Below are 72,089 nucleotides of genomic sequence, written 5' to 3'. Positions count from 1 at the left end.
TGCACTGGCTTGCTAGGTTACTCTCAGGTTGACTCAATTTCCATCCCAACTGCACTGGCTACATTGTTCACTTTATCTAGTCTTATTTTGAGTAAATAAATTCTAGAGAAGTTAGATCTTACGGTGATGAGCTATATGTATGAAAACGAGCAATTAAAAGTGAAGAAAAAGAAAGAATCAAACCAATTGGTTCCAATTATTGTAGTTACTTGCGTCTATATTATGGATTATTATTATTGCTTGCGAAGAGGATATATCTATATAGGGTTATTTGGGTAGGGCCACAGTCATAAAAAACACGATAAATCGTGTTGAGCTATGATCGTAGCACTTTCTGGCTTTCTATATAACAAAATGAAAAGGCTTATGTATTTAATTTTTTTGTCAAAAACCACAATATATATAGATAATGAAATGATTATATATAGAGGGATCAAGTGAATCGGTCTGATCAAATCTCCCGGAGTAATTATTACTAAAGAGAACACATCCAAAAATGAAAGTTCAATTTATCATAGTCTAATTAATCAACCACAACACATGCACATATAAAGTTGACATTATCATTGTAATTGAAGGGCAAATTGGTAAATGCATAGGCTACTTCGAGATTACTAGTAGACTACTACAGTATATATATCATATATATTGATCATTGCTTGATATACGAAACACATTTAGCTAGTAAATTTATCATTTCTTATTATATAAAATACGTTATTAATTAAAATAGAACGACATGTTTTACTTGTACAGTAATTAACTTATAGGTGAGAATCAACCAACAGGTCTCTCCACCAATTTTTATTTTGATTATTTAGACAAATAAGTTGTGAACCAAGTTAGTTAGTTACATAGGATAATGTATTCTCTATGAACAACTTGGAGCCAACATAAGTAGAGTATTTCTAGGCAGTAACTTCCTTCCCCTAGAGGTAAGAGGTTACAACCTAGAGGCTAACAAGAAATTAAACTCGATCATTAATAAAGACGAGGACAATCATAGTGGGCAGGAGTGTCAAGTCCACAGACTCTAAAGATGGCATGGAGCTCTGTGGCAACAATATCTAGAGGGAGTTCTTTAGGGTAACCGCCAAAGAAACTACCCAAGAAGCCACCAATGATGCTGTTAACAAGACCAAGGGCGGTACCGACAATGTTGCCTAGTCCTTGAGATGGTTCTAGTCCTGGAGCAGGTGTTCTGAGGATACTGCAGAGGCAATTAGCCGCACCACCATTGGCAACTCTAGCTAGGCGTTGACAGCATTGGCTTTCTGATTGTCTACCAGGAATGACATCCCTTAGTGAACCAGCAATGTCTGCACACACATTCAGGTCAGGGCAACTAGTTGTAGTTGGACGAGGAGCAGCTGACACAAGTGCAAATAAGGCTAGGTTAACCATAAAAAATGCAACCATTGATTTCGAGGCCATTTTTTGGGGGTGGGTAAAGGAATAAGAAAAGTAAGGCTAAGTTGATTACTTGTGTATGAATGTGTGTGTTGCTTTGGGATGAGATGTGAAAGATTAGCTGCATGTCATCAGGTTTTTATAGACTGCGTGGAGGGGCTACTTGGTAATTTCATTCTTTAATTCAGCTCTACTACAAATCCCAATTACGACTCTCAAAAAATTTTGAGTATTGATTATATTAGATCACGTAATTGAGTACACCCTTCATTGCCAGTTGTATGAGAAACTATAATATAATTTAGTGTTATATACAATATGCATGTGACCGTTTGAGAACTTACTTGATGAGTTGACATTAGTCGGTTTTCAAATTCCACACTTTCCTGGTGTAAGTCTTTCATGATCTTCATACTTGTACATATTCCTATATATTATCATATTTTCTATTATCAAATTTGTCCTCTAAAAAGTGTATGCGTTAAATTCGTCTTTAAGGAAGCATTTTTTTTATCTTGATCCCAGATTACCACCCCTTCAATCTTCATATACCAATTGGGCCATTCTTACATCCACGATTAACACATGTAAGCCAAAACTCTTTTACAATAATATATTCCAAATAATAATAATATTTCATCGATTGTGGGTACATTGTACTACAAAGTGCAAACCTTATGCGTGTAAAACTCTACACTAGTGGAACTTTACTTCTGAAGAAAGGAACGGAATTTTGTAATTATTTGATCAGCAAATCATGTCCATATGCCTTAATCGCAATATTTAATGTTGGATCGCTAAACGTCACCCGTATTTATTTATACTCCGTTCTACAATAAATGAATCATAGAATAAGCCACGAGAATTAAGCGGAAGAGAAAGAAAGACAGAATTAAAAAGAGGTTCCCATGTAATAAAACGAGAGATACAGAAAAGTAAATGTCAATTAAAGTAAAGTTTTGTTTTTTTGAAATGGTACCTCGGGGACCCTAGGGAGGTATGGGACGAAAGAACTCACCGGGTCCTGGAAAGTCAGAAAATGGTTGGAAAATTGGGAAAATCGTGGATTATAGTACACGAATCCAGGCCCCCGCGAGGCCCGAGCACCGGTGCCCATGGGGTGCACCCCGGGGCCGTGGGAGGCCCTTTGGAGGCACACTCGTGCCGTGGAAGAGTCATGTGGTGACGTTCGGAGGCCCTCCTCGGCTTAGCTAGGGTCGTGCTAAGCAAGCAAAGGGAGGGAAAAAGTGGAAAGGAAATGAATGTCTGATCCCCAATGGGGGATCCTCAGGCACCCCGGGGACCCTAGGGAGCGAGGTTCGGGACGAAAAAACTCATCGGGCCCCGGGAAGTCGAAAAATGGCCAGAAAACTAGCAAAATAGTGGATTATAGTACACGAATCCAGGCGCCCGCAGGACCTGAGCACCGGTGCCCATGGGGTGCACCCTGGGACCATGGGAGGCCCTTTGAAGGCACACTCGTGCAGTGGAAGGGTCATGTGGTGCCGTTTGAAGGCCCTACTAGGCCTAGCTAAGGTCGTGCCAAGCGAGCCAAGGGAAGGCAAAAGTGGAAAGGAAATGTAGGTTTGAGGCCCCATTGGGGATCGTCAAGCACCCCGGGGACCTTAGGGAGGTCCGGGACGAAAAAATTTGCCGAGTCCTAGGAAGTCGGAAAATGGTCCGAAAACTGAAAAATCGTGGATTATAGTACACGAATTCGGGCTCCGAGTGAGCACTAAGTTTGGATTGGGGGTCAATAGAAGTTGCAACATATTTACAATTGCTCATGCCGACACCATCAAGAATAGATTGAGCATACTTGTGCCGAGAAAGGACGAAGATGATGCAGTGTGTGTTACAGCAATGCCCAAGAAATAACTAAGGGGACCCAAATCAGACATCTGAAACTCTGCTTGCAACTGAGTAATAATAATGCGAGAACAAAGAGCATTGGAAGAAGTCACCAAAATAATATCATCAACATATAATAGCAAATAGGACAACTCATAGGATAATATAATAATATATTGTGAAGAGGACACGACATTGTATGATTCAATACTTTCCTAAATATCTGAGGGTTTTCTAACCCTAATATTGTAACCCGCCATATATATATTGATCAATGGTATACAGATTCCTCAAGGGAGTAATTTCACAATCCAACATGATACCAGAGCCAGCGTGACAAAGAGATCACGGGTTCGAATCTCATCAGCCCCTCCTTATCAAAGTGGAATTATTTCGTGCCAGGTATGGGTGGGCCTGTGCTGCACCCACATTTCAAGCCCAAATGACCTTTCATGTGAGGGGGAGTGATAGAGTATTAATATTAATCATGGGCTTCAACCATCAGCTTAAACTTTTGGTTGAGATGGTTCTCTAACAATCATGTTATTGAGAATTAGCTTGTTTAGAAGCTTTTTTAAAAATATTTGATTAATTTTTATATCAAGAAGTTGATAGTAGTTAATTCTTTCATTGATTTTGGTGGTACGAGTTGAAATTTCTGTTAAATAAGTTTGGTTTCAATTAAATAGTTTTGAGTTTTAGTTAAATGTATTTGAGTTTCAGTTATATGTTTGAGTTATACAAGTTTGAATTTTCAGTTTTCAGTTAAATAAGTTTTAGTTTCAGTTAGTTTTGATTGTGTTTCAGTTATATAAGTTTTAGTTTCCGTTTGATGTATGTGAGTTTCAATTAGATGTATTTATGTTTTAGTTGTAAGATTGTTGATAGTTTTATGATCGCGAGTTTCAGTTAGATAATTGTGGGTTTTAGTTGTATGATTACCGGTTTCAAGTAGATAATATTGCTCTAACTGAAACAAAAATATAGCTAAATAAAACAAAAATATAGCTAATTGAAACAAAACCAAAGCTAACTGAAACAAAATCAAAGCTAACTGAAATACTAGTATTAGCTAAAATAATAATATTAACTGAAACAATATTCCTATCAACTGAAACACTAAATTTATTAACTGAAATCATTTCCATTCTATTCCTTTTACTCTGCTATCTTGAGTGAGAATCAAACAAACATAACTTTTTGCAAACATTACCAATTAAGATATCAAGTATTGTAAAATAAAATAGGGAAATCCCCAATGATGACCCTCAACTTTTGCAAATTCCCAATGGTGACCCTCAATTTTTTTAATTTCCAGTGGCGAACCCCAACAATTCGCCACTTCACAAACATTATGACCTTATAGAGCTAATTACGGTTAATTACTGTTTATTAGAAGTTAATTACCCCACCCAACTCTCACTCTCTCTCCTCACTCACCTTCCCCAAGCTGCCTTACCTCCATAACCTCCCTCACTCTAGCACATCAATCCACCACTACCGCACCTAAGCTACAACACCGCCAGACTAACCGTACATTATTCTGTCGCCAAAGAAGCAACCCCCCAAAACAAATTACTTCTATCATCTTTTACATACTGTTTGAAAGCAGTCCCTTTAACAAATTTTATGTTATTAACAGTAATTATATATGCTAATTAATGGTATTTAGCTCTATAAGGTCATGTTTGGAAAGTGGTCAATTGTTTGGGGTCACCACTGGAAGTTTAAAAAACTAAGGGTCACTACTGAAAATGCGTAAAAGTTGGGATCATCACTGGAAATTTCCCAATAAAATATCAGAAGCACTAATATGCCATCATCACATGGCATATATCTTAAATTTTTTGATTATCATGAGCGGTAGGGGTTAATATGTACTTCCTCCATTTCTTTTTAAGTGAGTCATTTCTTGTTTTCATGTTTGCCAATGCATTATTTTAACCATTAATATTTTCAATTATTGATAAGTAAAAATTATAAAAAGTTGATATTAAAAAAATTCACATTTAGACGAATCTAACAAGATCCCACATGACTATGTTTTTCCTAAAATGTAAATCACCAAAGCTAATTAAAGTTTCAACTGTGAATAGTAAACACTATGCAAATGTGTCACTTAAAAAGAACGGAGGAAGTATATGGCAAATGACAGTGGAATTAAATCAGGAGATGCGTGCATTAATTGACGATTGCTTTCCATGGAGCGTGAATGTTTTTCATTTTTTTTCAAGGTGATTATCGCATGAATAAACCAGAATTTACATGCCCCTTTTTGCCCCATTTCCCCATATAAAAAAAACACACAAGACAATCTGAAAAAGACGTTGCAGTATCATCGCCAAGCACAATCGTGGAAACGCAGAGACGGGAAAGCGTTGTGCGCGCTGTCATCACTCATCACCACCAACTAGGAAAGAGTTGGTTAATAATACCATACGTATCGCCATTGCCGATGCCAACCTTGCGAATGTCGAAGAAGGCTTTAAGGGTTGTATTGCTCTAGGTTAATTGTACTTTCTCTCTTCTAACTCAGCTATGACGGTTTGACCAAATGTTTTGATCAGACCGTCTGCCCTAATAATTTCTCTAGTCCAAAATTCAAGACGCAGGCAGTCTTGGGCTTTATATGCTAAGGTTGTATAAAAACCCTTAGGGGTAGAGTGAATAACCGAGATAGAGTGAATAAAGTGCAACACACACTTAGGGAAGGGGGAGATATGGCTTGCAAATCCCAGCATGCATCATCCAACCAGGTATCTCTAACTTTTATGACCTCCTCTCGAAGGGACAAAGGCTCGTGAATAAGACTCCTTAGAGGACCAATACCTAACCAATTATCCCCCCAAAAAATTATGTCATTCCTATCTCCCACAACCCAAAGACTATTTTCCACTAACACCTTCCACCCTTTCCCAATTCTTTTCCAAACCGGGGACCCGTACTTGAATCTAGTCACATGCCTAGAGTGAACATACTTAGAAAAGATGCACTGGCTTGCTAGGTTACTCTCAGGTTGACTCAATTTCCATCCCAACTGCACTGGCTACATTGTTCACTTTATCTAGTCTTATTTTGAGTAAATAAATTCTAGAGAAGTTAGATCTTACGGTGATGAGCTATATGTATGAAAACGAGCAATTAAAAGTGAAGAAAAAGAAAGAATCAAACCAATTGGTTCCAATTATTGTAGTTACTTGCGTCTATATTATGGATTATTATTATTGCTTGCGAAGAGGCTATATCTATATAGGGTTATTTGGGTAGGGCCACAGTCATAAAAAACACGATAAATTGTGTTGAGCTATGATCGTAGCACTTTCTGGCTTTCTATATAACAAAATGAAAAGGCTTATGTATTTAATTTTTTTGTCAAAAACCACAATATATATAGATAATGAAATGATTATATATAGAGGGATCAAGTGAATCGGTCTGATCAAATCTCCCGGAGTAATTATTACTAAAGAGAACACATCCAAAAATGAAAGTTCAATTTATCATAGTCTAATTAATCAACCACAACACATGCACATATAAAGTTGACATTATCATTGTAATTGAAGGGCAAACTGGTAAATGTATAGGCTACTTCGAGATTACTAGTAGACTACTACAGTATATATATCATATATATTGATCATTGCTTGATATACGAAACACATTTAGCTAGTAAATTTATCATTTCTTATTATATAAAATACGTTATTAATTAAAATAGAACGACATGTTTTACTTGTACAGTAATTAACTTATAGGTGAGAATCAACCAACAGGCCTCTCCACCAATTTTTATTTTGATTATTTAGACAAATAAGTTGTGAACCAAGTTAGTTAGTTACATAGGATAATGTATTCTCTATGAACAACTTGGAGCCAACATAAGTAGAGTATTTCTAGGCAGTAACTTCCTTCCCCTAAAGGCAAGAGGTTACAACCTAGAGGCTAACAACAAATTAAACTCGATCATTAATAAAGACGAGGACAATCATAGTGGGCAGGAGTGTCAAGTCCACAGACTCTAAAGATGGCATGGAGTTCTGTGGCAACAATATCTAGAGGGAGTTCTTTAGGGTAACCGCCAAAGAAACCACCCAAGAAGCCACCAATGATGCTGTTAACAAGACCAAGGGCGGTACCGACAATGTTGCCTAGTCCTTGAGATGGTTCTAGTCCTGGAGCGGGTGTTCTGAGGATACTGCAGAGGCAATTAGCCGCATCACCATTGACAACGCTAGCTAGGCGTTGACAGCATTGGCTTTCTGATTGTCTACCAGGAATGACATCCCTTAGTGAACCAGCAATGTCTGCACACACATTTAGGTCAGGGCAACTAGTTGTAGTTGGACGAGGAGCAGCTGACACAAGTGCAAATAAGGCTAGGTTAACCATCAAAAATGCAACCATTGATTTTGAGGCCATTTTTTGGGGGTGGGCAAAGGAATAAGAAAAGTAAGGCTAAGTTGATTACTTGTGTATGAATGTGTTTGTTGCTTTGGGATGAGATGTGAAAGATTTAGCTGCATGTCATGAGCGTTTTATAGACTGCGTGGAGGGACTACTTGGTAATTTCATTCTTTGATTCAGCTCTAATACAAATCCCAATTACCACTCTCAAAATTTTTTGAGTATTGATTATATTATTAGATCACGTTGAGTAAACCCTTCATTGCCAGTTGTATGAGAAACTATGGTATAATTTAGTGTTATATACAACATGCATGTGACCGTTTGAGAACTTACTTCATAATCTTCATACTTTTGTACATATTCCTATATACTATCATATTTTCTATTATCAAATTTGTCTAAAAAGTGTATGCGTTTAATTCGTCTTTAAGGAAGCATTTTTTTTTTTATCTTGATCTCAGATTACCACCCCTTCAATCTTCATATACCAATTGGGCCATTCTTACATCCACGACTAACACATGTAAGCCAAAACTCTTTTACAATAATATATTCCAAATAATAATAATATTTCATCGATTGTGGGTACATTGTACTACAAAGTGCAAACCTTATGCGTGTAAAACTCTACACTAGTGGAACTTTACTTCTGGAGAAAGGAACGAAATTTTGTAATTATTTGATCAGCAAATCATGTCCATAAGCTTTAATCGCAATATTTAATGGTGGATCCTAAACGTCACCCGTTATTTATTTATACTATATCCGTTTTAAAATAAATGAATCATAAAATAAGCCACGAGAATTAAGCGGAAGAGAAACATAGACTGAATTAAAAAGAGGTTCCCATGTAATACAAAGAGAGATATAGAGAAGTAAATGTCAATTAAAGTAAAGTTTTATTATTTTGAAATGGTATCCCGGGAACCCTAGGGAGATCTGAGATGAAAAAACTCATCGAACCCTGGAAAGTCGGAAAATGGCTGGAAAATAGGAAAAATCGTGGATTAAGTACACGAATCCAGGCGCCCGTGGGGCCCGAGCACCGGTGCCTATGGGGTGCACCCCGGGCTGTGGGAGGCCCTTTGAAGGTACACCCATACCGTGGAAGGGTCATGTGGTGCCGTTCGGAGGCCCTCCTAGGTTTAGCTAGGGTCGTGTCAAGCAAGCCAAAGGAAGGCAAAAAGTGGAAAGGAAATGAATGTCTGATCCCCAATGGGGGATCCTCAGGCACCCCGGGGACCCTAGGGAGGTTCGGGACGAAAAAACTCGTCGGACCCTGGAAAGTTGGAAAATGACCCGAAAACTGGAAAAATCGTGGATTAGTACACGAATCCATGCGCCCGCGAAGCCTGAGCACCGGTGCCCATGTGGTGCACCTCGGGACCGTGGCAGGCCCTTTGAAGGGACACTCGTGTCGTGGAAGGTCATGTGGTGTCGTTTGGAGGCCCTCCTAGGCCTAGCTAAGGTCGTGCCAAACGAGCCAATGGAAGGCAAAAGTGGGAAGGAAATGAAGGTTTGAGGCCTCATGGGGATCCTCAGGCACCCCGGGGACCCTAGGGAGGTCCGGGACGAAAAAACTCGCCGGGCCCTGGGAAGTCGGAAAATAGCCCAAAAACTGAAAAATCGTCGATTATAGTACATGAATTCGGGCTTTTGTGGGGCACGAGCACTGGTGCCCATGGGGTGCACTCTGGGGTCGTGGGAGGCCCTTTAAAGGCACACTCGTGTCGTGGAAGGGTCATGTGGTGCCGTTCAGAGGACCTCCTAAGCCTAGCAAGGGTTGTGCCAAACGAGCTAAAGAAAGGCAAAAGTGGGAAGGAAATGAAGGTTTCCCCTCCATGAAGAATCCTCAGGCGCCCCGGGGACCCTATGGAGGTCTGGGACGAAAAAACTCGTCGGGCCCTGGAAAATCGGAAAATAGCCAAAAAACTGAAAAATCGTGGATTATAGTATATTAATTCGAGCTCCCGCGGAGCACGGGTACCGGTGCCCATGGGTTGCACCCCGGGGCCGTGGGAGGGCCTTTGAAGGCACACTCGTGCCGTGGAAGGGTCATGGGTGCCGTTCGGAGCCTTTTCTAGGCCTAGCTAGGGTCGTGCCAAACGAGCCAAGGGAAGGCAAAAATGGGAAGGAAATGAAGGTCTGAGACCCCATAAGGAATCCTCAGGCACCCAGGGGACCCTAGGGAGGTCGGGGATGAAAAAACTCGTCGGCCTCGAGAATTTGGAACATGGCCCGAAAACTGGAAAAATTATGGATTGCACGAATCTAGGCGCCCGCAGGCCTGAGCACCGGTGCACATGGGGTTCATCTCGGGGACGTGGGAGGCCCTTTGAAGGCACACTCGTGCCGTGGAAGGGTCATGTGGTGCTGTTCGGAGGCCCTCCTAGGCCTAGCTAGGGTCGTGCCAAGCGAGCCAAGGGAAGGAAAAAGTGGGAAGGAAATAAGGGTCTGAGGCTCCATGGGGGATCCTCAGGCACCCCGGGGACCCTAGGGAAGGTCGGGATGAAAAAACTCGCCAAGCCCCGGGAAGTCGGAAAATGGCCTGAAAACTAGAAAAATCGTGGATTATAGTACACGAATCCGGGCGACCACGGGACCCGGGCACCGGTACCCATGGGGTACACCCCAGGGTCGTGGGAGGCGTTTTTAAAGCACACTCGTGCCATGAAAGGGTCATGTGGTTCCGTTCGAATGCCTTTCTAGGCTCATTAACACCATTATTAGAATAATATAAGCCAAAACTCATGTAAGCCAAAACTCTTCTACAATAATATATTCCAAATAACAATAATATTTCATCAATTTTGGGTATATTGTACTACAAAGTACAAACCTTATGCTTGTAGAACTCTACACTAGTAGAACTTTACTTCTGGAGAAAGGAACGGAATTTTGTAATCATTTGATCAGGAAAACAAGTCCATGCTTTAATGGTGAATCGGTAAACGTCACCGGGTATTTATATATACTTTAGCCATTCTAAAATAAATGAATCATAGAGTAAGATACGAGAATTAAGCAGAAGAGAAAGATAGTCATAATCAAAAAGAGGTTCCCATGTGATAAAGAGACAGATATAGAGAAGCAAATGTCAATTAAACTAACGTTTTATTATTTTGAAATGGTATAGTGTTTCATCTATTTTAAAATGGAGGAAGTATATTTTCTTATAGGTAAGATGAAAATTTCTTGCAAGTGGGAGGGGAGGAAAAATTGGTGATCCAACTTTGCAAGTGGCAATACTCGAACCCTGTCATATGGTTGGAAGCATGGTTCCAACCAACAAGGTCAACCTTGATTTTTAGCCGTATTTATATATTTCTCCCTATATACATAATAAACTTGTTTTATACCATTCCTTGTCACTTCTTGAAAGAATATTGTCTTTGTAGGCGTATGGAAATACATTAGCTAATAATGCGATGAGAGGCATTCTGGGGACAGTTTAGGGGTTGCGAACAATGTGGGGCAACAACAAATGGACAAGAAACATGAAGGGAGTCGCCACCCATGCTTATTTAATTTTTAAAGAAAGACTTAGAAACTAAGGGGGGTTAACAAGCTGAACCTTTAAGTCGAACTTTTCTTTGTTGCGCTCTAGAAAATTTCGAGTCGAGTTTGAATAGTTTGCGAGCCATCTAATAAGCTCATTAACACCACTATTAGAAATCTTAGGATTTAATGAAATATTAAAAAGATTCAAAAATCAAAATCAAAGGACTAATTGAATCATCGCTTTTACTTTTGTAGGTATGAAGAGACTCAAGACTCCATTGGCTATGAACCTGTAATAGATTCAAGGATAAGATTACGGACTAGGTCGGTAATCGTGATTTGCGTGCGATGTGAGATCTAGTCAATTAATTATTGTCATATATTAATATATTATTCTATATTTCACTAAGAAAACTGACCTCATAATATTAGTTTAAAATAATCTAAGATCGCTCTTTTAACACATATATTATATCAAAGATGACATCAAAAATTAGCATCGGATTAAATCGGAACTAAACCAGTTATAGTGTAGTCATCATCATGTTAATTATCATCTTAGTTGTGATTGTATATTACAGATTTACAGGCATGAATAACTATAAGTAACAATGAAAGTTCAGAAAAGATCGTATATATACGAATATATATGTACAAAAGCATGAAGATCATGAAAGACTTACACCAGGAAAGTAATGTCAACTCATCAAGTAAGTTCTCAAACTCTCACATGCATGTTGTATATAACACTAAATTATACTTCACTCAACGTGATCTATATAATTAATACTCCAAAATTTTTCGAGAGTTGTAATTGGATTTGTAGTAGAGCTGAATCAAAGAATGAAATTACCAAGTAGCCCCTCCACGCAGTCTATAAAAACCTCATGACATGCAGCTAATCTTTCACATCCCATCCCAAAGCAACAAACACATACATACACAAGTAATAAACTTAGCCTTACTTTTCTTATTCCTTTGCCCACCCCCAAAAAATGGCCTCGAAATCAATGGTTGCATTTTTTATGGTTAACCTAGCCTTATTTGCACTTGTGTCAGCTGTCCTCGTCCAACTACAACTAGTTGCCCTGACCTGAATGTGTGTGCAGACATTGCTGGTTCACTGAGGGATGTCATTCCTGGTAGACAATCAGAAAGCCAATGTTGTCAACGCCTAGCTAGCGTTATCAATGGTGGTGCGGCTAATTGCCTCTGCAGTATCCTCAGAACACCCGCTCCAGGACTAGAACCATCTCAAGGACTAGGCAACATTGTCGGTACCGCCCTTGGTCTTGTTCACAGCATCATTGGTGGCGTCTTAGGTAGTTTCTTTGGCGGTTACCCTAAAGAACTCCCTCTAGATATTGTTGCCACAGAGCTCCATGCCATCTTTAGAGTCTGTGGACTTGACACTCCTGCCCACTATGATTGTCCTCGTCTTTATTAATGATCGAGTTTAATTTGTTGTTAGCCTCTAGGTTGTAACCTCTTACCTCTAGGGGAAGGAAGTTAATGCCTAGAAATACTCTACTTATGTTGGCTCCAAGTTGTTCATAGAGATTACATTATCCTATGTAACTAACTAACTTGGTTCACAACTTATTTGTCTAAATAATCAAAATAAAAACTGGTGGATAGACTTGTTGGTCGATTTTCACCTATAAGTTAATTACTGTGCAAGGAAAACTTGTCGTTCTATTTTAATTAATAATGTATTTTATATAATAAGAAATGATAAATTTACTAGCTAAATGTGTTTCGTATATCAAGCAATGATCAATATATATGATATAGTATTGTAGTAGTCTACTAGTACTCTCGAAGTACCCTATACATATACCAGTTTTGCCCTTCAATTACAATGATAATGTCAACTTTATATGTGCATGTGTTGTGGTTGATTAATTAGACTATGATAAATCGAACTTTCACTTTTGGATGTGTTCTCTTCGGTAATTACTCCAGGGGATTTGATCAGACCGATTCACTTGATCCCTTTATATATAATCATTTCATTATCTATATATAAGGTGGTTTTTAAAAAAAAAAAATCAAAAATTATTAAATACATAAGCCTTTTCATTTTGTTAAAGCCAGAAAGTGCTACGATCATGGCTCAACATGATTTATAGTGTTTTCTATGATTGTGGCCCTAGCCAAATAACCCTATATAGATATAGCCTCTTCGCAAGCAATAATAATAATAATTCATAATATAGACGCAAGAAACTACACTAATTGGAACCAATTGGTTTGATTCTTTCTTTTTCTTCACTTTTAATTGCTCGTTTTCATACATATAGCTCATCACCGTAAGATCTAACTTCTCTAGAATTTATTTACTCAAGATAAGACTAGATAAAGTGAACAATGTAGCCATTGCAGTTGGGATGGAAATTGAGTCAACCTGAGAGTAACCTAGCAAGCCAGTGCATCCCTTCTAAGTATGTTCACTCTAGGCATATGACTAGATTCAAGTACGGGTCCCCGATTTGGAAAAGAATTGGGAAAGGGTGGAAGGTGTTAGTGGAAAATAGTCATTGGGTTGTGGGAGATAGGAATGACATAAATTTGGGGGGGGGGGTAATTGGTTAGGTATTGATCCTCTAAGGACTCTTATTCACGAGCCTATGTCCCTTGGAGAGGAGGCCATAAAAGTTAGAGATACCTGGTTGGATGATGCATAGGATTTGCAAGCCATATCTTCCCCTTCCCTGAGTGTGTGTTGCACTTTATTCACTCTATCTCGGTTATTCACTCTACCCCTAAGGGTTTTTATACAGCCTTAGCATATAAAGCCCAATTTCCATTTTTTGACCCAACTTGACCCTTTGAGTTGGATCTAATTGAAAGCTCCCTCGACCTCGAAAGTCCAATTCTTCATTTGGTTACTTTGGAGAAATGGGATTCCTCAAATTTTCCTCCTATTTCAAAGGAGGATTATTAACTCGCCCCTGTGCTCCCTATGTGGGTTGGGCTTGGAAGATAGCCAGCGCATTCTCCGAGAGTGCCAGACTAGCACCCAAGTTTGGGCTCTCCTTCCTTCCGCCGCTTCTTTCCAGCAAACGGACTTTCCTAACTGGATCAAGGCCAATTTGACGTCAAAGTCCATCTATATGGGCCTCCGATCGGCCACCAGCATCTTTCCTTGGGTCTATTTTGGAAGGCTCGAAACGTTTATATCTTTGAGGAAAAGCAAAGTTCCCCTGCTATGATTCTTGCCAAGGCTAGCTAAGTCCCAAGCGTGGAGTTTTTCATAAGCCATGAGGGATACTAATACTCTTTCCACACCCCTGCTCCTAGCTTCCACCCCCAACCCTGTATAATGATTCACACAAATGCTTCCTTTCATGGGCCCTTGACGTTTTGGTCTGGATGGAGAGATTAGAAATGGTAAGGGGGATTGGGTTATGGGATTCGGGAAAAAAATCTTTGCGCAATCTATTCTAATGTCGGAGATATAAAGTATAAAAACAGGCCTGTAATTGGCTATTGATATGAACATCCATCATGCGGCACTCTAAACCGATTGCCAAGAGGCCATTACATGGATCAACGAGGACCGACATATTTTTGACATGTTTACGATTGCATGTGGTTCATGAATGCAGGGCTTTGTGTAGGGGGTTGAATATCGCCAAAATCATCTATGTCCCTAGGAAGGATAATGCGGTGGCGGACACTTTAGCCAAGGAAGCGCGGAAAAGTGATGAGGAAGTGACTGTAATTAAAATATTTTCCCAACCCCGGATTGATGTTTCATACTATTTGATTAATGCATTGCTATATTTACCAAAAAAAAAAAAAAAAAAAAAAGTGAACAATGTATAAAAAGAACAATGTATGAAAAACTACTTTGATATTGCATGGTTGCATCTTCGAGTCAGTGATTTATTTGCACTAATTAAACCAGTGTTGGAATATATAGATTAGGCGGTTACAAGCTTTGTTGTTAAGTTGTTGTTAGTTAGGTTGTTAGATGGAATTCTAGTATAGTTTTATTATTAATTGTAATTAGTATAAAAGAGGTAGGTTGTAATATTTCTCTTCACTTTTATCAAGATAATACAATGTAATCTCTAAGTTTCTCTCATCTCATCCTTCTCTCACCTCTCTTCCTCTCTCTAATATTTCTTCAGTTTCCTTTCTCTAAACTCCATTAATGGAGCTTAACCACAAATATTAACAACCAGCGATCCACCAGATGACTCGTGTTTTATATACACCCAAGTCATTTGATGAATCGCTGACCAATTAGTTCATATCGCTGTATTCTTCATTTCCCGAGAATAATAGTTCGTCACGAACTAATGCAAGAGCTTGAACTTTTGGAATAAACTTGGGTGTTTTATTGATGCATCTATTCTAAAATTGTTGGGAGATGGGCACTACTCCAATGTATATATAGCAGCCGAAAACTAAGCTTATAATGTGAATATAATCTTCACCCAACAAGTCAAATAATGCAATAGTAGAAATGATCTTGCTTGTAGTTTTTGACAGATTTCTACGTAAGTTCGAAATGTAGCTTTCTCAATGTATTTAGTTTGCAACAAAAAGAAATGATACACCTAAGAGTAAAATGTGTAATATGTTTTCTGTTAATGCTAATTTATCATACTACTCTGTGTGTGTATATATATATATATAGGGTTGGTATCTAGTGAGAATACCCCCTTATGTGAGAACACATACTTATATGAGAACACTTTAAAATTTAGAACACAAACATATTTTTTTAGAACATGAGAGTATAATCAATACATATACATATATATATACATGTTCTGAAATATCAAACTTATGTTCTAAATTTATTCAGACATGTTCTGAATTATTTCAATGATGTTCTGAAATATTGAAAGTGTGTTCTAAATTTATTCAAACATGTTATTTATTATTTCAAACATGTTCCAAATTATTTTAATTGTGTTCAAAAACTTTTCAAACATGTTCTGAATTACTTCAAACATGTTTCAATTCATTTTAATTATGTTCTGAAATATTTCGAGTGAGAACATGTATCATATGTGAGAATAAAGGTAGTTCAGAACATGATGTACATTGTTTTAGAACATGATGTACATCGTTTTAGAACATGATGTACAACGTTTTAGAACATGATGTACAACGTTTTAGAACATGATCTATGTCGTTTTAGAACATGATGTATCCGTTTTTGAACATGTTGCTCAGTATTTTAGAACATGATATACATTGATTTAGAACATGATATACATTTTGCATTCGTTGATCATGTATGGTGATACTATAATCGAAACGATATAATGTAGAATACCAAAATTTCAATCAATACCACTATAATATTTTTTTGTTTTTCTGGTTGATGAAGTAGGAAGGTTTCCTTCTTTCGTTCATTCATTTAAGTTGGTAAAAATGATAAATCATATAGTAAGAAAACAAAATTCAAACAACAATTTGCACTTAAGATGAATGACGCCATTGAAATCGAACAAAAAAATCGAACAAAAATCTGCATTGAAATCAAAAAAAAAATCGAACAAAAATCTGCAAGTCAAGAATATCAAATTAAAAATTTCGAATAAAACCTCTTGAATTATGGAAAGAATAGTGTGGAATCCGCAAAAAATCGAACTAAAACTTTGAAAAATTACTCCATGAATGACGCCATAGAGGAGAGAGAAAGCTGTGTAAAACCTAGAGAGAGAAAGCTGTGTAAAAATGACGTGAAACTATGAAAGTTTGTGGGGAGAAAGAAGGGGAGTAAGGATAAACCTAAATTACAAAAATGCCATTACTCATAAGTGTATCTAGAATCATTAGATTAGATTAGATCTAAAGGTCCAGATTTATTCTCACATAAAAAAGTGTTCTCACATAGAGGAGGTGTTCTCACAAGAACCCTCCTCTATATATATATATATATATATATATATATTATATATATAGGAATAGGATCTTGTGAAAACCACTCCTAGGCTGAAAACTGAAAACATTCCATCTTGACCGTTCAATACTCCCACCCTTTATAACTCATTATGTGTCACCATCTCTCTTCCTTTTTCTCTCTCCTCTTCAGCTCGTCAGTTACCTTTTTCTCTCTCCTCTTCACCTCGTCAGTTACCTTTTTCTCTCTCCTCATTTCTTCCTCCTTCCTCTCACATTGTTCTTCCTGTTACTCTCTCTATACTCTCTCAAGTAAAAACCAAAAAAAAGAACTCCACAAAAAAAGCAAAATTCATGTCTAATCAAAATTTGTAGGAGAGAAAGAGAAAAACTCCGGCGAAATTCGTCATGATTTCCCGATTTACCCTTGATTTTACGGTGTATTTCATCTTCTATTTATCTTTTTCCGGTCGTTCTCTCGTCGGCGCTAACCACACCTCCTCCAGATTTTGCTCTCGTTAGAGTTTTTTTTCTCTCTCTTAACTTTTTATTTCTCTTCAACTGCACAGCAAGCAAAAACACTGATTATTTTGAATCGATTTTTTTTTTGTTTTTCATTGATTAAACACAGTATTGTTATTAGAACTGTAAAGTAATCAGATTATTTTTCTAAAAATTTTTTTTTTGATTTTTTTTTTTTGCATTTATTTCGAATTTCCTCCATGAAGAAGCTTCCACACAGTATGGAAAGTGTGTTAATGGAGTCGACGATGAAGCCGAGCTTCTTGCGAAACTTTCTGGTGAAGATTTTATTGTTCTGTCAGAGGTGTTACTTGTCATTTGTCAACATCAAGTGTCAAGTTTTTGTAATTGGAAAACAAAATGGTACATTAACACTTGAAATATATATATTTACCTTAGATGTGGAAGAAGTTACTCTTATAGCATATAAAGTTACTCTAAAAGGGCTAAAAGTTACCCTTGAAATAAATATAAAATTACCCTAAAATTGCTAAAAGTTACCCTAAAAATGGTAAAAGTTACCCTAAAAGTGGTAATAGTTACTCTTATAATAAATAAAGTTATCCTTGAAATATATAAAACTAAAAGTGTTAAAAGTTACCCTAAAAGGGTTAAAAGTTACCCTTGTTTAACTTTTACCACTTTTAGGGTAACTTTATATACTTTAGGGGTAATTTTTGCCTGTTTTAGGGTAACTTCATTATATTAAGGATCACTTTATATATTTCAAGGACAACTTTATATATTATAAGGGTAACTTTTAGTACGTTTATGATAACTTTATTATGTCATAGTTAATTTTTATCTTTTTAGTGTAACTTTGAGTATTATAATGGTAACTTTGAGTATTATAAGGGTAACTTTAACTAATAGTATTACAATAACTTTCAAGTCTTGATATCCCCCACCTCCTTCTTCAACCTTCGTCTTCTTCAACCTTCTTTTTCTCCCTCAACTCTCATAATAAAAAATCAGGAAACCAAAAATCAAAAATAAAACCTCTGCAAATTGAAAACAGCAACACTGGATGGACAATTCCTAGAACATTCTGCCATGTATAAGTGTTAAAAGACAATAAGTTTTTAGAAGTTCCATACTCACGGAACTTTCATGTGAATGTTTCTTTTGCTACTTCATGTTGGCTCTTTGGCTTGATAATATATCTCAATTTCTTTGGTTTTCAAAAAGTTACAAGTTGGTACACTTGGGCAAAAGACAAATTTAACAATCAGTTACATAAGTACCTGTTTTTAGACATGTTTTTCAATATTTTGAAGCCAAAATCAAAAATAAGTAAAAATCAAAAAATAAAACAAGAATCAAACCTCTGCAAATTGAAAAAGAAGCCCAGAAAACCTAATATGAACAATCAATCAGACACAATAATAATTGTATAAATTCGCAAATGAATAAGAGAGAGAGAAAAAGAGGGCAGAGATCAGAAAAAAGAAGAAAGAAGAAGAAGAGTAGTGTCGACTACTGTGAAGCTCGTTGCTATGGCGGTGTTCTTCGTTTTCGCCATTGATTTGTTCAACCCACAAGTTTTCTAGGGTTCGAATTCAAGCATTAGAATACATTAATTCATCTGAAATGGCAGATTTTGCCTTTGAATTATGCATACCTACCATGAATTTGATGAAGTTCATAGAAATCAAATGGTGAGAGGAGAGAATTTGGGGTTTTTTTTTTCACGGGGAAGAGGATGAAGGGGGGGTTTATTTTGGATTTTATGAGGGGAGGGACAAAGAATTCCATCCCTTAGATCATCTTAGTAATATTATTTGATGGTCTAGATCTTCTGTTTTCAGTTTTCACATTAATGAGTGTTTTCACAAGATCTTATTCCTATATATATATATATATATATTATATATAGATATATATATATATATATATATATATATATATATATAGTTAACAATAGAGGATATTGTTGCATTCGGCAATATTTTTTAATGTAGCTTCAAAAGTTTGGAATAAGTCAAAACTCTACTAGTAGTGAAATAATAGTATTCATGAAATAGTAGTTGATGTAGCTTTTTGTGATTGAAGTAGTGGTTCGGAAAAGCTAAAAAGGTTATATGTTTTTAGGGTGGAGTTAACTTTTGAAGATAGAATGTGGTTCATCTAGTATTTTTCTAAACCAACAGATAGTTTTGTCCAAAAACTAATTCATTGTTTTAGAAGCAACATTAACCCTAACCTTTAATAGCTAATATCCAATAATTAATAGTTGATATAACAGTTATTACGGCAATGAGGAAAGTGCATTAATTAAACAAAGGAGGTACAGCCTAATGCTGATACAACCCTACGAACACAAAAGTAGTTTAATTGAGCGATACAATTATCACAGCAAAAAAAAACAGTTATTACGACAAGTATTAACCGCTAAAATAAAAGCTACTTTTACTAAACAAAGTCAACAAACCCATTGAAAAAAACTCATACCAAATAAGACTGTGATACAATTAACATAAAGCTTCATAAAATACAATAAAAAATCAAATTATAATAGAAAAGGAAAAAGTATAGGAGGGAGAGTTAGATAAAAAAGGAGATCATAAGTCATAACATAGGGCATTATTGAACTCCCACCTACCTTTTTTTTTAATACATACTAGCTATGAAAGCAATGTAAAGAAGGGAATAACGATTCGAACCTATGACCTATTATTCACAATACTTCAATTTTAACCAACAGGCCAAAACATTCTTGATTAAAACTCCCAAAGTCCCAACTTTATAGGTGGGCCACATAATTCTCAATTTTGTGAGGTCTCTCATTACATATTGCTGCGAATTGCGATGTGGTGCTTGGTCTTTGGGTAACAGACTAACAGATAATAGAATTATAGTATTGGGCTTGCTTGGCAGCCATGGCCTTTCATACGGTGAGTACCGGCCCATCTTGCAACATCTCCCTAATGCATTTTGTAAAAAATATTATGGTCTCATTTCCTAAATCATGATTGGAAATGCATAGAACTTGGAAGAGGAAAATACGAGGCTTTTTTGGAAATTTATATGTGAAGTACTCCCTCTAATATTTTTTTTATCGTTCTCACTTATAATTTTGACACTATTCATATTTAATCTTCTAATTTTTTTTCATTTTATAAGAAAAAATATAGTCACGTGGTGTCTTGTTTGATTCGTCTCAATTAATACATTATTAATATTCAATCATTATAATTTTTACTAATATATAATGAAAGATATTTAAGTTCAAAGATGTGTATTGAGAGATGCGCACAAGAAAGTGAAAAAGATAAAAAAAAAAAAAAAACAAAGGGAGTACTAATTTAGGTTTCATCATCTTAAGATAGAAAAAGGATGGAAAAGAACAGAGGATTTTATAACGAAAATCTTACACGAATATCAATGAAGATATCCAACTTAAGATTAGGTGTAGCAAATTCTATATAAAAAGTAGAATGATTGCGTAATAGGACTTATGATTTAATTGGATCAGACTCTAAAAAATAACACAAATTGATTAAAAAACCCATTGATGAACAAAGACATGATTATATATAACAATTTCAACAACAAAAAGATTGTGAATGGTGAAAGTAAATTGACTCATGGGGAATTTACTTGTGAATAATTGCCTCATATAATAATGTTGGACTCTTCAGCTTCTACTTCAAAAATCAAATCTTCAAGCATGATGCTTTATTGGCTTCTTGATTAGATTAGAACCCTAAATTTTTGTTTCTCTGTTTTGCGCTCTCTCTCTCTTACACACACATAATGACTATATAATTCATATTCTTCTAATGATGAACAATATTTTAGTTCATTGCATTAAGTACAACCAACCATCTCTTCAGACTTCAACTTGTGGCAAAGTCCTTAAGTACGTACGTTGTTTGGGGTTATATAGAGTAGGGGGTGCAAATGTGAATGGTCATTCATCAAAGCACCTAATATACATATGAGAACGTATTGTGTCGGATTCGTCCGACCATAATCTTGGTCGGACGACTTTCAGGTGGTTCCAATTTTTTTTCAGGTAGTCTTCATTTTTTTTCAGGTAGTCTTTATTTTGTTTTCAGTTAGTCTTCTTTGTTTTTCAGTTGGTTTTTGTGCTTCAGTTAGACTTACTTGGATTTCAGTTGGTCTTTATTCTTTGTCAGGTAGTCTTCATTTTTTTTCAGGTAGACTTCATTTTGTTTCAGTTAGTCTTTTTTTTTCAGTTAGTCTTCTTCTTTTTCAGTTGGTTTTTGTGCTTCAGTTAGACTTACTTGGGTTTCAGTTGGTCTTTATTCTTTTTCAGGTAGTCTTCATTTTTCTTCAGGTAGTCTTCATTTTGTTTCAGTTAGTCCAACTGAAAGAAAACAAAGTCCAACTGAAAGAAAACAAAGTCGAACTGAAAAAAAAACTAACCTCTCCATGGCTTCACCTTCGCTGTCGTTTGTTATTGTTTAGCACTTGCACTTGAACTGGAACCCGAACTCGAACAATTCCCATTAGCAGCATTATTATTATTCCCATTGTTGTTGTGGTTACCATTTTTCCTAGCAACAATTTTCCTATCCTCATTTCTTCCATCATTAGAAGATGGCAGTATGCTGCGTCATTAGAAAGCACAGCAATACTGGATTTGGATTTAGAAAACTCGATAACAACATCAGCGATCTCAGAGGGAGCCAGATTTAATTTTCTGTCCAATACAATCCAAAAGCGGACAAAACCATGACAAGTGACCATAACAATCAGGGAAGATGAAAAGCACTCCGGTGCCTCAGTTTTGAAGAAGAGCAATGTTTTCTTGAAATATATGGTATGCTGAGTTACAATGCAAAATGGATTTGAGTTAGAGCATTATAGAGCATAAAGCCAAATTCATGTGGCGCAAGCTTAATCCCTTTCCTGTTGATAGCTGTTTCTTCCACACCAGCTACTTCAATTTTACAAGCCATGCCTCAGTAGAAATCTATTCCGCAACCCGGTTGTGTTATTGATACTTGATATATAAATGACAAATTCTAAAGGAGAAATATGAAACGAAAAGATCACAACTATACAGAAACAGTAAGTCTACTACAAAAGACAGTAGGTCTATGGTAGTATGCTGTCGTCGTTGCTGTATATTATAGTATTGGGCTCAGCCCGTCTGACGAGAATATTGGGTCAGACGGTCTGACCCAATACTTTCACTATACGTATTATCTAATACTTCCTCCGTTCCAAAATATAATTCTCATTTCTATTTTGGGAGTCAAATTTTAAAAACTTTGACCAAATATTCTTACTAATGTATACAAAAAAAATATTCATGAGGGGTCTTGTTAGATTCATTTCAATATATAAATTCGTAATATCAACTTTTTACATTTTTTACTAATAAGAAATAGAAGATATCGTAGGTCAAAGATACGTGTTGGAGACTGTGCAAAATGAAGTGAGAACTATATTTTGGGACGGAGGGAGTATAATTTCCATGGTAAAAAAAAAAACAAAATTCTACTACATCACTATTCGTTGGAATTTTAAAGTTTTTTTTATGAATTATGTAGTATTATTGATTGCGTTATTTTTCCAAATTTGTGTTATATCTTGACAATGTCAAGTTTATTTGTATCAATTATTACGGTTGAGCCAATATATGTCACTTGTTTCCTAAAAGTTATTGGCAAGAGGAATTGGAGGTATGCTCAAACTTTTGTGGTAAGGGCCAAGAGAGGTAAAGTGGGAAAGGGGACAAAAAAATTGCAATCTTCTAGATTTGAACCATTTTCTTAACACTAACAATCTCGGTGTTTATCGTAATTTACCCATTTTTATCGATATTCATCATAATCGGCACACTATTGTAACCTCTTCTTTTTTTTACAGGAAAAGTGTTGTGTAATATATTAAGAGAGGGACAAATTGTATACCATTGCATAATACCTCATTTTGAAGTATTTGCATGCTAGTGCACGCAAAAGGGAAACAAAATTTAATTATTTATAGAATAAAAGCAAAGTTATCAGCAAGATTTCTAACGTAATGAAGTATGTACTTAAGTGAAGATCAAACTCAAGTAAAAATTTCATTCCGCCTCCTCTCTCCTTTGTTTTTCTCTCTTCTCTCTCCGCTCCCACAAAACCCTAATTTTCAATCTAGGGACTATCACCACCCTTTTGGGTGGTGGTAAGCCCCGTTTTCTCCTTTTGTTACTAGTTTTTTTAAGTTTATGTTTCTAATAAATTTCAGACTGATCTCTTTAATGGAGAGTTTTTCTACCCATATGTTAGATTATAGCTACCCATATATTGGGTTTTATCTCTCTCCATGTGAGAGTTTGGAGACTTTAATTTTGGGTTTTAGTGTAATTCAAGATGTTGATTTGTTGATCGAAATTTGTGCGGAGTTGCAACAGATGTCAAGACTTCATCTACAATCACTTTAATTAAATCCAGCTCTACTTCAAAACTACAAAAGATCGGCAAACCCCCTTGCAGAAGGCTGCATTAGACAGCGATGTGAAAGACAAGCGTTTTCAGAATTGTTAGATCTACTCAACGATCGTGGTTTTGTCATATTAGAATTGTATTTATTTCATTTTAATATGTATTTGTTTAGTTTCTACTTCTATTGTAGATGTCGTATGACTTTCAATCAATGAATTACTGTTAATTTAAAAAAAAAAAAGTGAAGATCAAACTCAATGTCCGATAGTGCATCCAAAGAAATAATAAAATATTACATATGAAAAAAATTAATGTTAAATTCACGAACATTAACAGAATAATTATTGCATGAAAATATTATCTTATAAAAACCCTATTTATTGGTTGCAATATCTTGTAAGATCTACCTAAATTTCTTGTATTACTAATATACTACTATCAACTTACCAGCACTAGTAACTTCTCTCTCTAAATTTTCCTCTGCCTTCTCTCTACATCCCAAAAACAAAACCGTCTAACCCTAGAACTCGCCGGAGATCCGGCGCCGCGCAAGTTTCCGGCGGGTCTCCGGCGAGTTCCAACGTTCTTTTCTTTGTCTTTTCCGTCGTTTTTCCACCGATTTCCAGTCCCTCGCTTTTCCGTCGTCGGGTAGTTCTTCAGTCGGCTTTTCGGTTGCTTGTCGCTGGCTTTCCGGTCGCCGCTTCTCCCTCAAACCACCAGGCTTTGATTCAGATCTGTCTCTGGCGTCTCCACCGTCTCCCCCTTCCACCGTGAGTTAGGTTCGTTTGGGCTCCCCCTCCCCCTCCCCCCTGTTTTGTGGCGTCTCTCCCCTTGTTTCTCAGGTTTGGGCCTTCCCTTCCCCTCCCCTTAGTTTTCAGTCTCGGGCCTCCCCTTCCCCTCCCCTTAGTTTTCAGTCTCGGGCCTACCCCTCCCCCTCCCCTTAATTATCAGTTTTGGCTTCCCCTCCCCCTCCCCCTTAGTGTCGAATCAGGACAAAAGTCATGGTACTGGGCTTTCCCCTGCACCTCCCCCTTAGTGTTGTGTAAACAGTCTCTCACGGTGGTTGTGTTTCCCCCCTTCACCTGGTGTTGCTTTGAATCTTGGGAGTGTGTTCCTTTTTACGTTTAATTTTATGTTTTTGGTTGTGTTTGTTTGGATTAGTATGGTGTTGCTGATTAGTATGGTGGTGGTGTTTGTTAAATCCATCTGTCTAGGTGGTTGGTTAGAGTTAGAGATTTCATGTTTGGGGTTTCTTTTCTCCGGTTTTCATAATCGGATTGTTTTTCGATATCTAACCTTGGTTAGATTTCACTCTCGCTTGGTAATGATTTCATTTCTCATTGCCTTGACAAAAAGATATCTGAAGACGGCTCCCCAATTTGTTAATTGGGTTTATAGCGCGTCAACTTATTTGAGTTTTTCCGTGATGGAGAAATCTCAAAAAATACCCTTCCAAAAGGGTATTAAGTCACACACGAATGTGCCTCTTGCAGGAAACTTGACCTGGACATGGTCTTGTAGCGAGTTCATAATCTCGCTGTTCGTTGGTTGCCCCGCTCGTGAAATCAGCCTTCTCTTCCCACTGCTTTCAACAGGATTCTGGCGTTCATCATCCATCCGAAGAAGCGTCATCCACCAGATCGAGTTTTTTTATTATAGTTTAAGTTATGTATGGTTTTGTAGTGGTCGTGTAATAGCGAGCCCAACTCAGTTTAATTTCTTTATGTTCGTTTGGTTGTTTTTAGCATTAGGATGTACTTTTGTTCTTAATTAATGCATATTAACTTGATGTCAAAAAAAAAAAAAATACTAGCCAAATATCTAACACATACAATTGATTTCCTAAACATAGTAGATATCTCATACATAATAATTATCTCCAAGATAAGACTAATATCTCATAACATGTACTATTTCCTATCCAACAAAAAAACATATACTACTCGTACTATTTCTTAATGTATCTTTGATATATCTACTAATATGAGCATGTCTTCAAGAACCAAAGTTCAACCCGAGACATCATAACCAAGTGACTTAGAAGATCATCATAGAGGCAAACTCTCCAAAACCTTTTTTAACCACTCATCACTGCGATCAATATCATCATCATCAAGAATAGGAACAGGTGATAATCTTGGTACAATCTTCTTGAGCAGGTGATTGGGAAGATGATCAACATAAGAAATAGTAGAAACATCAACCACAGCAACCATAGCATACCCTGATAAGCTATAATCAGCATTAAAATTGACATGGTCTAGTATAAGTGACAATAGAATGTGCTTGATACTATTTCAAACTCCCGGAGTCACGTAACCAGCAGGCCCATCCCTGAGCCAGGGCAAGAGGGGCGGCCGCCCTGGGCCCGGGGACGATAGGTCATTCATTACTGATTTCCAGCCACAACACTTGAAAAATCAATCTCATGAAATTAAACAAGAACAAGTGAACACAAATATGCGCATCTACAAATTGTAACATAAATTTTCTTATCATTTACTTCCATGAAACAAAGATGAGATAAGAAGTTAAACCAGAAACTCGAGTCATAAGTTTATAACATGTAAATTATCACTAAAAACATGAGATAGCATGTATGAGAAAGAAAAAATAAGTTGAATTCATGAAACAAATAGCATAAAACCAATCGCATGAATAATCACATGAAGTAGATCTCAAAAATCGCAATTCCACACCAAAATCCGCAACAAAACAAGTAGATTCATCTAAGGAACAAAACAAGAACCTGGAACGAGCTTCTGCAATTCGAGCTTTGCGTATGACATATGAGAGGTTCCAGATTCCAGAGGTTCTAAAGGAATTCAATTTGCTTATGAGTTGGGCACCGGCACCGTGAGCGTTTTTGGAGTGTTACTCGCATATAGGCTATATACCTATGTAGTTTAAGACTATATGCGAGTAAGGAACTGAAAAGGTAAAGTACTAAATACCGTATAAAAATACAATGTATTTAGGGCGTTAGTAAAAAATTTAGGGCGACAAATAGCAAAACTCATTTTTTTTTATGCACAACACCCGAAGATGTAACATAAATTGACGAGTTTATCTCTATTATATAAGCAAAGTGATGAACTACGGTGTCGTCTTGTAAAATTACTGTTCTACCCTTTACTTATTAAAAAAATGCTAACTATAAAATATTCAATTCTTTCTTGATCTATATTTATGTGTAATAACTAATAAGGAAACTTAAGATTGTTTAATTTATAATAAGATATAATGTACACATAAAATATTTTCCAAAATAATATGCTTAAAAGAGATATTTTTGATTGAAAATGAAACTAATCTAACTAAAGCAATTTCAAACAATTAAAAAGTAAGAACTTATACATTAACATAAATATGCATATGAGACTAGTAATAGCTTATTGTACATCGATGATCTGTTAGAATTCTAAATATTATCATATAAATAGGATTATTATTCCTAGCCTGTTCTCTCCATCTTATTTTCAATTCAGTTACAATCAGTTGGATTCATGCTCCGTTTGGTAATGTGTAAAATATTTTCCATGAAAATTAGTTTTCCTTTTCCTCTCATTTTTCGTTGTTTGCTATGCTAAGGGGTGTAATTCCTGTAGGTGGATATCTAATCCTTGAGGCTTTTTTGAAGAATTGTGAAGGAAAACCCATTGTGACGGGCTCCATGAGTTGGTTTGTTACTGAGTTTGGTGAATCTGAGGGTATTATAGAAGTACATCCCAATGATTCCCATTTGCTCCAGGTGAAGGTCAAATGGTTAGAGTCAAAAAGAGAGGCAATATAAATCAGATTGATGCATAAAAGGATAATTTTGGTTGTAGAAATAGTTTTATCTAGGGGTGTAAATGGATTGGACTAGATTGGACTTTGCCAAATCCAAATCTAGTCCAAAGTTTTTTGGACTCGAGAAATTGAGTCCACGTCCGATCCAAATATTTTTTGAGTCCAGTCCAATCTAGTTCGATAATTTTTTCTTGAGTCCGAATCTAGTCCAGTCCGATTATTATATCTTTTTTCCCGATTTAGATTCAATGATTCACAACGTTTTTTGAGATGCTTGAGCAAAATCCACAAATTAGATTGAAAGCTTAAATTAAAGTAAAATACTATGAATAAAAAGTTGAATTAGATGCTTACCTTGAGCCAAGTTGAGAGGAAGCAGAGAGACTGAGAATTAATCTGAGAGAGAAGTAGAGAATGCGAGAGTCGAGACAGCGAGGTAGAAAGAAAATGAAGAGTAACGGGAAGTGAGTAGTAAGGACTAAGGAGTGAAGTGAGATAGAATTAGTCGGCTACTAGCCTACTGCTGCAGTACTGCTAGTATAATTTACTTATTTAACAATGGAGCGAAGTGCAATAGTCTGGCGCCAAGTAAAATTGTCTAGCGTCAGTTGAAATATTTAGAGAGGGTTTTAACTGTATGCTAACATGTACATGTTCTAATGCATGGGGTTTAACTTAGTTATAGGTGATGAAAATCTGTTTTTAAAAATAGTGTTGATGTAAAAATAACATAAGAATAATGTTTTTTAAACACAAATTACGGGAAAAGAAATAGCATCACAATTTTTATTTTTTTTTCGAGCAAATCCCGGTTTCTCTTGTAAAACTTACCAATATTATAATTTTTTTTTGCTTACTCATCATCATTTTCCTCCTTCCCTCCTTCCTCCTCCTTTCCTCCTTCCCTCATCTGTAATGGCTGAACCTTCACCATCATCTTCTTCGTCGTTCTCTATCTTCTTCCTCCTCCTTCACGATTCCGACGACTTCGTCATCGAATTAAACAAAAAACCTAACAAAATTGGAGAAATAATGGCATGGTTAACCCCATAGGGTAGGATTTATCTTCTTTTTCATTGATGATGTTTGTGAGTGTCAATCTCTCCATTGAAGCCACTGATTTCTCCATTGAAGTCTTAGAATGCCATTGATGGAGGTGAGAGAATGGAGGAAGAAAACCCACCGTCATTGATGGAGGTGAGACCGTGAGAGAATGGAGGAAGAAGACCCAGCTGCCATTGATGGAGTTGAGAGAATAGAGGAAGAAGAAGAACAATTTACAATATTAGCCCCAGTTATTACATGAAATGACACAAATACCCGACCCTCATGAGAAACATGTTATGCTTATCATGAAGAGAAACATGAATTTACCCTTTCTTTACTCCGTATTTTTTTTAAAAAGCATCACTTTATTTCTATGTGGTTAATATAATAATATATAAAATGTTAAAACATTGAAAAGGCCACAATCTTGCCATAAAGGCAAGGAAGGGCTCCTGCTGCGGTTTATTTACCTTTTGCCGAAAAAAAGAAACATTGAAAAGGATTGAATAGATAGTTTAATTTTGTGGATGTCTTATTCTAAGTAATAATATTTTCCTTTCCATCTCACTTGAGGTACCACCGCCACTCTTATTTTCCTATTCTTTCTTTTGGAGAATATTATATAAACGACAGCCAATATGTCACAATAAATCATTTATTGTATCTTTCTTATTCGATTTCATGGTCCCGCCTGATCTGCTAGAAAAATGGGCGGGTTTTGGCAAGACTAAAAGTACAATTTTAATTTACTTGTTAGCCCAATATTTGGGCATGAGATTACATATTAACTCAATCGTAAGGCCCCTTGTGACCCGTTTTTTTAGTCACCTTCAATTTCAAGTGAAAGTTGTGAAAAAATTAGGAGAACTCAACTCACAAACTACAACCATAATATCTTGATAATGCTCCGCCAAACAACGTAGGGTTCCATTAAAAGATGATGAAATATTAAGCGAGTGATGTATAATTGATATCATATGGTAGATATATTTACATCACCTTAAGTAATTACACCTTCAAGCACCATAAATAAATATATTGTTGGAAATTCGTTGACACCAAATTGTTGCAGCAAGACTTCAATTTTAATCAAGGTATCTTGTATGTCCATTCTATATAACACAATGGCAAAAATATTCCTTTATTAATTTTGTATCAGAACCCAAAATATATGTATTTTATGCGTTGTGGTGCTTTTTAATATGGTTGTTCAATTACAAGTTTTTTAGATATTGAAAATGTGTAGTTTGTATTTTTTTTAATTGTTTTTTCAACATAAATATTATACTGCAGATTTTTCATTTGAATGGCTAATATAGTTTTATACTACCTCCGTTAGTTTTTATCTGCAACAATAACTATAAAGGGATGTTAAAATTATGTGAAACAAGTTACAAACTATCCTTATTTAGTAAAAAAAATTCAATAAAAAGACCAAAGTACCCTTATCATAAAACTTAAACCAACAATTAGTATACTCATCCAACATTAATCAAATTTCTAATCTAACTTAATCTCCTTGCTAATTTCACCAAGAAAATCAGATTTTTCCATTCATTCTATCTCCTCCTTCAACCTCAACCACTTTCATCAACACCAATTTCATTTTCTCTCTCCTCCTTCAACTTCAACCATTTTCATCAACACCAATTTCATTTTCTCTCTCCTCCTTCAACCTCAACTTCTTGCATCAACATAAATTTCATCCTCCTAAATCAATTACTCATATTTGAGAAAGAATTTCTATAAAAACAATAAATTGAAGAAGATTTAAGATACGAAGAAGGAAACAACAAAGAATATAACTTCGGTGGTTTTGGGTCGGAGTTAAGGTGGGTTTTGGTTGGTAATAGTGTAACCCTAAGGTTATTCTTGTAATTGTGTATTATTACTCGTTTATATATATACAAGGGCTCCCTAATTGGGTAGAGCCTCCTATTATTATTTTTCACATGGATTCAAGAGCCAACAAATTTTTCTTAAAAACCCTAACCCTAATTTTTTTTACATTCTCCTTTACGTGCTTGATTCAATATGTCTTCTTCTCCATCGGTGTCAACCATTGATGTACCTAACAGCGTTTCACAGCCTTCTATGGTTCCTATTTGTACAATTGTGCCTTCTCAAGTCACAGCATCAATCGTTGATTCTCTTCCTAACGTATCTGGTTTTTCCATATCAACAAATGGTTTACATATTTGGCTTCAAGCATGTCTTTTGTGCCTCCTTTTTCTTGGACTCCTACTCATCCATTACCTCGTAGATTATTCACTGATTCAGTCTATGAGGCGGGACAGTCCACTCCGGTGTGAGTCCACTAGTAGAAAAAAGCATTTGGGCTGCGGTTCGAAATTGTATATGGGCTGCGGTTCAAACCAAACCGCAGCCCAAAATATTCAAAAAAAAAATTAATTGGGCGGCGGTTTAATTGGGCTGCGGTTCAAATTGTATATGGGCGGCGGTTCAATTGGAAATGAAATGTCAGGTTTTTTTTTTCCTCCTCTTTCTCGATTTCAATTCAATATACTCCTCATCCACGATTTTGCTCTAAAAAAAAACCCAAATTTTCTTCCCTCCCAAATTTCATACCCAAACCCTCCCACATTTCGACGGCCCAAATCACTTCCGTCGGCGGTCGTGGGGCTTGTGATCTTGCTGCTGCTGTAATTGACGCCGGCGAAGGACGTTGCTGCTGGTGGCGTTCAGAAGTAGGTCGTGGAAAGCAGGCAGCCCTTTATATCTGAAGAAGGTGAATTTTGGTGGTTCGAAATTGTGAGTGCGGGTTTACCAATTGAATTGTTGGAACGAAATTGCTGTATGTATGCTTGAATTTGTTCGAAAATGAAGTACATTTATTTGCTTGAAATTGTTCGAACATGCTGTGTATTTGGTTAAAATGGGTCGAAATTGTTGTGAATTTGTGTGAAATTGTTCGAATTTGAAGTACATTAATTAAATTGAAGTACATTAATTTGCTTGAAATTTTTGGTTGAAATTGTTCAAAAATGCAGTTTATGATGATTTGATATTGTTGGTAGTAGTTTATTTGGTTGTTATAAAACACAATTGAAGTATAATTTCTTAATCTGTGTATTGGTTTATGTTTTTATGTATTGTTTTGTGCATTTAATTTAATAATATAAATAATTCTAAGTAATTCTGGGGTTGTTGTTGATAATTTGAGGACTTATCTTCAGATTGTGTATTTTATTTAGTGTTTGGTTGGAATCTTATTTTGATTTGGAGGAGGTTTCTGTTAGCAGATTGATTTGTGAAATTGCAATATCTAGACTATTAATTTCCTTAAGCCATTACTTGGTGAGTAGTTCTCATAGAGTTTCTAATCTATGGAGGCCAAAACAGCCACTAGATTGTGGATTTATTGAGATAGTTGGAGAGTGAGTATGCACTTGTGCTGGACAAGAAATATTCAACGTTGTCCAATCTGATATTCTTCCTCCATTGTCTTTGTTAAGTGATGAAAAAAAAAAGCAACTGCAACCTACCTGTCTTATCTCACTTATGAGTTGATAAAAATTTTAATCCATTAAGCGGCGTAAATAAGACGTTTATGTAGCAAATATAGTATTGCTAACTGACAGGCTAAAGTCATATCACCCAATCAAAAGTAATAACCTAAATCTCTAATTAAAGTAGATAGGGAAATAGGGTCGAATCCACAGAGAAACGGGTCTTTTTACTCTAATCAATAAGTGTAATCTAAACTATTAACAAAATGAAATAATGCAAAGCAAATTAATTAAAAAGAACAGACCTTTAATCCATAATTTTTTTTAATAAAATTTTGATATTATCTAATATAAATTTCAATTATTTTTTATCACTTTATTTCGGTCCCGGTTAAATTTTTCCGCCTTTGGTCTTTCGATGGTTGTAACTCTATTTGAAATTTCTTTATTAATCATTTAATTGTGCATCTTTTCATTTTTTTTTGGGTTTTATGATTGACATATTAACTGATGAAGTACTTACCTCCTTATTTTAACGTCTCTTTCAAAAATTTCGGACCAAAAAATTGTTTATTTTTTGGTCTAGACCGAAAAATAAAACGTTCAAAAAACTTGGACTTAATCAGGGCCCTAATATGTAGGCTCGCCCTTGGGCCTCCAAAATCTCATAAACGGGGCTGGTAACCAGGCAAATCTTGTATACTCACAGCTGTTAAAACGTTAAATTGAAGTGTCTCGTATTTAAGTGGAATAACTATGTCAGTCCGAACAACATCAGACTCGATATCGTACGTCTTTCTTAGGGTAATACATTTACCTCGACAAGGACACTCAGTTTTGTTTTCGCAACAATGGTGCAACACATACCAGTTTGTAAAATAGAGCGTAACGACTATGTTTGAAGGATAACTGTTTGTAGGTGAAATCTCTTGCATGGCTAAGGTGTAGGTTGCAGAAGGATGATCGTACTTTACGCCCATGGTTCTAAAAACTAAGTGTCTTTCAGATAAAAGTAAGTGGGACGATAGATGTATTATGATGGTGTTGTAGAGTACAATATTATTCGTGAATCGTGATATATATATAGGCAGAAAGAGAGTTTATCTAAGATTTTGCTTAAACTCTCCCAATCCTACTCGTATATGGAATTATGTAAACATGGAATTTCTGATTTTTGAATTATTTTGATAGAATTATCCAAAAACCAGTTGTGAATTTCTAATTTATTGTGTTTAACATAAATGAAAAGAGAGAATGTAATTAATTAATTGGAAAGTCTTCACTAGTGAGGTTATAGTTTATAATCCTAACTAGGATATATTCCCGTCTAGGAAACAGTATACATTCCCCATTCCTAATACAAATACGAATAATTATCTCTACCCAACTTCCTCTGTCCAAAATTACTTCGAGTTCATTCATTATACATTCAGGTGTATCATGTGCATGACATACCAAAGACTAAAATTTTCTCATTTAGAACACTATTATTTTTTTACTATATTTTGCTCATTTGGATGATTTTAAACGGGCAATGAGCAAAAAAAAAAAAAATTAGTCTTTGTTGTACCATGCTCACGGTACACTCGACTGTAGTGTATGATAAATTTTCTTAATTATTGCAACATTTGCTTTTGGCACGGAGATTTAAGATGCAGCTGAAAATGGGGTGTTATATGTCAACATATATGTTAAATTAACGGGAGAGAAATATAGTATAGTGTAAGTGGTTCCATGTGTGGATATTTTTTTTTCCATGTATATAAGTGTTGTATAAATTAAAAAGTACTAAAAACAGGAAGTGTTATAATAATTTTAATTATAGTGTAAGAAGTAATTTTATAGTGTAGGAATTATGCTTGAGGAGCTTGTTGTCCACTTAAAATTTCATAAACGTCCTGTATTTATTTTTATTATCGTACAATTAATAATAATATACTATGACTAATATATGAAGCAGAGGCCAAAAACTAGCTCACGAGGTCATCGCATTAGATGTCATTTGTCGTGCTTATCAAGTAGCATGTCATTATTTTGAAAAATAAATAGAGTTCAAATTAACACCCATACATATATAGAGTTTAGGATAAGATGAAATAGATTTTGACTTGCAATGAAAAACTTTAGCAGAGTAAATAAATTATAACCTTCAATATATGTTTCGAAAAATTATAATTGTGAAAGTATTTAGAAAAGACTGTAAAACGAGATCCATTTATAATATTTTTCAACTTTATATTAAAGTAATGTATACGAAGAATATTTACTATAGTATCATACTAAAGTAAGACACAATGTCGATCGCAACATTAACATGTTTTAATATTTGCCGTGTTTATTAGACAAAATGGTTATAAAAGAACTGAGCTGAACTGAGCTGAGCTGAACTGTACTGTACTGAAAATAAGGTGGGGAGAACATACTCTAAGGTACTAATGGACAAGAAACATTAAAGTTATTAGCGTACAAATTCGGTGATATATAAGGTATTAAGAAAAATAAGGAAAGAAGTAAAAAATTAAATTATTACATTATTCTTTAACCAACTGAATTATGTTGATCTCAACAAAACATCTTCTAATATTACATACCATACATTGTTCAAATAATTTCGTAATGGTGAAGAACAAGAAATCTAGCTTAAAGCAAATCAAGTAAATCACTTTAGAAATTAGTTTGTTTAATTATTGGTTACTCGAAGTTAGTTTGTTTAATTGTTGGATAACCAAATTTGTACTAAATTTTGATCAAAAAATTAACAACATTATTTTTATAACACTTTAGATAAAATAGCAATCATAAATATAAATAAAAAGTGGGTGGTGAGGGGGTGCATAGATTGTTGTTGGGAAAATAAAAGTGGGTCTTAGACCATTATAAACTAATAATATATTTTTTGCCAATATAGTTGTAAAGTAAAGTGAGTATAACTTCACAGAACTGATTGAATCAAAATTTGAGTAAAACTTTAATAAACGGATGGAGTAATATATTATCTCAAACCAGTGGCGTATCCAGGAATTGAGCCACGTAGGTTCGGATTTGTTCAAATATAATAGTTTTTACAATAAATAATTTATTGCGGCACCCGATGTACACAATACTAATTGAATTATAAAATAAAGGACACAGTGTCAATTATTAAGACATTCAAGTTCATTAAATCAACCTATCAATTAAGTGTTAAAAGTTAAAAACTATCTATAATATGAAACGATGAAGAAAAAAAAGTAATATTATCAACTAGAATAAAATGTAAAATCTAAAGTGATCATTTTGACTTTGAAAGTGACCCATTTTGGCCAAAAGCATAATAGTTTTACAATAAATAATTTATTGTGTACCCGATGTATACAATACTAATTGTTACTTTCTCCGTTTGCTTAAACTTGTAACTTTTGAAATTTCACATTTCTCAGGAGTTACTTCATTTCTACTTGGTGGAATGGAAGGGAGAAATGTATAAATAAAAATGAGAGTTAAAAAACATAAAGGAAGAATAAATACAAGAAAGAAGAAACCAAGAAATAAAAGATCAAAAAGAAGGGGGGAAAAAGGAAAATAAAAAATTCATCACAGACCTGAAAGAAGAAAAGGAACGAAGAGGAAAAAAAAACTTCATCACAGAACTTGAATTCTAACCCGCGACCTGAATGCAATTTCAACTCATCACACTTTCACAACTTCAACCGCTGAGCTATATGCAACTTTAGAGTTATAATGCGCGTCTAAAATATTTATTAGTTTCGTTTATCTATCAGTTTACCCAGTTTTTTATCCAGATCCTCGTGGGTTCAATTGAACCCACGCTGGATTCGCCACTGTCTCAAACTACACATGCCTTGTTTGGTAAAGAGAGGTTTGAGAAAAATTAGAGCGAGGTTTGAGCTCATATTAAAGGATTTGGCTAGTCAATCCTATAATTTAAGTATTTGGTAAAAAGAAGTTTCAATTAGCTTATGTTAAGTTTGTGCCTTGAAAAAGTCGTCAGTTGTTGTTTTCGTATGCCCGCCCGATCGGACGTTTGTCGCGAACTACGATCGGACGGACGTCACCTAATCGGGCCCGAGACGTGAACAATTTGGGAAAAATCGACCGCTTGATCGGGCGACCTGGCGGCCATACGGTTTTCAATTTTTCGTTTTTTGAGTTATCTTTTAGGGTTTGTACGGGGTTCCTTGTGTTATAAAAGGGCTTCCTGGTGTTCATTATTATACACACAACTTTAGAAATACTTTTAGCCTCTGTTAAATTTAGGACTCCTTGTATTATTCTCTCCTAATTTTCTCCATTATCGTGAAGAAGCTCTAATCCTCCATCTGTGGACGGTCAAATTTGACTGAACCACGTAAATCCTTGTGTTCTTTGTTTGTTCATCTTTATTGTTTTTTCACCTTTATTATTCCATTGATTTTGTTTCGTATTAAATCAAACTACAACACCTTGTTTCCCAACCAACTGGTATCAAGAGCTTGGTTGTTTGAGATCTTAGGAGTTTATAGAACAAGTTTGATTTTTTTTTGATTTTGTCAATGAAATTCGATATTGAGAAATTTGATAGGCAATTAAATTTTGGCCTATGGCAATTAAAGATGAAAGTCATCCTGGTTCAAAGTGGCTGTCACAAGGCTCCAGAAGGTGCATCCAAAAAGCCTTCGGATATGAAGGATGATAAGTGGGAGGAGATAGAAGGCACCCTCAGCGATTCATTTAAGTCTGTCTAATGAAGTTTTGAGAGAGGTTACCAAAGTGACGACTGTTGCGGGTTTGTGGTTGAAGTTGGAGCAACTTTATATGACAAATTAAAGTCTGTGACCAATCGTCTACTACTAAAATCTAGACTTCATGATCTCAGTCTAGAAGAAGGTAAACCGCTTGAGTCTCATTTAGATGAATTCTTCTCTATAATTATGGATTTGGAAAACATCGATGTTGAGATCGATGATGAGGATATGGCTATTAGATTGTTGTGTTCTTTACCACCTTCGTATAAGCACTTTCGAGATACCTCATTATACGGTAAAAATGATTTGAGTTTGCAGGATGTTAAGGAGGCTTTAACTCATAGAGATTTAATTGACAATAAATTGGTTAATAAATCTAATAATTCTGCTCACACAAATGTTTGGGTTGCTCATGGTGGAAAGAATTCCGGCAAAACTTTTAATTGTCATGTGAAGGGTCATACCAAATCTAAGTGTTGGAAATTAAAGAAGAAAAATGGAGAAAGGTCCAATGAGGATCAATATGCCAATATTGTCGACGCTGTTCTTGATGATGACCTTGCACTTTAGGGTTACAAGATTTAGGGTTGCGGTTTCTACGATCTCTTTATATTTAGGTGTCCTCTTTAGATCTCTTGGTAAAACGAGAAACCGTGTAGATTTTTTCTTTTTCTGGAGTTTATGAGGTTTTTTTTGAGTTTCTAATAAAATAGCAATCTTGGTTATGCATTAGATTTTTTGTTTTCTAGTTATGCTATTTCTTATCTCAAATTTGGTACTTTGTGTTTATTAAGTACAATTGCAATTTGAAAATTATTGTTGTCATTCAGTTTCTAGAATGCGTTTGAGTTTGTTGTTGAGATGAAGAAGTACTTGAAGAGAGTTTGGTCAATTTGAGGAAGCTGGCTTGACGTTGGTGACTTTATACTCTCGATCTAGGCCATGACATCTCATCTTTGCTCGATACTAAAAGACACAAACCTAGCGAGGTGATGAGTCGCAATTGAAACTCAAATATGATTGTACCTAATCAAACCTAAAGCTTACTACTTATTTTTTAAGATAAAGAAAACACATCCCTAAATCCAAATTTTCAAATAAAAAGTCATCAGCCCAACCCGTAAACACTCATATCAAAAAAACATGATTCATCCACATAAACCTTTGTTCAAACTCTCATATTAATTTAGTACCCATCTTTAGTTTTAAAAGAACACAATTTTTTTTTAACTTCACCCGTTCCGTTTTAAATGAAACATTTGATTTTTCACACAACCCAACACATTTCTTTAATCATTAATATCTTTAGTTGTGTACACGTAAAAAATATACAAAATATGTAATTTGATAGTATGCATCGAGACGAAACTAACAAGATCCCACCTCACTATGTTTTTCTTTATATAATGACGATAATTGAAGTCAAAATTATTCAATGATTAGTGTCATTTCACCCAATTTTTCATTTAAAATAGAACAGACGGAGTATTAATTTCTTTTTTAAAAAAATAGCTTGTAAAATGTCAAAAACCCACTACAAAAAAACGGTTATTTCACCAAATACCCCTGACAAAAAAATTTATTCACCAAATACCCCCCACCTTTTCAAAATTCAACGATATCCTGACCTTTAAAAACTTCACCAGATACGCTTGACCTTTAAAAAAATTACCCAAAATTAGAGGTGATCATTTTGGCCCGGCCCGACCCGTTTTTGGGTAGATATTTTTGGCCCGCGGTCGGGCTCGGCCCTGCCCGAATTTTTTTTGACTTTGGGCGGGCTTTGGGCAAGCCAAAAATGACTTTTTAGTCTATTTCTTGGCCCGACCTGTTTTGGCCCGCAAAAGCCCGCTAATTTAGGCCCGAAATAGCAGGCTTTGGGCACAAAAATTCGGCTCAAATTTAGGCCAGGCCCGGCCCGGTCAATGGGCATTTTTTTTGCCGCGGCCCAAACCCGGCCCGGCCCATGATCACCTCTACCCAAAATATCTTTTTGGCTAACCGAAGTTAATGCCCCGTTAAATTATTAACCATAAAAAACCCTAAAAAAACTAAGTAAATTCTAAAAACCCTAACTCTCTTCCTAATCCAACCCAATCCCCCCAACCCTAGCCCCCCCAATCCTAGACCCACCAACCCCACCACCCAACCCCCTCCACCTCCCTGGCTGCCCCCACGCAGACCCCCCTGCCCTCGACCTCCTTCGCGCCTCCCCCTCTCCTTCCCTCCCTCGCGCTCCCTCCCTCACACTCGTCAGTTCAACACCAGTTCCCGTTAGTTCAACACCAGTCCCCCCTCCCTCGATCGCGCCGGCGCCTCCCCCTCACTCACTCGATCTCGTCAGTTCAGCAGCAGTTCGTCGGCAAGTTTCTTCTACTTTTCAGTTTGCCCCAAATTTGATGCGGGCTGGGGGTGGTGGGCTCGGGATTCGAAGGGGTGGGAGTGGTGGGCTCGGAATTCAAAGGGAGGAGACGTGACTGCGGGGGAGGAAGGTAGGGGAGGCGCGGCTGCGTGGGAGGTGGCTGGTGGGGCTCGGGTTGGTGGGGGTGGTGGGCTGGGGATCGATGGGGCTGGGGTTGTTGGGGGATGAGGTCTGGTGGTTAGGGGAGATATAAGATTAGGGTTAGTTAGGGTTAATTAGGTTGACTTAGGGAAAACTTATACATAAACGTTAACGGAGGACTAACGTCCGTCAATAAAAGAGTATCTGATGAATTTATTTAAAGATCGGGGATATCTAATAAATTTTGAAAAAAAATGAAGGTATTTGGTTTTGTCACTAGTATTTGGTTAAATAATCGAAAAAAATCAACTTAAAAATTCTTCAAAAACGTTTTAAAAACCATAGGGATTACCAATTTAGCACTAACCTTCATAGTCCTACCAACATTACCCCGTCTCTTACGCCCTCGTTCCCTTCTAAAACCCCACAAAACAAGCCCAAAATTTTTACAATCTCCAATTTTATATCCCCACCTTGGAGTGTTTGGAGTGTTGGACCCCACAACACTTATATCTTCTTCGTCCAATCAACGCTCCATTCTCCTCCTCATTCTCTCTCATTTATTCTTCTTCTCCACTCGACCACTCTCATACTATTATCATCACTTCCATCACTTTCTCTCTCCTCAATCATCCCTTTTTTACCCACTCTTCAGCTCCAATTTATGACTTAGCAGGTAATATTACGACAACATTTCTACTTATTTATTTGTTTCCCAGAATTTCATTTCATCTTGTAATAAATTCGATGAATTTTGTTGTTTTGTTAGTTGGGTTTTAATCTTCATATTTTGCTCGTGATTTTTTCAATGGCGTCAATTCACACCTTTTGCCTACTCTTTTTTTTTTCTATCTTTCAACTGAATTTTTTCTTTCTCTCTCCTCAGATTTTTCGTTCTATTACCCAGAATCAGGTGTGTTTTCTTACTTGTATTTTTTTTAACAATCTTTTTTCTTTTCAGTTCAACTAATAATTTGGTCAAAGTTTCTGTTTATCTGGGTATCATTTACTTCTTTTTTTTTCTCTTTTCAGAAATTTTTCAATGATTTCTGTAGAAAGTTTTTTCCCTTTATTGTGTTTAGGTAAATTAGAAAAACAAGAAAATGATGCTAAACTTCACTTTTAAAGTGGTATGGCAGTTGAATTGAGCACTAGTTAATGAATGATAGGACAAGCAATCATTAACTGGATGAAGCATTATAAGATGTTTGATTAATTTCCGTTACGTGAATGTTAACTAGCTTAGTTTGTCAAAGTTTCGAGAGGTGGTACTCAAGACCTGGAATCAAATCATGTTTACATCGTTTACTCTTGTGTGTTCTCTCTACCTAAGAAAAAAAAAATGCTTCTTGTTTTTTGGTTTATTTATAATTTTAATGTTAGGATTCTCACTTCTAACTAAAATTATATATTTTCTCAAGAAATTAGAAAATAAATAATGTTTAGGACTCACATTTCAATTACTCCCTCCGTCCCAAAATATAGTTCTTATTTCACTTCTAACTAAAATTATATATTTTCTCAAGAAATTAGAAAATAAATAATGTTTAGGACTCACATTTTAATTACTCCCTCCGTCCTAAAATATAGTTCCCATTTCTATTTTGGGTGTCCCAAAATATAGTTCCCATTTCCATATTTAGTTCCACATTTTACTATCACTCTTATATTCTACTTACATAAATTACCGTGAAAAAAAGAAAATGGAAATTATATTTTGGGACGGATGGAGTATAAGACAAAGCTACTACTAGTACTACCAACTACAATGTTTATTGATTATGCTATGCTGCATTAATGATATTATTTAGTTAAAAAAACACATGTAGGAGGAGTATTTTACTTTTATTTTAAAACTGTATATTTGTCTCTCATGGAAACTGACAACTTTTTGTAACGAGTATAATACTACTCTATTCATCTCATAGTTTAAATCTTGAATCTTGATTCTCATTTTTTATGGAAATTGAGGATAATGAAACATATCATAATTTGTATTATATGCTGTACTTGTATTAAAAAGTAAATGTTTTTCCCTACTCTTTACAACATTAATTGAAGCTTTTGGTAAATTATGTTGATTGTTTCAATTTTTAACCAATAAAATTAACTTAGATGAACAAATATAATTAATAGGATTAAAACAAAGTAAACAATCAAAGTAGAAAATTTTGAAATATGAACAATTTTTGAAGACACCTAAATTTAGAAAAAAACAATTATATTATGAGACGGATGATGTACTTCTTTAATAATAGGTTCTGCATAAAGTCGGTTGAAAGTAAATGTACTAGGAAAATTGTCGATGGTAATGAATCTCTATTCAATTAAAGTTTTTTAATTATTAAAATTATTATCATTTGAAATTATGTCTTGAATTATATGTAATATAGATTTATCTAAGATACATATTTTGGTCTCTTGTTCTAGGATTAATAATTACTTCTATATGTCAAAAAAATTCTAGTTTATAGGGAGTTAGAAAAGTTGTTTAGTTGAGTATGAGAAGATCAACTTATATAAAGAGAACCTATATAATATAATTTCTTCATTTTATGAGAAATATAACTTTCTATAAAGTGACTTACCTTCTTTTTAAGTCAACTGTAGTCTTGTCCAAGCCTTCATTTTTCTACTTCTTGATTTATTTATTTTTTTGATAAGGTAAGCATGAATTTTTGAAATGACTTACCTTGTTTATATAAGTTGTACAAGTCTTCATTTTTCTACTTCTCATTAATTTTCAATTCCCATTTTTTTATGTTATAATTGCCAAAAATAGATTGAACAAAAGTTAATGAAAAAACTACAAAAATCTACAAAGATATTTCAAAAGGTCAACTATGTAGGCCTAACTCGAAAACGAGCGGGTTTTGAAAACAATTTTTCGGCCCACAATTCGGACCCAACATAGCCTGATTTGGGAAAAAACCGAGTCACAACTTGAAATCGGGAAAATAGACCAAACTTTGTCTCGGCCGAAGAAGTCTCGAAATAGCGGGTTTTGACACAGAAATTACGAGGCTTGGCGAAGCCCGCGACTTTGAACCGAAGCGGGCTACTTTTTTTCGCCAAAGCCCGGTCATGATCACATGCAATTTGGGATACAAAATCATTCAAAAATGCATTATATCGTTAACTTAATACCTCATTTCATAACCTCGTACCAAATTTACCGTTAATATTTAATTATGACTAATATTTATTAGTATACTGCCGTGACTAATTCATGTAAATTGTGTATATGATATAGTGGTGGGTGGAACTTGGAAGCATTATTAAAGCAATACATGAGGATGGGGATACGGAGGAGGTTGGCCTGCTGTACGAGGGATAGAGAAATTAGCATTGATTTTGATGAGAATGAACATGACAGTAAGCCCCTCAAAACCCCCTCTTTCTCTCTCTCCCATTTGTTTCCTTACATGTTCAAGATCAACTCTTATGTAAGAAATGCTATTTAAGTTGTTCCCTCATTAATGTTTGATAGGTATATTGTAATGACATGCACCTACCTCATTGTATTGACCGGAAAAACTTTATCTACCCAGTGGATCAATAACCCACTACTAATAGAAATGAATAAATAGTGGAATCCAACTTATCAGTTCTAATAGTTTTTTAATACTCTATTTCTAATGGGTTAACTACCCACCGGATAGATGTAGCATTGCCTGTATTAACTGGTTCAAGTGCTAAATCTTTTACCTTTAATGGTCTCCTAGTAATGATAATGCATTTTTAGTGTTAGTTTGTAAGGGAAAATGTCTATGTCATTTTATCCAAAAAAATCTTTTGTTTCTTGAAAATCCTTATCATTTACTTTCTGCGGCTCTTTAATGACTTATTTATTTTTAGCAAATATTTTACGGAGAAGAGTCATGAACTAAAAACTAATATGAGTAAGAAAAGTTACCAAAAGAAAAAACGAGTCAACAGATCAGAATTGATTTTAGTTCAACCAAAACGGGACATAAGACAATATACTACATCTCTTTTTCAATGAATTCAAAAAAATGCTCACCATCAATTTAAAATTGTAGATGTTAAATTGAATAAAAGTTGGTGTAACAACTCCAATTTTCTACTAGATAAGGCGATAAGGTATAGTTAAAACAATACAACCCCCTTTAAAGGCTATTTTTCTTTTTGATAGGTTAAAATTACAACGCCCTCAACCTAACTGTGTTTTATTTAACTTATTTTTGTTTATTTGAACTTATTAGACATTAGTAGTTCTTATTAGGCTCTTATAAACTTATCTGAACTTATTGATCTTTATTAGACCTAATTTGCAGTGTTATTCCGACACCTTCATCTACCTCAAAAACGGGGTGTCGTGTCTTGTCGTGTCTGACACAACACTTTACTTGGATATTTCATTTTTAACTAAAAACTTGACTTTTTTCTACAAAATAGACAAGTCGGACACTTGAACAACGTATCCGAGTAGACACTCAATCCGTATCTGAATAACAGCTAATTTGAACTTATCTAAAATTTTTTTTTATACAGAAAATCATGGGATGTGTAGAATTTGAGTGTATTAAGTACTAATTTGCCTAGCTTCTAATGGGTAAGAAATTAAGAATCAAGAAAGGACCACCAGCAGTGCAACTTCTTACACACTGAGCAAGCAACAAACCAGAAATTGGGGCCATACACTCACTTTTCTAGTATAACACAGTTCATCATTTACTGCTAGTGTTCTGTTATTATAGTAATAAACTCGTACTACCATATAACATCAGAGACTTTTGCCACATTTTTCAAACAAAAGCACCAACATTATTTTGGCTCTAAATAGGGGTGTATTTTTTGCCACTCTAGTTTGACTTTTGGCATAACATACAAAATTTATTGTCTTAAATCATGTTTAGTTGGCTAATGTTTAATGCCTACTTTATTGAGCTTTGAAAGAACAATGGCGCTTTTTTCTATGTAAAAAAGTTCGTTAGATATCTAATAAAGTACATGTAAAGATGACTTTTTGGCCTTTTTTTTTTGTTTATGTTAGTTCGAAAATTTGAATTTCAGAGTGCATTCTTTACTTTTTAATATTATCTACAGTACATCTATTGTTCATGTATCTACAGTAGTTCCTTTTTAAAGCACAAGGTTCTCTCGGAAACAGGGCAAATATTTCGTTGTTAGAGAAAATGGTGGGTTCTTCATTCCGTGCATTTAAAAACTAGTACTTTATAAATTCGTGTTTTCAGATTATATCTAACAATTAGCTATTGAGCCTTACAAAGTCTTTATGGTCACGATATAATCATTATCATTCATTTAGGTAGACCGATTTGAGTTAGTTGACATCTATTCTGGGTTGAAACTTGAAAGTCAAGTTAGTTAAATATTGACAATCTTATACTATGGAATATGGATATTGGACATTGACATAAAGGGTATTTGGGGATGGATGAATATTACCGTGGATATTGACATAAGACTTTATTCACTAAATCACCGGTAAATTCGATAAAATTACAACAATTATTATCGCGTAAGAAAAACGGGTTGTAATGGTTTATAATGTAGCCTTTGAAGCTGATCTTTTGTCAATTGAGCAAACTCAGTCTATATTTACTTGAGCATTGTTATGTGATTCTAGAAAGTGGAGATTATGAATACTTATAATAATTTATGTTCATGTGTTGTATGCAAGAAATGGTTAAATCATGCAAAGGTAGTGCATTAATTTTTGAAAAATATCTTCCAGGAATAATGACATATGATGGTCTGGAGAGTTGCATTATAAACAGTCATTTGTACACAAATGAGGGTACAATCAGTGGGGAGAATGTCTCAGTCTGTCAAGCTGACTCCATCACTGAAGAAGAAACCAGCTGCTCATCAAGTAAAAATACTTTTGGATCTTGCTATTCTGATTGGACGACGAAAAGGAACCAAGAAGAAACAGATGAATGGAGTAGCCCAGAAAGCACAAACCATACTTATGTCAGAGAAAAACCGGATTTTAACACTCAGTTCACTGATGTAGAGGCTATGAAAGAGAAGTTTGCTAAACTTTTGTTAGGTGAAGATGTAACTGGAGGGCGCAAAGGCATATCCAGTGCATTAGCAATATCGAATTCTATCACAAGCCTTGCAGGTATTGCTTTGGATATAATTAACTATTCTCTCTGTGATCTTTTCATTCGTATATGAACTGCAAAATTTTGTAAATGCAGCATCTGTTTTCGGGGAGTTGTGGAAATTAGAACCTTTACCAGAAGAAACAAGGGCTAAATGGAAACAAGAGATGGACTGGTTGCTTTCTCCTGCCAATTATATGGTCGATCTGGTTCCTGCTAAGCAAAGTGGTGCTAATGGCCGAAACTTTGAGGTGTCTGTTATTTCTGTATAGTCTTCGAACTATTGTTGTTTAGATGTCCTTTCCTAACTTTTAACAATAATTTGGGCATTGGAGCAGATAATGACACCGAAGGCTCGTGCAGATGTACATGTCAACCTTCCTGCACTTCAGAAAATCGACTCCATGCTTATTGTAGGTGAACTATTTTTTCCACTAACAAGACTTTTGGTAGAATGGTAGCTAGTGATAAATGGTAGAATTTGGTAATGGTAATGAATTTATATGCAATTGTGTAAAGAATGTCTCATGTCAATGTCCATGGTAATCAACTTCCGTCTTGATTTTGTTCCTAGAATTTCATTACCATTTCAATAGCACTTTTAATTGGTAATGGGAGATATATGAAGAAAAAAAAGTTTATGTAGATGGACAAACATTACACTAGACCTTTTCATGATAAAATTGCCTAATAAACTCATTATCATTAATATTAATTATTACCACTTGCCAAACGGGCCTTAAATGGGAAATTGTAAGGTTATGATTTGAGGAACATTTACCATGAAAGAGAGAAATGGAAGTTTTTGATTTGATTTTTGTTTTAACATCAAACATGAAATTGATTTGCATCAGGAATTTCTGGATTCAATGGTGACCACAGAATTTTGGTATGCTGAAGGCAATAGTCGGAAAGAAGGAAGAGGAGGGAGTGAAAGGCAGAGCAAAAGGTGGTGGCTTCCATCCCCTCGAGTCCCAGCCGGTGGTCTCTCTGAAACTGCCCGAAAGAAGTTGCTCTCTCAGGGTAATATGGTGCTTCAACTTTTCAAGGCTGCGAAATCCATCAATGAAAATGTCTTGCTAGAAATGCCAGTGCCTAAAGACATTCAAGATGCACTCCCCAAGGCAAGCATATTATATTTACTTCTAAGCATTAGACATCGTAATAATAAGTTAGACGAATCTTGTCATGAAAAACATTTGTGCTTAAATGCAGTCTGGTAGAGCTAATCTGGGGGAAGAAGTATATAAAGTCATAGCATCAGGATCAAGCTCAGCATTGGAGATTGTCGATTTTCTGAAACTGGGATCTGAACATGAGGCTCTTGAAACTATCAATAAGCTGGAAGCTGCGGCACTAGCATGGAGAGAAAGAATCAAAGAGCAAATTAGTAGTACCAAGACTCTCAACAGAACATCCTGGCCCTTTATGAAGGAACCAATTCCAGAGGTGAATAAGGCGGAGTCGCTATTGTTACGTGCAGAAGCACTTTTGTATCAACTGAAGATGAGATATCCGTGCCTTCCTCACACGTTTTTCAATGTCATAAAAATACAGTACGGCAAGGTTAGTAATAACTGAATATACTATGCTACATAGTAGAAATTAAAAACCTTGCGATTTTGGATTAATTGATAACTTTCTGTTTCTTACTGCACCATCATTGTAAAAGTTTGATTCTTATGCTGGCCTCTATATATGACATTTTTTCTCAGGATATTGGGCATTCAATTCTTGAAGCATATTCAAGAGTTCTTGGAAACTTGGCTTACAGCATACTGGCAAGGATTGGAGATATCCTGCAAGAAGATCACTCGAGCAATCCCAATTCCCCGGTGCCAACATCCTATTTTTCATCAGGATCGAGTCTAAATGGAAGACTAGGTAGCCCCATCCCCATTGCCAACCCACGTATAAGGCATTCCCTTGTGGAACGAATGAATAAGTCAGATGGCTACTTCAGTGATTCAAACCCAAGCAGAAGTTCCGATTCAGAGATTTCATCTAGTACTGAAGCAAAATCAAGTTCAGTTACTGCAACACCTAGTTCTAGCCGTATCTGGTGCATTGGTAAAGACGCATACAGCAATGCTTCCCCAGGTAGTTCCTCTGCATAAGTCTACTTTTTGGTGGCTTCCCTGTATATTTAGTACGACTTTTGTTCTATTTATTGTAATTTGTTTCTCTAATTCTTGACAAAACAGTCATATTGGAGGTTGATATCTTGTATGCGGAAACTTAGTATATATGAAACATAGATCAAGGCATATAGAATATTGTGCTTCTTGATATGATGCCTTCAATATTTTGGTTTTGCCCTTTGTTTAACCCAATTTCTTTTCTTCTTTGAAACTTTTAAAGTGATTTTGATTGTTTATCATATTTCTTTCTAATTTCTGTTCTTTTATACTCTTTATAAAGTTTATATCATTCCCAACTGAATCCGTTGGGAACTTAGGATGTATAATCCTAGTTCAAGTCATTTACAGATTTTGAGTGTCTCTTGATCCTTTATTATTACCATTTTATGAAAATTCAATCGACATGAATTTTCTGTTTGGGGTACCAAATTGGGTTTTGGATTAACATCTGATTATCGAGCTTCGATTACAGTTCTTGCATGAGTTGAGTATCACCTTCTTGGTGTATGTTTTTTTTTTATCCATATGAGCCACGAAGGCGGTACAAAGTACAAAGGAGGGGAGGGGGATGTAAATCACCTTCTCATCATGCTTCTTGGTAGTTTCATGCTATATTTGGCTCTGTTATGTAGACATAATCCTCATAAGACTTAAAGTAAACTGTTATTAAGTGTGCTAATTTTTCTGCAGTTAAATGGTGTACATATTTAACATTGTTAAACTAAAGTATAATAATATGTCACCTCCCTTGCTCCGCACATTCTTAAACTTATATGCTCAATTCTCAAACTTACACGCTCTGCATCTTCTCACTTTTTTTTTTATATATTTTTATTTTTTAGTTGTAACATTTGACATTTGAGTACACTATTCATCAACCAACTTTGACAAGTTTTCTTTTATCATTATATAAGGAAAAAACAAAGTCAATAGAGATTTTGTTAAATTTGTCTTAACGTGGATTTTAAATATCAACTTTTCATAATGTTTACTTAAATGTTGTTAGAGATATTATAAATGTTCAAGTAAGCATGTTGGAGTATGTGAAAGCAAATAGTGCCACTAAAAAAATAGAGGAAGTAAGAGAAAAGAAGCGGCGGGTGTTCAATAAAATTACAAAAAAAGCCTACTATACAATTGTTTGGACATTTTTTTTGTTTAGGTTAAGTTATAGCGACGGGTATAGTATAAAGCAAAAAAAGTGGTATTTTAATACCTAGCATATAACCCGAGTATCATCAGTGTACTATCACGATTTTGGGTTTAAATATACTATTTTATTAATTTAAAAAATAATTTGTAGTTTAGGAGGTTCGTTTTGGATAATTCGATCAGCAATTTCGTATCGGAGAAAATATGATCCGGACCTAAGCCCAAAAGATCGATCGGTCGATTAGATATTTGATAACTGAAAAAATATAGATTTTTCGAAGAAAAATTCAAAAAATAACTTTCTTATCAAAGTGGTTCACAAAATATTTTCGGATATCCGCCGATAAAACCGGATCTTTAACCGTTTATTCGAAAAAATCTGATCACTTTCCTATGTTTCGGATACTCGTATCCAATTCGAAATATTCGAACACCAAAAAAAATTGGATCTAATGTCCTATTTATCAGATCGAATCGATCGGATCACGAATCGGATCCACCATATCAAATATCTATGAACACCCATTTTGTCCACCATGTGGGAATTACATTTCTTTCAAAACCCAGAACTAAGAACGAACCCTTAAAAATCATCATTTTTGTTTCACCAACACACATACACAAATACTTACAAAAGAAGTGACAAGAACAATCTGAAATGGGTTCATCCAAGTTCATGCGCCCAAAACAAGAAAAACATGGCGGAGTTGGAGAAGATAATGGAAACTTAGTAAGCTCTGACCTTTACGTTGCTAATTGTGGGCCTGCAGTGGGTCTCTCATACGAGGTCATATCAATGGCGTTCACTCAATTCGGAGAGGTTAAAGGTGTTTACGCCGCAGATGAAACTGATACTCGAGTTATTGTCTCATTTTCCGATGTGGGTTCTTCTCAAGCAGCTTTTAATGCTTTTAATGGTCGCCATTGTTCGCAGCTTGGTGGTCGCTTTTTGCATATGCGCTACTCTGTGCCGAGACCGTCTTTGCCGGTACTTGTGAAGTTTCTGATTGAATTTTGTTTGCTGAATGTTGATTAGTTGAGATGTTTTGTGGTATTTTTCTTTATAAGTTTCATTTGATTTGATTTGATTAGCTTGTTAGAAAGAATTTTTTTCATTGTTAATTGTGGATTGTCCGGTACATCATATGCTAATCAAGTAGCATTTTCGTATATGTGCCACTAGATTTAGTGGTATCCCGTTGCTGAAAGAAATAATCTTGGGTGTGTTTTCTTCTAGGTTACTCAGACACGGATGGAGTGTCTACTTGTATACGAGTGTCCGACTTTGCTATTATCTAGAAAAAGGTCAAGTTTTTAGTTTGAAATGAAGTGTCCAAATGTTGTGTCGGGGACGATACAAGACACGGCACGACATGTGATTTTTGAGGTAAATGAAGGTGTTGAAGTAATATAGGTTCTCTTCACTTGAAGAAAAAGATTCAGGTTTGATCACCTGTGATCGGAGCTGATTAGGTCCAATTAGGCTTGAACATAAGGTGAAATCAGGCTAATCAGGTCTGATCAGGTGTAATAAGTTAAGTTTAGATAAGTTCAGGTGAAAAGAACAGACCCCTTTGTCGTAGAGGTCAAATAACTCTACTACTAGATATAAGTAGGCATTTTATTGATTTGCAAGTAATGTACATCTCGGAGATGTGGTAATTACCCTTTCTTCTTTTGGTGGAGTTGGTATGTCGGCTGGGAGCCTGTGAGGTTGGGAGTAGTATAGTGGGTTTGGCCCATCTTTGTCGAGTTTTACAGTATGTTTAGATTCTTCAATGGATTCTTTGTATTTGTTGAAAATGTTATATTATTTGTTTGCTTAATCTTCTCTTTTTCCAGTCTTTTTGAGATTGTAGGTTTGTGAATGTGTAGTTGTGCTGGGGTTGGAGGTTTGGTAATGCAGGTGTGTCTGTTTTGGTGAATAGGAATTGAGTGGGTGTGGGTGTATGGATGTATAATTTATGTTTGAGATGGATGAAACTATGCCATGACAAACATTTTTCATTTTGAATTGAAGCCTGAAGTGCATATTTTTTCAGATACGTGACCATGATTTCGTGGATGTATCTTTGACTGCTGAAGAGCTGAATATACCTGGCCTTCACTTGTTTCATGACTTCATTACTCCAAAAGAAGAGGAGGTTGGTTATTTCACAATTTTGAAATTTTTTAGAAAAGGCATGGTAAAACTGGTTTAGTACATTCACTAATCATTTTTCTCCTAGGAACTACTTGCAGCAGTTGATTCCAGGCCTTGGATAAGTTTAGCAAAACGGAGAGTTCAGCATTATGGCTATGAGTTCTGTTATCAAGTTAAGTATATATTCAGATTTGACTAGAAAAAGTTACTCATGTATAATGTAAAGTTTATAGTTGTTGGCTTGTTGCTAATGTGGAATTTATTAGTCATAAATTTTGGTAGTTGAGTATGTATGAATTATGATGACTAAAGAAAGCTAGACAAGAGTAGATGAAATAATGTAAAGGTTTATGCAAAGAAAGTATTTAACCTATGTCCATGTCTTCCTTCCGTCATACTTATGAGAATGTATGATGAATAAAAAATACTTTAAACATATTCTAAGAATGTTTTAGTTAATTCAACAAACTAATGCTTTAATTTTCGCCTTTTGGGTAACAGACAAGGAATGTTGACATAACAAAGTCTTTGGGTGGGCTTCCATCATTTGTTTCACCTGTGCTCGAAAGAATCTCAGCATCTTCTCTTCATGATGCTGCAACTATAAACTTGGACCAGCTAACAGTATGTTCCAACCATCAACTATTTTCAGTTCGGACTTCCATTCTGATTGCTTTACGTTAAGTCCTGGGGCATATTCTGCAGGTTAATGAATACCCACCAGGCGTGGGCTTGTCCCCTCATATCGACACTCATTCAGCATTTGAAGATAAGATTTTCAGCCTTTCATTAGCAGGGCCTTGCATTATGGAATTCAGGAGATATCAAGGAGGTAATTGGCAATCTGATTCTGATCCTCCGATGAGTGAATTTATGCACAAAGGCAGTCCGGAGGAGTCCAGAAATTTCTTAAGGAGAGCTATACATCTACCCCCACGGTCAATTCTTCTATTATCAGGGGAGGCACGTTACGCATGGCATCATTACATTCCACACCATAAGGTATCCAACAAATTTAATTTAATATGCTATTGGAGTTTCCATTGTAAAACCAGTTGATGTCACTTGGAAGGGTCGTCTTACTTTTATTAAGTGATCTTCTTATCTATCCTGTTATGCTGAATAGGTTGCATATGAAGTAAATGCTTCTTGGGCCACCATATAACTCCTTTTGGGAATCTGAGATTAGGTGACTGCCTCGACTGATTGCTGTTGCTGACACCGAGCTAACGGCTTTGCACTGTGGTTTGTTGGGGGAGGGGGACTGTTGGTCAAGACATTAGACAACTACATTGGCCTCACAGTGAGATGATCACTTACAATGTGAATAATAAATTTATTAGTTTTGGATGGGTGATACTTGCTTTTGTGAATGGTCTAAACTTTATATGTGTGCTCATTTTCAAATTTTCAAGACTAGCTACAATCAAAATAGTAATGACAGCTTTTTTTGTTCAAACAGAAAACTAAGTTTCTGAGCTCTACAAAATTTTGCTAGTTGATCCTTCCCTTTGCTAATGCCTCATCCAGTTTTACTGCTGGACAGACTGAGCAATGGAAGTTACCACTTGAAGGCAGTTGCTATAGTTCTCTTGAGTTGTATTTCCTTTTGTTGACATCCATTAGATTCCAGCAAGAGGTAGTAATTTGCAATTTTGTTTTGAAAAGGTTATAAGTTACAAAATGACCTACTGAATAGGTAGTAATTGATAAATTTCCTTTCATTTTTACCCAGTTGCATACAGCATTGTTCAACATATCTGGGGACATCTATTTGCCTTCAAAGCTGAATCTAATAATTGAAATTTTTTGTTGGATGCAATATTTGGAAATTAGCCTATGGAAACCAGTATCCCATCTCATTTGTGTTGTTTACAGTAAGACCAGAAACTAGTGTATGGACCTAGTCCTTTGCTAATTAATCCAACATGTGCTAAATGCCTTTGAATCTAATCTTACCAAAATTCCTCCGCTGTTCTCGATGTCTGTACTCTTCTGTCTCAGCTTCTGCAAAAATCTAATTGTTTTTAAGCTTACGCAGAAGTCTTTAATACTTTCCTTGAATTCCATAGATTGATAATGTGAAAGACAACCTGATCCGGAGGGCCTCAAGACGGGTTTCTTTCACTCTGCGCAAGGTATATATTTTTCTCTTTTTTTTAATAAGGTTGTCCTTGTTTTCTATTGCATTTTGGTATGTTTAGCACATGATCTGTCCCTTTCGTGAAATTACTGTTTTGCCTTCTCCTTCACTCAAACCGTGAAAGTTTTCTGTTTTACTTCTTGGGATATGGAGAATTCTCATGATTTGGCAAGTTTCCAAGTATGCCAAAGATTATTAGTCTCTTAATACTAGTAGAATTGTATTTAGGTAAGTAGTATATCTTGGCATGTATCTAGGATTACGGTTAACTTGGGGAGCATGTTGTATATCCCTAATAAGATTATGTTATATCTGGTTGACTATAAATATACGTCATGGGATGGTAATAATGAAAGGGTAGTGTGAGAAAGCCAAGACGTGAGTGTTGGGGTGAAACTCAAGTGAGGGTTCGGATCAAGGGCACTTGTGTGATCAAGGGGTATCCAAATTCTAGAGTGATTAGGTTAATTTGCGGGAGTTTTTGGAAGCCTTGTAAAGTCACCGTGTCATACACATTCATGAAGTCCTAGTGATTGTTTGGATTTTCATAAATCTTGTTTATGTTCCGCTTTATTATTACTTGCAAATGCATAATTGAGTAGGCCACCTATTCTAACACTACTAAGTTTGTGTAACTCACTTTTCAACTGAACTAGATGAAAATGTCTCAGTTTATAACATGAAGTCCTGTCTTGTAAAGCTTGACTTATACTTTGTCCTTTCTTCTTCTGTTTATATTTTACAACTTTTGTTGGCGATGGAATGTTCATGAATTACAAATAATTTCCTTCTATGATGATGAGAAGGCATTTACCACCAGATCAATAGCCACATGACTGCCACTTCTAAGCCAAACAACTATATATCTTTTATTTAAAGCATTACACCCTTATTATGGATAAAGTTGGCAAGTACTTGCGGCAAGTCGATTCTGGCTGTCAACATGTCTCATCTATTTCACATATTCCCCAGAGCTTGACAGCATAGTTATCGACACAGGCTGTGAAGTCTGAACTGTCAAGATGGTCTAATGGATTAGTGAATAAAGGGGAGGAATAAAGGAAGTAAGAAAATCACTAGAGAAAAATAAAGTTGTGTGACCAACGGTGGAAGTGAAGTCACTTGAATTTAACTTGTTTGTATTCCTGAGAATTGTACTCGTACCTTCAGGGGACTTAACATTCTAAGAAATTTCGACAATTAGATGATAATTACTCCAGATATCGAAAGCTTAGAAGACCAAGTGGTTTATATTGTTTGTTTAACTAGCTTGACTTCTTCCAATGCTTCAAAGCATCAAGTTATAGAAAAAGACGAGGATAGCTATGGTTTCAGAAGCTTAGATTTCAAATAGCCAGAAACCTTGAGTGCAGCATATGATTGTTAAGTTAGAGCTGGTTGCACTCTTTGATGGCCACTTGTTGTGCATCTAAGCAAGAGTTCAAAACAACATCGGAAACGAAAAAAGAACCATCTCGGATCCTATGGTAGTTGACCCTTCTTGTTCCACTTGTAATAACCAAATTCATTATAATGGAGGGAGAGCAGGTGGAGTAAGAAAAGGTGTGGAGAACATACCATTAGAAGCTTGAATTATGTGGTCGACATTGTTTAGCTTCGGTGCTAGTGAAGGAGACTAGGGGAGAGATGGCTCTATATAGTGGACCACCACCTGCCATCTGGACTTGTTGAAAGTGAGTTTATACCTGAGTATGGATGGAATGTAGCTTTGCAATATATTCTCTATCTCCTAGCACGTGGGGCTCGTTCTTTTTTTCTCTCTCTCCCCTTCTTGATTGTTGTGCACATTTCAATGTTGCGCGTATTAAAAACGAAGTATCAATATATCATCATCATGGACCTTTGTAGGTTGTTTTATTTAGAGGGACCCATATAGTAGGTGGTAATAAATTTGTGGTAAAGGCAATGAATTCATTGATAAATTTGAAAAGATAGTCTCTTCCCAATGTCGACGGTAATGTTTGTCCATCCACAAGCACCTCCTTTACTTCATAAAATTCCATGGTCAGTTTAGATGTAGTATTGAGTGGTGACGGAACTTCCTGAAAGATAACACATGTTTGTGGATGAAGTTCCATTTCCATGGACATTGGCACTGGGATTATCTTTACAAAATAACATATTAGTGGCTATCATATGGGTTATAGTAACTTTCGCATTTGTTTGCCATGTATTGTGTTCTATTAATGACTGGTTATACTTCTAACTGGTTTGCACAGTTCCATGACATAACCTTGTAGAAATGTGTTTCTTTTAATAATTCAGGTCAGAACAGGACCTTGCTGCTGTGAGTATGGTCAGTACTGTGATTCTCGGAGATAGAGATTCAGTTCAGAGTGATTATTAACATGATGTGACAGCTTAGCATCAATTCACTGAGACGACTGCATTGGTGATGTCAGTTTTCTTACTTCCAATGTCAGTTTTCTTACTTCCATCTCGTCGTTTGTCAAAATTGGAATTTGCGCTAGTAAAGAGATTTGTTAACTTTGAGATCTATAATCTCACTCGTTACGAAAATTGAAATAGAAGACGCACTCCTGCAAAATTTTCATCAAGTGTCTGTGATGCTTAGCTAACATCGTATAAGAGGCAGGCTCTCTCAGTTGACATCTATGCATATGTTGCTTATTATTCCATTGAGCTCTTTTTGGTTCCAAAGGAAAGTAGAATTGAAGCAGCGCAGTTTCTTGTGCTGGCATAGTAGAAAGAAACATGGTATAAGATGCTGATTTACCAAAAAATGGTTCACGTCCATGTTGTTCTGTATGAGAATCACAAAAGGATGTAACATCGTTTTTAGTTTGTAAATTGCTATCGCTGCATTATTGTGGTTGTTGGCAAATGCTGTCTGATCTCTCTATTTTGTATTTGGAAATCCAATCTATTGAATGGCTGGTCTTTTAAGCCAAGTGAACCACAAAACTTGAACAATGTGTTGATTTCCTCAGATACAGTTTTATAAGAAATGAAATCAATATAATTTGCCACCATTGGTGGAAAAAGAGGAGGTTTGAGCGAAAAGAACCAGCAGCCAGCCTAAACGGCCGATGGTTCTGCGAGGTCTCACAGTAGTAGTCTGATTAATCTGATCTAGTCTACAATTTGCTAAACCAACATGTTATTAGCTGTAAGGGTGAACGCAAATTATAGTCTGATTTAATCTTCAACTTGATAAATGGACATGCTATTAGCTGGAGGATGAATGCCAACTCTATCGGTAAATTTGGTACCTAATTGTTTGTATGATTGTCCTACTAAGCTTCCTTCAAGACCCTGTTCTTTTATAATCTAAAAATACATGTAAAATATATGCAGAATTAAGTAAGTTTCAATCAGTAAAAGCATTAATCAATAAAAATTAGTAGCTTCATACTTCCTCTTTTCTAAAATAAATGAGACTTCTCTCATACAATATTTGCTTGAAATCAATTTTAATCGGTAAAAATTGACAATAATATTCTGATTTCTGCAAAAAAAATAAGTGGAAAGAACAGACTCAGCCATACATTTTATTGTTACCAAGTCCATATTTTCCGAGTTTTAGCATATGGCCAAGCAAGCATAGGCCAGGCGTTTTTTCATATATAGCCAGGCGCAAGTCTCCCAATATTAGAAAAAAGGGGGAAACATAAACAAGATGCAAGCCAGAAAGCTCAACTCCAACAAAAAATGGTTATGCGAGGTTAAGTCAGGATCCAAGCATAAGTTAATACCGTTGATTTCATTACATCATATTTCAAATATCAATAGCCCCCATAGTATATAAATTTGTAAGTACAGTTGTCGCGTTAAGATAAACGTGTTATTTTCGCAAGGAAATATCCCAAATGACGATGTGAAACCTCATTCTTGAAGAATGTAAGATTCATAATAATACTGACAGTTTCAGGACTAGTTAAGTACGAATGACTTGCATGGTTACGCACCTAATCACCAGTGGATGCAGACGGAAGTTAGATCACAAGCGACTTCAGATGATCCTTGCGCCCTACATTTATAGTAGGTTAACATGCACAATGAAAGAAATTTCACACAACAAAAATGCAAAGCCAACAAATTGTCGGTAATCCCTTGGAATAGCACTATATAATGTGCCACAAATACCATCCCAACTTCATTCCCTAGAATATACTTTCACTGTTTCACATCACTTTGAACTACATCAACTTTGCAGCAATGTACAAATCATACCAAGTTTCCCACCAACTCTGAGCTCGCTGGCATGCATTGACAGAATGACAGCAAATTCAATGGAGAAGCTCCAAACAGTTCAGTCAAGCTCAAGTTAAGCAGCTTCTTGATGACATCCGTTTTCTCCTAAAAAACAATGAATCCATCACATCAGGTCAACAAACAGTAATGGTCAAAAGATTGAATATGTTGTATGTCATTAAAAAAAAAAAGGAAAGTTGAATGTGGGTCATAATTTTCAGATGAGTGAGCATCTCAGATTATCTGCAAGGGTATACCTTAAGATGCATCAGCAAAAGCAACTCGAGTCAACATAGGCAACTCAAATCACACTGTAACAAGTTCATGCAAAATCAAACACAATTCATTGGCATTTTTAGTCTCTTATGCACTACCATATCCAAGCTTATATGTGTCAACCTATAACTTACATGAAATTCAGAGTACTGGATTAGAACATATCAGGGCCTTGCAGAACTAGAACAGGTGAGTAACATCATCGGTTTTGACGCTCAAATATGGCTACAAAGTAACTTGAAATATAGTCGGGAATGAATGAGAATAAGAAGTGCAAAGAGAGAAAGCTTAAATTGATTACACACGTTTTCATACTCTTCATGCATGATTAAAAATGGTGGTAAATATACGTTCTCAGTGATATATTTACTCCATGCTATACCATTCCTGCATAATCACGAAAGTACTATGTTGGTACTTGGTGGAATTACTTAAAAATGTGTTTGCAAACTTTTGTACTATATATTGTCTGCTTTCAAACTTTGTTTAAAATAAAAAAAAAGAAAATCTTTTGGATCAGAGAGGAGAGAAGAATACATGAGTACAGAAAAATGGATATAATTCGAGATCCGCCGAGGGAGTGTGTTTTTCCAGATCATGTCCATCAAAACTATTCCAGAATCTGTATTTTCTAACTGCATCTCCAAGTTTTCCTTCCTGGAATAAGTTCAGATGTCAACCTTAGTTACTTCCAATTAGATAAACTAGCTTCAAACCCAAATAATCAGGAATATCTACCGTCTGGGAAACATTCTCTTTACTACCAAAACTCAAACTTCCAACCCTGTCGAACCAGTAGATTCCAATTTGCCTTTACACCATTTATGCCCCAAAAATCCAAATTTTCATAACAATGCCATGCAATCAGTTGCAAGTCAGCTTCTTTCATTATATGAGCGCCTTGCAGATTAACGGCTAAATTTTCAGATATAGGGGATCACTTCACCGATGTTCCATCTATTACTGTTTTTCCTAATCCTCCAGCAATAAATCCCCGCCTTTCAATCAGGTATTCCTGACAAGAGCTAAAATCCCAATAGAAATGATGCCTTTCGGTTTGGGTAAAATATAAGCTTCGAGTCAGTTTACAACCAAGAATATGAAGAAAACCCAAAGCTACCTTAATCTTGTTTGCTTCTTCCAGCAACGATTACTCGGCGAAACTTAGTCTTATTATTGCACAACAGTTGTCTTGTCACCAGAAGCCAGATTTGTTTGGCCAGAGCTGTAAATCACTTTTATTAACCTTCCATAACATCTGAACTACCCTAGACCATCCTGACAAAACTCGTACTTATATTGCATCCCACCTACAATATTCCCATACTATGCACAACGGTTTTTTCACCAAATACCCCCGACAAATCTAGAAATTCACCATATATCCTCAATGTTTCAGATATTCACCATATACCCCTGAGTTTTCAAAACAATGCACCATCTACCCTTTTCCTAATAGATGTTTACGATATTGTCATTATTAACTCCTAACCCTAAAATCTAGACCACTAGCTTTATTTACGATATTGTCATTATTAACTCCTAAGTCCTTACCCTAAAATCTAGACCCTAATCCCTAAAATCTAATCTAAACCCTAACCCACCCCCTCCACAAATGAAGTTGAATGGTGTTTGGATTTATTGGATTTTTCTTTTTGCGATTTGTTTGTTTAACTTATGTTGGATTTGTAGATTTGTGGTTATGGGTTCATCAATTGTCGGTGGTGGCTTGGATTTAGCGATCTGGGTTTGGTAGGAGTGGTGGGTTGTCGATTGGCCTAGTTGTCATGGTGGTGCTACTCGGCAAGAGAGATGATGGTGTTAGGGAAGGGTTGTAGCCTGCGGGGGTGGAGGGGAGGGGGGCTGGGGTGGAGGGAGGGGGAGGGTGGGTTAGGGTTTCGATTAGGGTTAGGGATTAGGGTTTAGATTTTGAAGTAAAGGATTAATAATGACAAAATGGTAAATAAAGCTAACAACAAGTTAACGTCCGTTAGAAAAAGGGTATTTTGTGAACATTTTTGGGAACTCGGGATATATGGTGAATATATGAAACATTGAGGGTATATGGTGACTTTTGTGATTTATCGAGGATATTTGGTGAAAAAACCGTATGCACACAGTTTGGTAGTCCATTGGAATTGGATCTAAGAAGTTAGGGAATGACACCAAAAGAATAATCATATATAAGCTTGAACATGAAACCTCCCTGGCTTCGGGAAAAATCCTTCAATATTCTCAAATTGCATTGAGCCACTAAGGTTATAAAAAAAAAAGGGTAATTGAGAGAATAGACAATTAGAGATACAAATCAGATGGTTTGGGGGGGAAGTTAGAACGAATGAGGAAATTAAGAAAAGGCAATCAAGATTTCTACTTATTTTAGTCTTCTTACTATATTTGTTTGCACCAATTTGGGGTAATATGATACAGGAGTGTGAAGGTGAATGTTGTTAAGAATTTAGGCTAGTGGTCAATATAATTACTTGTCATAAATTTATTTTTAGTATGTCTATGAATAAAGACCACGAGTATATAGAGATCAGATTTTTCTTGTAGCTTAAGGCTTCATTCTATTCATAAACAGTTGTTACTGGAAATAAATTCACATCAACTAGATATAGAAGCCATATTACCAGAAACAGAAAGAATAGAGATGTGATTGTAGAAGAGCTCTAATGGCTAAATAAGAAACTTCAACTTCGGGTAACTGATACTCTGACAGTTATAATATAGCAGGTTTCAAACAGCAAAAATCATGTTATCAGCAAAAGCTAGTTTACCTTACTTAAAAAAAGAATTCATTCATTCTTCTGTCAAGAGTACAAGTCTCAATCTAAATCCAATAAGTTTTGGGGTAGAGAAACCAGGATGAACCGATGAAGATAAAACTTGGGAGTCGAGGGGAGAGTGGGACATGACTACCTATGACAACTACGCTGTATTTTTTCTTCTATCACTAACTCAGTTAAACCTTGGTGTACAGCACCATGATGTAAATTATAATCTGGAGCAGTCTGAATGATGCTGAGAGATTCTGCATGCTGATAGGTACAGTGATGAGGTAATACTGGGTTCGCTATGGAATGTAAATGCTCATGCATAGTTAAAGCTGAAAAATCTCGGATACGAATAACTCTCTAAAATGCGGAAGAGGTTAGATGCCCTAAGAAGCCAATATACAGTCAAGGACTATGGTCAATAGCTAGATTGCTATGACTCACCCTAGGCCACCTGTACTATTGACTTACAAGGAAAAGAACAAGGGCAATAAGGGAAATGATAATGCTGAGCTGGGGAATATTCACAGCAGTGCTGAGCTGAGGAATAGTCATCATATTACTGAAAATATCTGACCTATTCTCAAAGGGGCAAGCTTGTCTTTTACTAGTAATTCTGTTTTGTAGTGTGTGTTTGTTATAATAAAAGGTGTACTGTATAGAGTGGGAGAATCATCCAGAAAAATAGAAAGAGAAAGGAACCCTTGGGAGAGCTCTCAAGCTCTCGAATGTTGAGAATTGTATGAATTGGTGGTGATCACTTTAATAGAATCTTATCTTCCTTCCTTGGCCCCTAATTGCTGTTGTTAGTCTTGTTTAGATCAGAATTCATAGCATAAATATACCATGATACCAAACAAAAAAATAATGCCTATCCAACAGTCCAAGTCTAACTCAATAGTTTTAGTTGATCATTTGGTTTCAGTTACATTGCTGTTCTGCATTTAAAATCATATTCAAATCTAACTTGGATCAATATTCAGGGCAGCTCATTTTATGTTACTGTGAGGAATATAAAGAATACTTACCATGCATGCTTTTGATGAAATAGTTCAACTCTGTGAAACAATATGTTCTCTGGACAAAAGGAGATGGAAGCTGATACACAAAGAACGAAAAATGGCGCTGATCAGGATCATTTCTTGGCTTTGAAGTTTCAACCATTCTTATGTGCTCGCCCCTGTCAAAACATGGATCTGCATTTTGACCGGCAACAGATAAACCACAGTCCCAGGCCACATTTAATACCTGTTGAAGAAGAGGGCAGCTCAGCTTCTCATGATTGATTACTAGAATCAAAGAAAGTGGTATAAACTGAGCTTGTATATCTTTAGGTAGTAATGCAAATGACAGCAGTGCAATATGATGACACATCATTAACTTGACTGCTTGGTGTCCCCCACAATCATTGATAATAGAGATGTGGAAAGTAAAAATATATATATATAGAAAATCACCTGCCAACTCAAACCTTCAGGGTAAGCAAATGACTCATCATTTTCCGGACACCGAAAATGCGATGTTGGGCAAACAAACTTCATTGTAACAGAATGCTTTCTGAGAACTTTAAAAACCGGAGAGTATCCATCCCGATTTGTGGGGTTATAGTAACCTGCGGTAAGCTCTGCTGCATGGCTAGGGGTTTTGTACCACCAATACACTGCAGGAATCTGCAAAAGCATTAACACATCAAGTTATTCACCTAAGAATAAGATTTAACGCCGATTAGCAATTGAGCAAGAACAGGATGGCCCAATCTTGGGAAAATTGATCGTGTCAACCAAAAAACTCTATTAAAGCAAAGAGTATATGAGTAAATAGGCCAAACTCGTTAGCACAAAATATTAACCCACTAGAAATCTGTCTCCCCCCCCCCCCCTCCCACCCTAAGTATTTTGACAGATCCACCTTACTAGAAAATAAACCACAAATAGAATTCAGGCCCAAGAAATGCCCCTTCCATAATCAGCTAGCTCTTTGGCTGCCTCATTGATAGGTCTCCGTCATCCTTAAAAACTCAGTTGGAATTTAGAGTTTACACACCTCCTTTGCCACCACAGAATCCAATAGATTACACTATGCCAGGCTCAAGACTCTAAAAGAATTGTTGCATGGAACTCCACCTGTAAGGCTTATCATTGCCTTGTCTATGGAGCTCCAGGGACCATCCATCGTATCCATAGAACTCTTTTGACTACAGGGATGCAATAGATCTGAGATTCTCGTATCCTACAACAGGCACAACCATCTATTGGCTTCTAAACCCTCTGGAATGATAGTCATTATAGGTTTCTATTCAGAGATACAGGAGGCAATTTCATATAACAAAGAACAATCTCTTCCACCAGGGCACCAACCATTAAGTCCAACCTTTTATTTATGGACAATTAACCCACCTTTTGTGAAAATGTAAGTTCGAGTTCTTCAACTATTCATTAAAATTTTAAAACGCCCAAGAGAAGAGGAGCTCTTCCTCTTTAAGATTCAAGGATATCTAATCCCTGTGTTTCTATTTAATAGGTAAACTCTTTTTAAAAATTGCCAGTGTAAATGTTTGAACATTAATATCCCTAAATTTGCATTTGTAAAAATTATAAAAGGTTGATATTCCAATAGTACATATCGAGACGAATCAAACAAGATCTCACATGACTATATTTTTCCTTACCTCTTAATCACAAATGATAGTCAAATATAAATTTGTGAATAATGTCAAAACTCAAAGTGAGCATTAAAAAGAAACGGCAGGAGTAATGGTTAGTAAATTGAGCAGGACTCCAAGGACTAAGAAGTAAGAAATTTCATAACCAGTATATTTATCCACCAAGAACTAATTGTTAATGAATTGAATTTAACTGAAAGATCTCATCATAATAATAATTCATGATACATGCTAGGGTTAAGGCCATGGAGAGAAAAAGAGACGGAGATATTAGTTGGGTAGTAATTTTACAGAAATGGTGGTTGTTCGCATGTTGATCCAGTTTGTTACCAGGAACTTTTAGATATATATGCAATCTACAGCGAAGTCAGTCTCCTTATTAGATGCTCTTTTTGCCCCAACACGAAGCTCATCTTCTGAGTTTGCATGCCTAGAAGAATATAATGCATCCAGAAGTTTCGATACAAAGAAAACAGAAATAACTAAAAAAGATGCACAGCTTTCAAAAGACATGACATAGAAGCGAAATCAAACCTAAAGAAATTAAAATTATAAATTAAAGTTCCATCATGTGTTAGTGCCATCTGGAGCAATCTGGCAATTCCCATCATACAGGATTAAGAAGAAATTCAAGTGTTTTCCCGCAACTACAAAGAAAAGGGTCCACAAGCACCAAGTACTTGTGAAGAGTATGGGTCTAATCAAACTGTAAGACATTTATAGTCACATAGGGAAAGCATAGAGGGGAATAAACAGTTGGTAAACAATAAAATACAATGCTTATCATGTACAGGACATATGCAATAGAGAGATACCTTGACAACTATCTGTGTTCCCTCAAATGCGAGGCTTGCTAATGATAATACATTGTCAGCATGGTCGATCAAAATCTGAGTGTACCAGTGCAAAAAAAATCGTCCAAAGTAGCTATCATAATCACCCCGTTCACAGAAAAACCCAGTTTCAGGTGGCCTCGAATTATAGTGCCCTGCATTATCGGGGCCCCTTGCCCAAAACGAGTGCCCACGCAGTTTTGCAGCCTTCCTCAGATTCTGTTGTAAGTATCTGTCATAACACTGAATTAAACCTTGTTAGTTAGTTACTTGAGCTAGCTGTTCCAGGTCTTTAGGTTTCAGTAAAAATTACCAAAAGCTCACTATAGCATAACTATTGATCAATGTGTCAGGAAATTTAAAGAGTGTCATATACACAAATAAACAACCAACCAAAGAGCTAAAAATCCACGCACTGAGGATTAAGCAGGCATACTTAGATGAAAGAGCTTTCCATCAGAATCAAGCTAGTCAGAAACTAAAGAGATGCATGAAGGGCAGACTCAGCACCAACAAATGTATACCTGAAACTCACCGATACCAGGATATCTCCATCCCAACCTTTCTGGGAAAGCAGGAAATTTTAGCTCCCCAGATGCTCCAAGACCAATTTCCACAGCAGTGATATAACCACCACCAAATATATCATCAAATTCCGAACGGAAGCTTCTCATGAAATCGAAGTAAACCTACAAGTTGTTTCAGAATGCCATTGCCAGGTAAGTTACAAAATGTTCTGTGTCCCTCCAATCAAACAAACAGAAAGAAGTACAACAAAATTACCTCTATACCAGTTCTTCCTCTTAATACTCGCTCCTTGTCAATGCCCCATGATATGCATTCAGTATTTCTCCGTCCTTCACGATCTGTGAAGAATATGTCTTGGTTGTCCTTCCCAATCTCCAGAATCCAGTGGGGGAGTGAGATGAATACATTACCGGACTCACTTCCTCCATACTCGTGAAACGCCAATACAACCTTCAGAAAGTTCATAAAGTAATTGCTATAGTTTATATGGCTTCCAAATTCTACCTTGCTCTGATACTTGAATATAGTAAGAATCACCATCAGATGCAAGGTAGCAATAATTGGTTTTCCAGGATGAACCTTAGATGTAACAAGGGTGTTATCTGACATAAAGAGCCCAACCACGATCCTGACAACTTATCATGACACTGTTAATCTCCGAACCTCAAGCCTAATATTATTCTTTCTCCCCCTCTCATTAGAGAAGGTGCAGAGGGCAAATTAAAGGCCAGTTTGATGCACAGCGATAAATGGTGGAAATTATGGATTTAGTGTACTATTTTAAGAAAAGTCACAAGCCAACATCGATGGTAATGAAATTTCATCTCCAAACATGTGTTTTCTCTTCATAAATTTCCATTACCACTCAATACCACTTTTTAAAATGGTAATGAATGGCAATGAAATATATAACAAGAGAGATGATTGGGGATGGCTAAGCATTGCCATGGACCCTCACAAAGTTACACGAGAGTGTAAAATCTAAGAATGGGGCATCATATGAACAATATAAAACGCAGCAAACAACAAATAGTCACAAAGCCCATCCCAATGGATATATGTAGTCATCAACACATAGTTACGCCTCTTTCAACGGTCTGTGCATCATGATATGCTAAAAAAATACCATGCACTAAGGCCCACTAATTGTAACACTCCAGTTATCCTATCAGTTTATTATTTATTTTATTAAATATATTATTTATTTTAGCTTATTTAATATTAAATTTATTTATCTTTAGGAAATACCTTGTAAATAATTTATATGGTTGTAGTAGGGCAAGTTTAGTGAATAAGTTTTAACTTAATTGTAATAAGATGGAATATACTCACATATATGTAAAAAAGGGGGGAAAAGGGAAAATAAAACAAGAAAACAAAAAGAACAACAAAGAAAACCTCATATATACGTTCTTCTTCACCACCATTCAACCTCTTCACCATCTCATTCTCAAGTCCTTCAACATTCCTGCTTCACTACACAACCACCACCGTTGCCGACGACTCGCAATCACAACCGCCACTAGAAGCGACACCATAGAAGTGAACGTATAGGCGGTGCAAGGGGAGAGCAAAGGGGTCATTGCTGCTGCATTTTGGAGCGTCTAGGGCTCGTATTAGGGGAGTTTTGCAAATTATTTTTCATCACCAATCTTCTATATTAGTGGATAAGTTAAATTCCTCAACCAATTTAAGTTTTTCTTTTAAAATTATGAAGCTAGGGTTTATATTTATGAAATTGAATGGGGGTTTTGATTTAATTTGTTTGGGTGTGGAATTGAATAGAATGTTTATTTAGGTGTTTAGTACTTAGTTTAGATTAATAGAATGTTAAGTAAACTTGTTGTTCAAAGAAAATTGTGGTGTAATTTGTATAAATACCTATCAGTTTCGTAAAATGCAGTTTTAAGCACTTTCTGAGCATTTTTGGCAAAAATACCATTTCCCAAAAGTTGTTCGTATTGAAATTTTAGGCTCAAGAAACGCTTGATTTGGATCTAGTAGGAGGAAATTATGTCCATTATAAGTTTCTGCTAAAATTGATAAATTGTATAGTTAGTTTCGAGTGTTTCAAGTTTGAATGTTTTCTTATGAATGTTTTTCTAATGATTTTTTTTGGTGTCTAAATGTATAATAGGAATATTAATGTTGATTAAATATAAACTAAGAGAGATTTTAGTATTGTTGGTATTGATTACTTTGGTAATCAAAGGTAAATAGCAGTTTAAGTAAATAAGTTATACTTACTTTTATATAAAAAAAAAAGGGGGTTGATGTTTTATGAAACTAAAGTTAATAAAAGCTCATTAACTATTTTAGCCAAATTTATTAATATTTATTAGATACATGTATGTTTATATTGTAGATCTCGGTTTCATTGGGAAGTCGTATTGACTAATGAAACCGGGATCTACAATATAAACATACATATACTAAATAAATATTAATAGATTTGGCTAAAATCTCCTTTAGTTTATATTTAATCAACATTAATAGACACCCAAAAAAATCATTAGAAAAGCATTCATAAAAAAACATTCAAAACTTGAAACACTCGAAACTAACTATATAATTTATCAATTTCAGCAGAAACTTAAAATGGACATAACTTCCTCCTACGAGATCCAAATCAAGCGTTTCTTGAGCCTATCTTGGATAAAATTTCAATACGAACAACTTTTGTGAAATGGTATTTTTGCTAAAAATGCCCATAAACTGCTTAAAACTGCGTTTTACAAAACTGACAGGCAATTTATGCGAATTACACCACAATTTTTCTTTTGGACAACAAGTTTACTTAACATTTTAATAATCTAAACTAACTCCTAAACACTTAAATAAACATTTTATTCATTCACCACACCCAAACAATTAAAATCAAAACCCCCAATTCAATTTCATAAGCATAAACCCTAACTTCATAATTTTAAAAGAAAAACTTAAATTGGTTGAGGAATTCAACTTACCCACTAATATAGAAAATTGGGGATGAAAAATAACTTGCAAAACGCCCCTAATACGAGCCCTAGACGCTCCAAAATGCAGCAGCAATGACTCCTTTGCGCTCCCCTTGCGCCGCCTATACGTTCACTTTTATGGTGTCGCTTCTCGTGGCGGTTGTGATTGCGAGTCGTCGGCAAAGGTGGTGGTTGTGTAGTGAAGCATGAATGTTGAAAGACTTGAGAAAATGAGATGGATAAGAGGTTGAATGGTGGTGAAGAAGAACGTATATATAAGGTTTTCTTTGTTTTTCTTTTTGTTTTTTTGTTTTATTTTCCCTTTTCCCCCCCTTTTTTACATATATGTGATTATATTTCCTCTTATTACAATTAAGTTAAAAATTATTCACTGAACTTGTCCTACTACAACCATATAAATTATTTACAAGGTAATTCCTAAAGATGAATAAATTTAATATCAAATAAACTAAAATAAATAATATATATAATAAAATAAATAAACTGGAGTATTACAATCTACCCCCTTAAAATAAGTTTCATCCTCGAAACTTGAAACAATTCTTAAACTCGTAGCGAAAATCCTATCACTTTTCAAAACTTTAGCTCATTAACTTTATATATTTAGCCAACTATCTATTATTAAAGTACGAAAGATAATACCTAAATATCAAACTTCCACATAAACTATCACACTAGCATACTATCAACATGCCATTAACTTTCAAGTAGGATCAAACACTTAATACAAGTCAAAATTTCTTTAAATACTAAGAATTGACTTAAAAGATATTTGCTTTCCCCTTCTTTGAGATATAAACCATTGGGTCCTTGATGCGTGTGTGAAGAGCTTAATCTAGCTTAAACACACAAAAGAACCTTCCAACGCCAAGAAGAAACACATCAGTCCTCCAAACAAACCTCTTCAGTCTCTAATCATCTAAATTGGTCCAGAAACACTCTCCGGACCATACCAGCAACAGATTTTATATTGTGTTCGTTGTAGTCTTTTTGGATATTAACATTGCAGATGAGGACATGTTAACAAACCAAGTTTTAATAGTTAAATTGGCATAATCAAAACCAAAAAAAGTTTAGGAAAAATTGCTACCTGCATTTTCAGCTGAAGTTCTCGGATGATTGTGAATAACTCTCTATATCCCGACCAGATGTACTTCTGTGGATTCCATCCTTCAACAATCCCCCACCAACAGTCTACAACGACACCTTCCACATTCAATGCTTTCAGATGCTTTAGCTCCTGTCTAATGCCTTCGGGATCAACAAGCTGACAGTAACTGTTGATGATGCCACTCTAGCATAGTTAAGCCCATAGATTACAAGAACTTATTGCATGTAAAAACCAGATCTAGCATGGAGAAATTAATCAGAAGTTCAGAATAAGAGCACTGAAGAAGAAATGACAGGTTCAAAGTACAGCAATTTCACCTGTTGCATAGGCCCAACACAAAATCCCACATGATAAGTCCATATTCTAACATCATCCATTGCACATTAGAATACATTTCCATGTAGGATTAGAGCATTTGCATTGCATGTGTGCGTAGTTTGGTGCATGATTTTCTCCAAAATCAGATTATATTATATGACTTTGCTCATTTGACTGTGCTATTACCATGCTAGTTTAGACATAATTTCATGTTGAATTGAACCTTAGGTCTTTATTATCGACGAGAGTTGGATTTAGATGGTTATGACTAAACTCACCAAGAACATTATTTTCTCTTTCTCCATGGCAAAATGTAGAATTGATTCTTAGGAAATTAAAATATTGCATTTAATGGCTCTAAAGTTGCATGTCTCCATGGAAATAGGTATGATTGCATAATTAGGGAAGCCATAAATATAAAATATAGGAGAAGGGATACTGGTGAGGGTGCATCTTCTCCGTTGAGCATATTTATCTGACTAATGGGGAAGTAATTATCTACACTATAGTCCAGGATGTCTTTAGTCTTGAATTTGTCCTCGAATTAATAAGTATCTAACTAGTTGACTTCACTCAGTTCACTGTCAGTATTTACGATTAGTTAACCATCCAAATTTGTTACTAACTTATATTTTTGTTACTTAATTAGTTTGTTAGACTAGAAATGGACTAGTGTGATTCATTATTTCTTGTTGGTTTTACCCTAACGTACCCTATTACATTACTACGAGATTCAGTTAGGTTGTTTCTGAAAGGTTAGGACAGCCTTATCAATGCACATGGGCATTTCATCAAACAATCAGTTAGAATTAAAGCCACACATAGACCACGGAGCAATCTGATCAAAGAGAAAACTATGGGTAATCAATAGATAAGCAAAACATGCAACAAAATTGATTACTTACTGAAAGCTTAATGTACACAGGAACCCGGGTTCCAGTGAAATCATTCTCATGCAGATCTGATTGAACATCTTGTATCAACTAAAGCACAAAATCGCATAATTAGATACGAAAAAAGGCAGCACTTCTCCTACTAATGAAATAAATTCATCAAAACATAAGCATCATGCAAGGCAATATGATACCTGATGTGCCTCCAAAGATTCAGGTGAGTCGATATTGCTGGTACTCGTGAACTTCTCGCTTTTTGTTTCCATCTCTGTAACTACGGCAGAATCAAAAGATGCTGGTGATAAAGTTTCATCAACTCCAAAAACAGGCGGCTGACAGTCTAATGGAGCTTTCATAGAGCAATTCTTGGGAGAAGTAGCAGAAAGTGGACTTTCAGATGACCTGACAGGAAGCCCTCCCTGTCAACATTATTAGTTCATCTAAATGCCACATATCAAGTAATTCTTATAGAAAATGCACACGGTGTTCTTAGTTTCACACTGAAATTCTGGCAGATATTACCACTCAGAGCAAGACTTAGCAGATACAATGCCTGAGCCTTTCACTATAAGAATATCTGATTGCATTACATGCTAGAAATATAGAGACCTTTCTCAAGAATAAAATCCCACATTGAACTACACGTAAAATATGAAAATTGTACATAATGTTTCATAGAAGATCCTACTACAATCAACAACAACAACGATCTAGCAACAACAACAAAAGCGACAATAATGCTGAGCCTTTCACTACAGGAATGTCTTATTGCAAAATCATTACATGCTAGAATAGAGACCTTTCATAATAATAAAATCCCCCACTGAACTACACATAAGATATAAAACCTGTACATTATGTTTCATATTTTAGCCTACGACGATCAAACAACAACTACTACTACTACAAAACTACGACGATCCAGCAACAACAGCAACAATAACAACAACAAAAACAAAAACAACAATAAAGGAGGAATCAGTGTACACAAACCAATTGAATGGGAGGAGGAGAAGCGCGATACGTGGTGCCATCAGGCTCAACAAGCCAACCAGCCTCACGAGCGAGAGCGGCGATTACATCATTCATGTCAGCACGAGCAGGAAGGGGGAAATTGCCGTATTGGCGCAATCCAGAGAGCATGCGACTAGTAATAGCTCGGCGATGGCGCTCTCTAAGCTTAGTTCGCTCCTTTTCTTTCTCTCTCTCTCTCCTACCTTTGCCATCTCCGATGCCGGAGGAATTTCCGCCGGTGACGGCGAAACCTCGAGGACGACGACTGGTCTGTGGTTGCGGAGAAATTAGATGGTATTGCTGAGATAAATTGTTAGGGTTAGGGTTGGGATTGACGGTGTTCTGTTGGAGTTCGTGCTGATTGAAGGTGGTCGGAGTAGTGTTTTCGCCGGCGCCGTTCATTTTTATCCTCTTTTTAAGGCCACGCCCTTGTTCTTCCTTTTAGGAGGTTGTACACTTGTGCTAATTGGCTCGATTGGGGATCTATAGCCAAAATGGTACTCCCTCTGTCTCAGACTACAGTGTTTGTTTCTTTTTTACACGAGGGGATTCGAACCTGTGACCTATCGTTCACAGCACCTCAATCTTAATCACTAGGCCAAGACATCTTTGGTTCCTGGCGATGAACTTTGATTGTTTATAGATGGAACTTAGCTTCCTTCTCCAACTACTTTACCTTTCCTTACTATATAGATGGGAGTAAATCGAACACTCTCCTAAAATCAGTTAAAAAAAAAAAAACTCACATTTCAAATAGGTTTATCATCTAAATTTGGGTTTTGCACCGCTTTTATGTATTTGTAGGTGTCTCCAATGGTTTGCTTCTTGTAATAAAACTAGGTATCAACATCACTAAATTGTTGGTGTAGTTGGACAACATGGTAATGTTCATTATATACAAAACGACACACATTGTAAATAACGAGAAACCATACAACTGACTAATTACCTAAACATAGAGTGGAGTGGAATGGCAAGTATTAATTAGATCACCCAAGATCTTCCTCTTGAGCTACATGGAATCAAAGATGAAGACTTTAGGGATATATGGCTTTGCCACATTATTTTTTTTTCTTTCGAGAGGGCATTAAATTTAGTTTTGTTTCTTCTATATCGGGATTTTCCCTTATTTAGCATAAATTAAAAATTAACATGATCGGTTTATCCCTATTGGATGAAGTTTTGGATCTTACATAATATTTAGAGAACGCTAACATCTTATGATGTGTTCTTCATTTTGACTTATATACTTGTCCTTAATTTATCTAAACTTATTTGACTTTA

General features: G+C 35.8%; 5 protein-coding genes across 10 annotated transcripts; 2 read left to right on the top strand and 3 right to left on the bottom strand.

The window, feature by feature from the left end:
• Positions 1 to 981: 981 nt before the first annotated feature.
• Positions 982 to 1,434, bottom strand: LOC104892714 (14 kDa proline-rich protein DC2.15-like). Its single transcript, XM_010678701.2, has one exon. The coding sequence runs from the start codon at positions 1,432 to 1,434 to the stop codon at positions 982 to 984; it is 453 nt and encodes a 150-aa protein (XP_010677003.2).
• Positions 1,435 to 7,230: 5,796 nt separating this feature from the next.
• Positions 7,231 to 7,683, bottom strand: LOC125497946 (14 kDa proline-rich protein DC2.15-like). Its single transcript, XM_048645667.1, has one exon. It carries the CDS (start codon positions 7,681 to 7,683, stop codon positions 7,231 to 7,233), a length of 453 nt encoding a protein of 150 aa, XP_048501624.1.
• Positions 7,684 to 39,992: 32,309 nt separating this feature from the next.
• On the top strand, positions 39,993 to 47,889 carry LOC104892445 (rop guanine nucleotide exchange factor 14). Of its 2 annotated transcripts, XM_010678384.3 has the most exons (9): positions 39,993 to 40,178; positions 40,389 to 40,415; positions 42,756 to 42,877; positions 45,225 to 45,617; positions 45,697 to 45,851; positions 45,939 to 46,013; positions 46,455 to 46,724; positions 46,816 to 47,166; positions 47,316 to 47,889. In XM_010678384.3, the coding sequence occupies exons 3-9, from the start codon at positions 42,793 to 42,795 to the stop codon at positions 47,715 to 47,717; spliced, it is 1,731 nt and encodes a 576-aa protein (XP_010676686.2). In that variant the 5' UTR covers positions 39,993 to 40,178; positions 40,389 to 40,415; positions 42,756 to 42,792; the 3' UTR covers positions 47,718 to 47,889. The 2 variants fall into 2 exon arrangements, with proteins under 2 accessions (XP_010676686.2, XP_010676687.2); XM_010678385.3 differs by lacking the exon at positions 40,389 to 40,415.
• A 1,510-nt stretch (positions 47,890 to 49,399) lies between these two features.
• LOC104892444 (alkylated DNA repair protein ALKBH8 homolog) lies at positions 49,400 to 57,612 on the top strand. Of its 2 annotated transcripts, XM_010678383.4 has the most exons (7): positions 49,400 to 49,881; positions 50,936 to 51,037; positions 51,122 to 51,208; positions 51,538 to 51,660; positions 51,742 to 52,038; positions 53,109 to 53,174; positions 55,466 to 57,612. In XM_010678383.4, the coding sequence occupies exons 1-7, from the start codon at positions 49,552 to 49,554 to the stop codon at positions 55,520 to 55,522; spliced, it is 1,062 nt and encodes a 353-aa protein (XP_010676685.2). In that variant the 5' UTR covers positions 49,400 to 49,551; the 3' UTR covers positions 55,523 to 57,612. The 2 variants fall into 2 exon arrangements, with proteins under 2 accessions (XP_010676685.2, XP_048501040.1); XM_048645083.2 differs by lacking the exons at positions 53,109 to 53,174; positions 55,466 to 57,612 and adding an exon at positions 52,163 to 53,094.
• Positions 57,246 to 71,297, bottom strand: LOC104892443 (beta-amylase 8). 4 transcript variants are annotated; one of them, XM_010678382.4, is made up of 10 exons: positions 70,785 to 71,294; positions 69,986 to 70,210; positions 69,804 to 69,881; positions 68,560 to 68,763; positions 64,747 to 64,941; positions 64,488 to 64,652; positions 63,946 to 64,206; positions 61,926 to 62,138; positions 61,497 to 61,716; positions 57,246 to 57,520 (listed from the first exon to the last, which is right to left on the bottom strand). In XM_010678382.4, exons 1-10 carry the CDS (start codon positions 71,205 to 71,207, stop codon positions 57,489 to 57,491), a joined length of 2,016 nt encoding a protein of 671 aa, XP_010676684.2. In that variant the 5' UTR covers positions 71,208 to 71,294; the 3' UTR covers positions 57,246 to 57,488. The 4 variants fall into 4 exon arrangements, with proteins under 4 accessions (XP_010676684.2, XP_048501039.1, XP_057250903.1 ...); XM_048645082.2 differs by having other exon boundaries at positions 69,986 to 70,193; positions 70,785 to 70,977; XM_048645081.2 differs by lacking the exon at positions 57,246 to 57,520 and having other exon boundaries at positions 61,625 to 61,757; positions 70,785 to 71,297.
• Between the last annotated feature and the right edge of the window lie 792 nt (positions 71,298 to 72,089).

This window comes from Beta vulgaris, chromosome 5 (genome assembly GCF_026745355.1).
Source record: "Beta vulgaris subsp. vulgaris cultivar EL10 chromosome 5, EL10.2, whole genome shotgun sequence".
NCBI lineage: Eukaryota > Viridiplantae > Streptophyta > Magnoliopsida > Caryophyllales > Amaranthaceae > Beta > Beta vulgaris.
This window is presented reverse-complemented; position numbering and strand designations above follow the sequence as displayed.

Excerpts from the sequence above, each read along its gene's own strand:
- LOC104892714 (XM_010678701.2), bottom strand. The coding sequence starts at position 1,434 with ATGGCCTCGAAATCAATGGTTGCATTTTTTATGGTTAACCTAGCCTTA.
- LOC104892443 (XM_010678382.4), bottom strand. The coding sequence starts at position 71,207 with ATGAACGGCGCCGGCGAAAACACTACTCCGACCACCTTCAATCAGCAC. Across the intron at positions 70,211-70,784 it reads CTCCTCCTCCCATTCAATTG|GGAGGGCTTCCTGTCAGGTC; the intron begins GTTTGTGTACAC and ends TAATGTTGACAG. Across the intron at positions 69,882-69,985 it reads AATCTTTGGAGGCACATCAG|TTGATACAAGATGTTCAATC; the intron begins GTATCATATTGC and ends TTTGTGCTTTAG.
- LOC104892444 (XM_010678383.4), top strand. The coding sequence starts at position 49,552 with ATGGGTTCATCCAAGTTCATGCGCCCAAAACAAGAAAAACATGGCGGA. Across the intron at positions 51,661-51,741 it reads TAAACTTGGACCAGCTAACA|GTTAATGAATACCCACCAGG; the intron begins GTATGTTCCAAC and ends CATATTCTGCAG. Across the intron at positions 53,175-55,465 it reads TTTCTTTCACTCTGCGCAAG|GTCAGAACAGGACCTTGCTG; the intron begins GTATATATTTTT and ends TTAATAATTCAG.
- LOC125497946 (XM_048645667.1), bottom strand. The coding sequence starts at position 7,683 with ATGGCCTCAAAATCAATGGTTGCATTTTTGATGGTTAACCTAGCCTTA.
- LOC104892445 (XM_010678385.3), top strand. The coding sequence starts at position 42,793 with ATGAGGATGGGGATACGGAGGAGGTTGGCCTGCTGTACGAGGGATAGA. Across the intron at positions 45,618-45,696 it reads TTCTATCACAAGCCTTGCAG|CATCTGTTTTCGGGGAGTTG; the intron begins GTATTGCTTTGG and ends TTGTAAATGCAG. Across the intron at positions 46,725-46,815 it reads TTCAAGATGCACTCCCCAAG|TCTGGTAGAGCTAATCTGGG; the intron begins GCAAGCATATTA and ends GCTTAAATGCAG.